At 33.9% G+C, this 72089-nt stretch overlaps 1 protein-coding gene and 1 non-coding gene across 3 annotated transcripts; one reads left to right on the top strand and one right to left on the bottom strand.

Annotated features, from left to right (window-relative positions):
• Nucleotides 1-17183: 17183 nt before the first annotated feature.
• On the bottom strand, nucleotides 17184-17290 carry LOC113754674. Its single transcript, XR_003465351.1, has one exon. It is a non-coding gene; the product is annotated as a small nucleolar RNA R71 (small nucleolar RNA).
• Nucleotides 17291-33649: 16359 nt separating this feature from the next.
• LOC113753149 (ENHANCER OF AG-4 protein 2-like) lies at nucleotides 33650-59515 on the top strand. 2 transcript variants are annotated; one of them, XR_003464980.1, is made up of 16 exons: nucleotides 33650-34068; nucleotides 35073-35149; nucleotides 37408-39285; nucleotides 39375-39888; nucleotides 42442-42550; nucleotides 42846-42958; nucleotides 43056-43243; nucleotides 44437-45145; nucleotides 45257-45815; nucleotides 47091-47186; nucleotides 47290-47382; nucleotides 48617-48796; nucleotides 55559-56877; nucleotides 58157-58252; nucleotides 58355-58411; nucleotides 59289-59515. XR_003464980.1 is itself a non-coding variant. In XM_027297248.1 (12 exons), the coding sequence occupies exons 1-11, from the start codon at nucleotides 33922-33924 to the stop codon at nucleotides 47355-47357; spliced, it is 4458 nt and encodes a 1485-aa protein (XP_027153049.1). In that variant the 5' UTR covers nucleotides 33650-33921; the 3' UTR covers nucleotides 47358-47382; nucleotides 48617-48879. The 2 variants fall into 2 exon arrangements, 1 of the variants encoding a protein (XP_027153049.1); XM_027297248.1 differs by lacking the exons at nucleotides 55559-56877; nucleotides 58157-58252; nucleotides 58355-58411; nucleotides 59289-59515 and having other exon boundaries at nucleotides 48617-48879.
• The last annotated feature ends 12574 nt before the right edge of the window (nucleotides 59516-72089 follow it).

The raw sequence follows: 72089 nt of genomic DNA on the forward strand, positions 1-72089 counted from the left end.
CCGTTAATTGAATGGGTGAAGTGACCGGGTCGAAGTTCAACCAGTCGGACCGGTTCAACCCAGTTCAATAATTATATATATATATATATGGACACACACACACCCCTATGCACAGGTTAAGATATTCCATAAATATCATATGATAAAAAGTTACATATTTCCAAACACACAAATTTTTAGAACTATAAATTTAACCAAATAAATTTATCTCAATTATACCTATCATTAAAAAAATCTTAGACCCTATACAAACCACCACCATATTTTGAAATTAAATAAAAGTCATTGAAACTTTTGAAACTAAATAAAATCCAATAGAACTATAGATGCTAAAATCACAACTAACATAAGAGCAATATTATCCAAGTTACATGTCCAATAGTCTAAATATTAGAACTAACAAAGAACAATATAAAAACTCTTATAAGTCTAGAAAACAGTCAAAAAATCCAAGCAAGTCTAATTTATGAGGCTCTTATCATCCTTTTCATCATTCTTGGACAACATAGTTTTTTAAGAAAAAAAAGCCATCTTGACAAGTCTTCATCATCATCCAAGAGCATAATATGAACTACTGACAAAAGTACAAAGTTCATATTAGTTCATCACACCAATTAGTCCAAATCTTAAAAATAGAAAAAAAAATAAAAGAACACAAATAATTTCCATACAAATTACCATTTGAATCTTTAATGCCAATCATCATCTTCATCATCATTAAAAAGTTTCTACGCTGAAATGCTTCTAAATCAACATCTTTCCCTTCATCTTCATTATCTAAAAAAATCAACAGTTGGATAGAAGTTATTGCTCAAATTAACATATTCCATTCAACTATTGTTCAGACATTACAGAAAAAAGTTAGTGCGAGCTTGCTTGCCGACTGGTAGTTTTGTTATCAACGACTACTATTACTACAAAATTTTCATCGCAAAATTCTGCATTAATTCGTTAGTCTAAAACACCCAATTCTTTTAACTTGTTACTCTAGCTTGTGGAACGAGAAAATTCAGGGGGCCTCGTCAATAAAGTGGGGCAATTGGATGACACAATTATTCCTATGTAAAACCTCTTAACTATTTTTAGTCCAAACTGAGAGTTCCAACCACTGGTTTTGGATCTTTATGCATCGTGACCATAATTGGGATGGACATTAATTACCCAAGGAGGAAACAGGGAAGTACTAAATGGTCCTCCCCCAAAAGGGACGAATGCATAAGAAGATAGACATTAAAGTAATGTTGTTCAATCAATCTATCTCCCTACCTGATAGAGCCATAATTCATTAATTACCGGACAATTGCACTGCCCAACTCATAGAGCCAACCTGAATGCCATTAACTACTATGACCATGGGCTCTAGGGAACTAATTAGAATCTAATTAACAGCAAGGTCAAACAACTGCATGCTATATAATCATATCATTACAACATTTAACAAAACGTGTCCCTCTCAAGCAATTCATCAAACAATTGGCGAGCCAACTTGAGACACCTACATTTCTCTAAATAAATACATTGCTTCTGGCCAGAGACCCAACAAAGACATCATCAATTGTTGAACTTGCACAAGAAATAGAGTAAAAATTGGATTTTTTTTTTCTTTGAAGTTTGTATAACAACAGTGGACATATTTTAAAATCAACTCAAAATATTTAATTCAACCCATAATTTTAAGTTAAATAGGAAAAATACAGACCATAAAAAGCATATACACATCAAGTAACCAACCAAGAGCAAAAAAAAAAAGGAAGAAAAGGTAAAACTAACCTGGTAAATTGGTAATAGCTTGAAATTTTAGAGCCTAGCTAAGCCGTGTGTTTCAACTTTTGCAAGAACAACTAGTGCTTCAACGTTTGAAATGAAAACAAAGAAAATTGGAGATTGAAGAAGAGAATTGAAGTCGGGACTTTTGTCTTGATAGTTGATTCTTGAGAAGGAAACCAGAGAGAGGCTGCGATAGTATTTGGAGAGAAAAGCGAATGCAAAGTTAGTCTTAGTTTAGGGTTAGAGACTTTGAGTCGTTAGTAATTGTTGACCGAAATAAGGAATCAAATGTTTTAAAAATAAAAAACCGTGGTTCACAGTTTTATACGGTTTGAACGGTTTTTTTCCGGTTTTGACCGGTTCTTGTGTCAGGTCAATCTAATCTATGAACCGGACAGGAGCTATGGCCGGTTTGTGGTTCAACCGATTGAACCGGCCAATCCGGTTTGATTTTTAAAACATTGGTTTTGACCCACCATCACATTTGAATAGACGTATTACTTTTTGATAGGGCGATTAGATGGGATCACATCTCTTAAGATAATTTACGCGCTATCTTTCCTTCTAATGATAGCATTTTTCCCCTCCAACCATGAATGCGTGACATAACCTTACCAATCAAACCCTTAAATAGTACCTTCATCTTCCTACCTATAAACAAATGGCATTTGAATCATATAATTTCATAGAATCTAATGAACTTATAACTAGTTACATAACCACATTTAGAGCCACAACAAGCATTCTCAATCCACACATTGGACATTCCAAGGCCAATTGAAATGTAATCGTCATTTCCATCAGTTAAAAGTTATATTTGACCATCACAAATTACTAATATTTTGAATCACTTTACCAAATTATTACTCCATCCATCCCATTTGTATTAAATGAAATATTTACACTAATTACAAATTAAGTACCTTTCCATGTGAAAGTCTTGTTATGCAACCTACACCACCTATAAAATATCTGCAAAGAGGATCTGCTTTGTTTAGAGACATTGCACGTTTGTTTGTTCTCTTGGTGAAAAGGAATTTTAAATTGAGAATGTGCCATGTGTCTTCCTAGTAATGTTGATGATGTAGTAGCAATGGCTAAGAAGTATGCAATTGAATCCTTTAATGCAATGTTTTGTGATATTCTAGACTGTAATACTGTATTTGGGAGAGAAGTGGTTATTTTCAATTACATATTAAAGATATCTTTGAAATTTCAATATACAATCGAAAAATACATTAGGGAATCTAATAGTATGAACAAGCCAAAAATAGTGATAAAAATGTTGTTAAGATCTTTTGGTTTGTGATTCAACAAATTTGGTTGGTAATGCAATAGTTTGTAAGATATTGTACTCATTTTAATTCTCATATTTACGATCAAAAAGTCCTTTCAAAGGAAAAATGGACACCTCTTTTTTTTGGTTAATTATTTGATTTGGAAAGTAAAAGTGGGCCAAAATACAAAGTTGGTGAACTTAGGTAAATAGATTTTGAGTAAATTTTATATACAATGATAGTGTATATCACGGTTAGATGCATGACACATAAGCAAAATTTGGAATTTGAATTTAAATTTAGATGAGTTGTCATGCATTCAAGGGTGATAGTGTATACACTATCAGTGTATAAAAGATTAATTTATAGATTTTTATGTGAATAGTTTCAATATATAAATATAAGCTGCGAATATTTGTTGTCTTTTTCATCAGATGTCAAGCTACACAGCCACTAGCTATTCAATTGAAATTTCAAAATTTGGAAAGTTGGTACTTGATACTTCATATGTATTTTACTTGACTCTTGCAAGTTAACTCAAATCTATTACCAGATAATGTGAGGATATTTTTACCATTTTCAAATTCTAAAACTAACTAAATAAATCCCTATGAGGGTCATGACCTATATATATGTAACCAACAAGTAACCAAGCATGATGCTAGTTTTGGTACATGAACTGTAGGTAAAATTAGTCTAATAGATAAATGTGACACATAAAATTTGAATAAATCTTGTACAGACTGATTATATATATATTATCACAATTGGATGTATATCTCATATACAATATTTGAATTACAAATTTAAATTTATTTTAGCGTATTTGAGTTGATTATCCTTTCTATATGCTTACATTCTGATTAATGAAAATAGTAACTTCGCTAAGAATAAAAAACGTGACTTAAAATCAATATCTTCCCTTGCTTCAATATCCTTTGGATGAAAGCATCCTTTCATTAGTTGTCTACAATCCCTCGAGTCGTCCAAGTTGGACTCATTACTAGATAGGAAGTAGTGTTTTATAGAGTAGGTAAGTCCTCCCATAAGAATTTACTTTGGGATGCGGTCATCTTCAAAGCTGTATTCAAGAGAAGTATGGTGAAAAAATTTTAAAGGAAATGAATTATTTATATTAGACTATAGTCAAATAGAGCCTACAAGAAACAATTGACTTCCTAAAAAGAGAGAACATCACTAAAGGCTTTGTTTGTTTGAACAGAAAGTCCTTTAAATTTAATTTATCTCATAAATTATAAGTTAGAGTTACTTTTCATTGAAGTTCTTAACTGAATTGCTTTTAATCTTGAATAAACAACTCTTAATATTTGGATCTTTTAGGTTCTTAGCTACATTGGTGATAAGTAAAAATTTGAATTCTTAATAATAAGAAATAGATAAATTAAACTTAAATAATTTGTCAATGAATTTAACTTAATCTTACTCATATTGATATAGATCAAAATTGACAACTATCAATGTATCATAACTACCCAAGCAATGAAAAAGTAAAGTAGGTGACTTCATCTTTAAAATTTTGATCTTTCTTCATATTGAATGGGGGACTAAGTCTTGGATAATAATTTCTAGTGCTTACTATTTGCCAATCTTTTTTATTATTTTTAAAAGGTCTTCTTCTTCTTATTTTATTTATTTGATTGTTATCTTCTTCTTTAAATTGCTCTTCTATAGGTAAAATTATTTCTTCATCATTTTCCGAGTAGCTTGATTCTTCTGATGATATTTCTTCGTTTATTATATTATCTAATGTATTTATTCTAGGAGTTTGAGTCTGAGCTTCTGTTGTTAGACTTTGCAATGTTTAGAAATTCTATTTAATATATTATCTGTATTATTTATTCTTTGAGTATTAACACTTTGAATTAATTCTTGCTCTCTATCTCTTGTTAAACTTCTAGGTTGAAAATGTGGTGCTGAAACATCATTAGGAAATTTTGTAACTGATTTTTGAATACTGTCTATTTTAGTACTTATTACTTCTATATGTTGTGATATAGTATAAAGAATTTGATTTGTGTAATTATTTTGCTGATATAATTTTTTAATATCATCTAGATTCACATTATTGCTAGTACTACTTACTTCTGCTTCTCGTCCTTTTTTGAAAGGGGATGCAATAACTTCTCCTTGTCCTAAATTAATTTTTACTTCTTGTAATGGAGGATGAATTGAGGTTACTACTTGATCGTCTTTTAATTTTCATTTTTTATATAAACTAGTTTGAACATTTATCTGTGGTGTATTATATATATCAATTATTCCTATTTTTGAAATATAGAATGATAACCAAGTAAAGAAGGGAAAATCAAATTTTTTATTTTCTAATTCTTTTTTCCATTCTAATATTAAATTTTCTTTACACTCTGGCGATAATTGAAAAAATCAAATTCTTTTTTCTGTATTTTCTTCATCATCAAAATCTTCTTGTAAATATTTATGATTTATTTTATATTCTTTACTTATTACATTTATTTCACCTCGCATTTGAGAATGTGTTGGGGAATATTTTGATTTATTTTGATTGATTACTTCTGGAACAGGAGTTTTAAATTTAAATGTTGAGGAACTTTCTGGAATAAAAGCTGTATCAATTGATTCATAACTAGATCTTCTAGCCGGAATCCATGAATGACTTGAAGTTGAAGATCTTTCTCTAAATGAAGAAAATCTTAACAAAACTTTTCCACCAGGTTCTTCTATAATATCTTCTACATTTGTTTGTTCTATGTTTCTTGGTGCTTGTGGATTTTGAATTATAAATTCATTAGGTATACTAATTTCGTTCCATTTTAATCTTTTGGGAGTATAAGTAGTAGGTCTATCTGCATCAACTTGTAATAATGTTGTTTCATCTTTTAAAGTTGGAGTCATGATAAATTTTGGATTTAATTGAGAAGACAATGGTCTATAATACATTCTATAGATTATAGCAAAATTCTTAGTATGTTTTTCAAATTCATCACCTTGTAAATGAATATCTAATATGACTGAATTCAGAACATGTGGATCTGTTAAGTCTACTGAAAAATTTGGAGCACAGTTAAAGTAAATTGGTCCATTACATACATTTGTTTGAATCATAGATAAAAGAGAGGTTTTATATCTTTTGAGTCTCGTATCTCTTAAAGCTAGATATATAGGAGCATCTACTCATAGATGGAATAAAGGTTTTACTGCAACTTAAAATATATCTCCTATATCTGCATAATTTATAATTTCAAAGAACCAGAACCTTCTGAATACGCTCCAGTGCACCCCCAGTTGCGAAAGTCTCCTGTCCAGTGTCATCAACTGTGACGGCTAACAGCTTGTCTAAAGTTACACCAGCTGCAAAAGGATGGCCAGGATTGCTGCAAAAGGAAATCAGTAAGGTCCCATGAAGCTGATGATTGAAATAAGGATTGAAGAGTGCTCATCTCTCAGTGTCCTCATATCTGATGTGAATGTTTGAAACAGAAAGCTTCAGATTCCCAATTACCATGTTTATCAAAGACTCCAACCAAGACTTGTTCTTTCAAACAATCAAGAGAAATGCAGTCAAGACAGGTCCAGACAAAAACAACAAAGCAAGGAAGATATATTTTAGATACAAAAATAACTCCAACACGATCAGATTCACATTTTAACCATTTATTATTAACAATCATAAACATGGGATTTTAAGGAGAGTTGAAGTGCTATGAACAGATTATGGCTCTGATGCTATTCACCTCACCAATCTCCTCAATCTGGAGGATCTACAGATCACAATTCAGAAGAGGTCGTCAACCTTGTGTTGACTGTAGGAGATTTGGGCAATCATCATTTGCATCTGAAACATTCTTTTAACAGGAAGAGGATTGAAGTGAGGTGTTTTATGTAGCATCCTACATAAAGCACCATAAAGCCCCGAGGTGTATCAACAATAAAAAGTAGTGTAAGCTTCTCCGCATACCCCTTGCATGCAGTTTCTGTCAACAATAAAGGACAGATTATAATTGACAACCAATCAAGTTTCCAAGAAGAGCAAGTCAAGTCAGATTTTAATTAAGCTCTAATATGCCGAAACCCGTGATGGTATAATTAACATAGAGGATGATTTTTTGCATTTGTAATTTAATCATTGCCACCAATGATTGAACCAAACTGGGAATTCTCTGCAACAACTTTCTTTGAATGTAAAAAACCATGAATGATTGAATGGTCTATACAAAAAAGCACGATACCATGCCATTTTGTAATCTTGATAAGTAAATCCATCTGGAATGAATCTGACTGAGAAGGATTTCTTTGAATAAAGAGAAGTCCATTCATTGGGAGAACAAACTTTCTTTATAATGCATTTTGAATGACTAACAATTTCGGGGTTCTTTTGATCAGGAATGGGAAAAATTTCCACAGATTGAGTATCTGTAAGGATCAATTCATAATAATCCATATTTTTAGACGGATCATCTGGTTGCCAGAAACATTTTGAAGGAAAGATTCTTTGAGTAAAGGAATTGAGAGTGTTATAAAGAGGAACTTCTTGGAATCTAGTCAAAGTAATATGTTGAGTGAATGGTTTAGTAAAATATGAATTTTCTTTGGGTTTTTCTGAAGTTCTTGGAATCTGTTGAATGGGTCTTAGTTGAGAAGAAGTTGGGGTACGAGCAGCTTGACTATAAGTCAATGCTGGAAAATCTTGCAATAATTGGAATCTATTTTGAGTTACAGGAGTAAGACTCATCTCATAGTCTTGAGGAGTCTTAGGTCTTCCTGCTTTTGAATCCATGATCCTGCAAAATTCAAAGTCAAGAAATAATTTTGTTGAGTTTCTCTTGAAGCTGTTTAATTTGTTGGTCATAATATTGAATCTCTTCTTGAGTATGACCGGCTTTTTTGAGGACATCTTTAAAAATAATATTGGAATCAATTTGTCTTTTGAGAAGAAAGGCTTTTTCTTTTGGAGTCTGAACAGACCAAAAACTTGGTCGAATATAAACTGGGGAATGATTTTGAATTTGATGATGAGGAATAGGTTGAATTTGTCCTTGTGAATTTTTAATATAGTAAGTATGATATCTATGGGAAATGTTTTTATCTTTTCTCTGAAGAATAGGATCATCCCTTTCTTTTCTCAGCCTGCGAATATATTCTTTGTGGGTTTCACGTTCCATTTCCCTGTAAAAATTCTCTAGTCAAGAAGTCAGGGAGAGAATTATTTTCTCCTTTAATAAATTCTATTTCGAAATCAAATACAGATAAAATTGCTTGCCATCTAGCAAATATTTGTTTTGAAACAATATTTTGAACATCTTTTTGTAAAACTTCTTTTGCTGATTTACAATCTATTCTAAGTAAAAATTTTTTATTATATAAATCATCTTGAAATTTTGATATACATAGTACTATAGATAAAATTTCCTTTTTGATAGTAGAATAATTCTTTTGTGGACCGGACCAAGTTCCTGAATGGAATCTAACTAATTCTTCTTTTAGATCATCTATTTTTTGTTTTAGAATTCCTCCATATCCTAATTCTGATGCATCTGTTTCGATTATCATAAAAGCTTTAGGATGAGGAAGACATAAACATGGTAATGATTCAATTTTTTCTTTAAGATATTTAATTTTTTGAGTATGTTCTTCGGTCCATGGTTTAGGATTTTTCTTTAGTCTATCAAACAATATAGCACATTCTTGTCTTGATTTAGGAAAGAAATCTGCAATGTAATTTAAACATCCTAAAAATCTTTGTAATTGACCTTCACGGGGAATATTTTTTGCATAGATTTTTTATGACTATCTCAAATTTAATTCCATGGAACAAAAGAAATTCCCTCATGTCCTACTAAAAATGGATATATTTGTATTAAGAATGGTGTTCCTAAAATTATATCATTACTTATATTTTTTACAATTAGAAAGTTATGTCGAATACAATAATTATCATTACATATTGACCCTTTTGTGAATTTATATTTTACTTGTAAATTTTCTCTATTTGCTGCCATTAATGTTTCTTTTGTTCTTTCACAATATTTAGTAGGGATTATTCCTTCTTTTATACAGCTTGAATCTGCTCCACTATCTAATAAAGTTACATATGTTTCTTTAAAATCTTCTACTGTTATGGTAACTAAAGCATACCACTTTTGAAATGTTATTTTTTCTATTGTATTTAAATATTGTTTTTCATCTAATGGTTTTTCTGAAATAATTATTTCTTCCGTGGTTAGAGGTTTTGAAGTAGAAGGTTGATTTTCTATTAATGTCATTTTAGCTTCTATTTCTAAGTCTTTAGTTTTTAATTCTATAATTTCTTTTTGTAATTGTTTTACTTGAATTTTTAAATTATTAATTTCTGTTTGAAGATCTTTAGTAGTTTCTTTTTTCATATTATTTATGTTAGGGTATTTATCTAATAGTTTTGAAATACTAAATGGTTCAATTATTTTTGGCATTTTTTCTTCTTGTATAATTAAACTTTTTAATCTTTCTAAATATTCTTTTTTAGCTAAAGGATCTTCAATTTTTTCTATCATATCTAATAAAAATTCTTTATCTTCCTTTTTTGTTATTACATTTATGTATTTTGAATTATTTGAGCAGTTACAATCTTCTTCACTTTCTGAAGTACTTATGTCATTATAATAATCATCTTCTGAACTTTGTTCCTTTTCATTTATTAATAAATTAATATTAGAATGGAAAAAAGAATTAGAAAATAGAAAATTTGATTTTCCCTTCTTTACTTGGTTATCATTCTATATTTCAAAAATAGGAATAATTGATATATATAATACACCACAGATAAATGTTCAAACTAGTTTATATAAAAAATGGAAATTAAAAGACGATCAAGTAGTAACCTCAATTCATTCTCCATTACAAGAAGTAAAAATTAATTTAGGACAAGGAGAAGTTATTGCATCCCCTTTCAAAAAAGAACGAGAAGCAGAAGCAAGTAGTACTAGCAATAATGTGAATCTAGATGATATTAAAAAATTATATCAGTAAAATAATTACACAAATCAAATTCTTCATACTATATCACAACATATAGAAGTAATAAGTACTAAAATAGACAGTATTCAGAAACCAGTTACAAAATTTCCTAATGATGTTTCAGCACCACATTTTCAACCTAGAAGCTTAACAAGAAATAGAGAGCAAGAATTAATTCAAAGTGTTAATACTCAAAGAATAAATAATACAGATAATATATTAAATAGAATATCTCAAACATTGCAAAGTCTAACAATAGAAGCTCAGACTCAAACTCCTAGAATAAATACATTAGATAATATAATAAACGAAGAAATATCATCAGAAGAATCAAGCTACTCGGAAAATGATGAAGAAATAATTTTATCTATAGAAGAGCAATTTAAAGAAGAAGATAACAATCAAATAAATAAAATAAGAAGAAGAAGACCTTTTAAAAATAATAAAAAAGATTGGCAAATAGTAAGCACTAGAAATTATTATCCAAGACCTAGTCCCCCAGATATTCAATATGAAGAAAGATCAAAATTTCATACCACAAAATATGATGGAGATTCAATTTATGAATGGAATATAGATGGAAGAGCAGAATATGAAGTATTAAACACTTTACAAGAAATGGGAATGGCTAGACTAGCTTATAAGTTAAAAAATATTCAAGAAAGAAATATTACAACATTACTAGTATCAGGATTTACCGGACAATTAAAAAATTGGTGGGATAATGCCTTAACACTTCAAGATAAATTATCAATATTAGATCATACAATAGAAATAGAAGATGATCAAGGTAATATTCAAGTACAATCAGATGCAGCAGAATTTTTAATTGTTACTATAGTAATGTATTTTGTAGGAAATCCAAAAGAGGAGTTAAATGAAAATAAAACATTTTTAACAAATTTAAGATGTCCAACTTTGTCAGATTTTAGATGGTATAAAGATATGTTTTTAACAAATGTATTAAGAAGACCAGATTGTAATGCTTCATTTTGGAAAGAAAGATTTATTACAGGATTACCAAGTTTATTTTCACAAAGAATAATGGACACTTTACAAAAAGAAATGGGAACAGATGTTATTTCATTCGAAAATATTACTTTTGGACAATTATTTGCTTTTGTTAAAAAAGAAGGTTTAATATTATGTTCAGAATTAAAATTTCAAATTAAGTACGGTTCCAAAACAAAAGAAGTAGGATCATTTTGTGAAGCATTTGGTATCAAAAGAATTAAATCACCTTCAGCATACAAAAAGAAAAGTAAAAAAGATATAAAATATAAAAGACAAAGAAATTCTAACAAAGATGAAAAATATGATAAAAAGTAAAGTAAAAAATTTTTTAAAAAGAAAATTGTTTGTTATAAATGTGGGAAAGTAGGACATAAAGCAAATAAATGTAAACTTAAAGAAAAAATTAATGAAATCTGTGCAGAAGAAGAAGAAATAAAAAATAAATTATTAAATTTATTAATAAATGAAAAGGAACAAAGTTCAGAAGATGATTATTATAATGACATAAGTACTTCAGAAAGTGAAGAAGATTGTAACTGCTCAAATAATTCAAAATACATAAATGTAATAACAAAAAAGGAAGATAAAGAATTTTTATTAGATATGATAGAAAAAATTGAAGATCCTTTAGCTAAAAAAGAATATTTAGAAAGATTAAAAAGTTTAATTATACAAGAAGAAAAAATGCCAAAAATAATTGAACCATTTAGTATTTCAAAACTATTAGATAAATACCCTAACATAAATAATATGAAAAAAGAAACTACTAAAGATCTTCAAACAGAAATTAATAATTTAAAAATTCAAGTAAAACAATTACAAAAATAAATTATAGAATTAAAAACTAAAGACTTAGAAATAGAAGCTAAAATGACATTAATAGAAAATCAACCTTCTACTTCAAAACCTCTAACCACGGAAGAAATAATTATTTCAGAAAAACCATTAGATGAAAAACAATATTTAAATACAATAGAAAAAATAACATTTCAAAAGTGGTATGCTTTAGTTACCATAACAGTAGAAGATTTTAAAGAAACATATGTAACTTTATTAGATAGTGGAGCAGATTCAAGCTGTATAAAAGAAGGAATAATCCCTACTAAATATTGTGAAAGAACAAAAGAAACATTAATGGCAACAAATAGAGAAAATTTACAAGTAAAATATAAATTCACAAAAGGGTCAATATGTAATGATAATTATTGTATTCGACATAACTTTCTAATTGTAAAAAATATAAGTAATGATACAATTTTAGGAACACCATTCTTAATACAAATATATTCATTTTTAGTAGGACATGAGGGAATTTCTTTTGTTCCATGGAATTAAATTTGAGATAGTCATAAAAAATCTATGCAAAAAATATTCCCCGTGAAGGTCAATTACAAAGATTTTTAGGATGTTTAAATTACATTGCAAATTTCTTTCCTAAATCAAGACAAGAATGTGCTATATTGTTTGATAGACTAAAGAAAAATCCTAAACCATGGACCGAAGAACATACTCAAAAAATTAAATATCTTAAAGAAAAAATTGAATCATTACCATGTTTATGTCTTCCTCATCCTAAAGCTTTTATGATAATCGAAACAGATGCATCAGAATTAGGATATGGAGGAATTCTAAAACAAAAAATAGATGATCTAAAAGAAGAATTAGTTAGATTCCATTCAGGAACTTGGTCCGGTCCACAAAAGAATTATTCTACTATCAAAAAGGAAATTTTATCTATAGTACTATGTATATCAAAATTTCAAGATGATTTATATAATAAAAAATTTTTACTTAGAATAGATTGTAAATCAGCAAAAGAAGTTTTACAAAAAGATGTTCAAAATATTGTTTCAAAACAAATATTTGCTAGATGGCAAGCAATTTTATCTGTATTTGATTTCGAAATAGAATTTATTAAAGGAGAAAATAATTCTCTCCCTGACTTCTTGACTAGAGAATTTTTACAGGGAAATGGAACGTGAAACCCACAAAGAATATATTCGCAGGCTGAGAAAAGAAAGGGATGATCCTATTCTTCAGAGAAAAGATAAAAACATTTCCCATAGATATCATACTTACTATATTAAAAATTCACAAGGACAAATTCAACCTATTCCTCATCATCAAATTCAAAATCATTCCCCAGTTTATATTCGACCAAGTTTTTGGTCTGTTCAGACTCCAAAAGAAAAAGCCTTTCTTCTCAAAAGACAAATTGATTCCAATATTATTTTTAAAGATGTCCTCAAAAAAGCCGGTCATCCTCAAGAAGAGATTCAATATTATGACCAACAAATTAAACAGCTTCGAGAGAAACTCAACAAAATTATTTCTTGACTTTGAATTTTGCAGGATCATGGATTCAAAAGCAGGAAGACCTAAGACTCCTCAAGACTATGAGATGAGTCTTACTCCTGTAACTCAAAATAGATTCCAATTATTGCAAGATTTTCCAGCATTGACTTATAGTCAAGCTGCTCGTACCCCAACTTCTTCTCAAATAAGACCCATTCAACAGATTCCAAGAACCTCAGAAAAACCCAAAGAAAATTCATATTTTACTAAACCATTCACTCAACATATTACTTTGACTAGATTCCAAGAAGTTCCTCTTTATAACACTCTCAATTCCTTTACTCAAAGAATCTTTCCTTCAAAATGTTTCTGGCAACCAGATGATCCGTCTAAAAATCTGGATTATTATGAATTGATCCTTACAGATACTCAATCTGTGGAAATTTTCCCCATTCCTGATCAAAAGAACCCCGAAATTGTTAGTCATTCAAAATGCATTATAAAGAAAGTTTGTTCTCCCAATGAATGGACTTCTCTTTATTCAAAGAAATCCTTCTCAGTCAGATTCATTCCAGATGGATTTACTTATCAAGATTACAAAATGGCATGGTATCGTGCTTTTTTGTATAGACCATTCAACCATTCATGATGTTTTACATTCAAAGAAAGTTGTTGCAGAGAATTCCCAATTTGGTTCAATCATTGGTGGCAATGGTTTGGTCCTCAAAAGGATATTCTACCTCCAAATGTACTCATGGGATTTCAAACATACCTCAAAAAAGCAAGGGGGGAAGAGTATACAAGACCAATATTATTCCATATGGAATTCAAAGCACCATGGATTTTTTGCTGGAGTTTCAAAATTCATCAAGAACTTGAAAAACCACTTCCAATGTCACTAGTTCGAGAATTCAAGATCAAATGGTGGATAGGATTCAATCAAGAATTCTGTGACCAGAGAAATGTTTTAAGATTCTTGGAAACAGGAGAGAAGCTCAAATGGATAAATCCAAATAAGCAAAATACCAAAGGAGTTAATATTCCAACAACCCCACAAAAGAAAGAAAAAGAAAGCTGCTCAACAACGGAAACAGTTGCAAATGATTTCCTGATGAAAAAGATGATGCAAAATCCAGAAATGCTCAAAGAATATCTGAATTATTTGCAAAATCAAGACAAAAAGGAAGAAGACAAAAAAGATGAGTCAGCCGGATCATCATCAGAATCCACTTTTGATCCTTTTGGTGGTCCATGTGCTCAAGACCCGACAGACTTTTGATAAAGTTGTCGGCCAATCTTAAAGATGCCGATTTCAAGATAAGATAAGAATCTCAAAAGGACCAATTACAAGAAGATAAGGTGTCGGCAAGAAAAGCAAATGACATTCAAATGAAAGTGTCGGCATGAAAATGCAAATGAAATTCAAAGAAAGAAGCCTCTATAAATAGGATTCAATATCAAAAGAAAGGGCATCGAGTCTTTTAGCAATTCTAAGAATTTCTCTCTGTAAACCTTCCTCTTCTAGTATCCCAAAATATTTCAAGAATTATAGTAATTCATAATTATTAAATATATATTATATAATTATGCATTTAATTATATGTTTGAGCTGAGCCTAATTTAAACCCAAAGGTTATATAAAAGTGTGATCCGAGTATGAACCCTCTGATCTAGAACCGAACTAAAAAATTCGAAAGCTTCAAAAATCTGTATAGTTTGTGAGTCAAGTTTGGGCTTATCAAAACCCAAGTTAAAGAGTCCAATTGACAATTCTAGCCAAAATAGTGGGTATAATTTTAATCTACCTTTATTTTGGATACGAACATTAAAACTTTAATCATGTCTAACATCCCCATTGTTTGGACCCTCTGATTGCATTGCACGTTTTGATCCAATTGTGTTATAAATGAATCGATATAAATTCTAGCTAGTTTATATGTGTTAATTGTCAATGAATTGGGACATTTGAGCTATAATTTGAATGGAAGCTGCCTAACTTGAGTGTTTGTTGGTTTTTGTAATAAAATTACATGATCGACTAAGAAACGAATTGAAAACAAGAAGAATTTCATCATTGTCAGACAATGACTGAGCCGGACTTTAGGCCGAAAATGTGCTGAAGTTGCTCACTATTTTGCATCAATCAATAATAGGCGCCAGACAATGGGCCAGGTATTGGTAGAATTCTACTCAGACTCGACTTTTGGCAACTTTTCAAGAACAAATCCTGTCATACTTGGGCTACAAGTTTAGAGAGCTATAAATAAAGGTTATCTAGGCCATTTTTAAGGTTAGACAGTACTACGTTAGCATTGGTTCATTTTTATAACTTATTCTTGAGAGATCGAAATCAACAGACGTGTAAACAAGAATCAAGGAACAATCAACATGAAGGCTAGGGCATCAAAGATTCAAAAGTTTTTCTTACTCCATTCTCCAATAGTGTATTTGTTGCTTGAATTTTTGGATTTATCAATGGCTTTATCTGTCAATGTTGAACTAAATTATTTCTATGGTTAATGTTTTGTGAAGGAGTTTTGATTATTCATCCTAGTTAAATTCTTGACTTTTGCCTTGATTTATCTATCTTGTTTTAATTACATGTTCATGTTTGACCACCATGGACACACTCCTAGGGTTCATATTGAACTGAGAAGAAATATACAACCAGGTACTAGGTAGATAAACATACTTAAGTTAAACACGAGAATAGTTTAAGGATTTATATGACATAATCAAATTATCTAAGATCTTAAAGGATTCAATTAAATGTATATGATTTCGAGAAAGGTGTAAGATTTAATTGGGCATAATTTAGATGTCTCGAAAGATAATCTAAAGTAAATATTCTTGGCATGTTAAGAAAATAACTGGATAGTTAATTCAAAACTCCAGATCAAAACTTGAAACCCTATCTTTCGCCAATTATTTTCTTAACTTTGTTTTATTTGACTTGACTAGTTATTTTATTTTTTAGTTAGATATTACAAACTTTTTGAATTTGAATTTTGTTCCTTTCTATAATAACTAAAGTGAGAAAATTAATTTGTATCTTAGGGTTCAATCCCTAAAATACTCAAGGTGATTACTATTACAATCGATTCTATGCACTTGCAAAAAATACCAATCAAGTTTTTGGCGCCATTACCAAGGATGATGCTTAATTTTTCTACTTTAGTTATTTTATTATTTTATTTTCAATTCTTCACTTTTACTTTTAATTTTTCTTGCTTAGGTACATAGTTTATGACTTAATCTGAAAATGGTGAATTACAATTTGATTCTGAAATTGAGAAAATTGCAAGGGAGTTGAAAAAGCAAGCACAATTATGTAAGCAAGCTTTGCAACAATCCTCACTTGGTATTGACATTGCTATAGAGTTAACAGGATTGGGTAGTTCAGGCCAAAAAAAGTTGACATTAAATGGTCCAAATAATAATGCCAATAACAATAATCAGAATCCTCCACCGGCTTTGCCTACTGCATTTTGTCTGAGGGACATTCCATATTCCGTAATTACAATTTCTCCCCATTGTATCTGACTAACTGATGGGATCAGAAATTATGAGCTAAAAACTATTCATTTCAATATGCTGCCTACATTCGAAGGCTTGGCTAGTGAAGATCCGCTTTTCTTGATCCTGGAATTCTATTCAATATTCTGGACATTTCCTTTGTATGGCATTTTAGAGCATGATCTACGCATGATGTGCTTCCCATATTGTCTCAAAAATCGTGTGAAATCACGGCTGCTTAATCTACCAAAGGGGTCTTTGAGGATATGGAAAGATGTTTATAACATCTTTATGACCAAATAATACTCACCTCAAAAGACCATCAACATAAAGAATAAGATTTACACATTTTCTCAAAAGGAAGGAGAACCTATTCATGAGACATAGGAGCATCTCAAGTTGTTACTTGCCAAATGCCCTCACCATCAGTACTCTCTAGCATTGTAAGTGCAGTTCTTCTATGATGGGTTGACTTTGATAATCCAAAATATGATAGATATTGCAGTTGGACAGTAAACTAGGGACAAGAATTCGAAGGACTTGATAGGTCTTTATGAGTTACTATCTTGTAGCTCCTAACAAAAGCCAATCCAGCGCAAAGAGAATAGGTGTTTACGAAGTGAAGGTTGCTAAGTTAAGTTGTTAGGTGTAGCTACATTCTAAATAGGGAAACACAATCTTAGGAACCATATTCTTATTGTCATATGTATGGACATGCTGCTACTAACTACTACAATAGAGAGCCCCCTGCTATGATAGAAGATGTAATTTTTGTTGGAGCATATGGTGGGCAGAATTTGCAACCAAGGAATAATCCTATCTCTAACATGTATAATGAAGGGTTGAGGAATCACTCTAATATTTCTTAAACAAATCAAGGAGTTAGTCTTTCGGGACCACTTGGGTTCCAAAATTCAAAGTTGAACTCCCAATATCGTTCCCTAATAAGTGTGTATTTTATGTGTTTTTAATGTGCGTTATTATTTAGTTTAGGTGTATTTTAATTATTGTTATAGCTAATTAACTAAGTTTCTAGTGAAGTTATGCATTTTATGGTTTAAGTGTCAAAAATTGTATTTCTATGGATTTTAATAGTGAAAACTTCACGCTTTTTTAGGTTTAATGATTCCATCATCAAATAGAGTGAGTTGAGAAGATAACTGAATGATTGTTGATGATTTGAAATGTGACGCCCCCACCTCTCCCTAGGGGGAGCCTTAGGGTATCAGCGGGGCGCCCGCCCAACTCTCGTCAGGACTCACACACTCATTCTAACTTAATAGAGATCCACAAATCAACCATAGATTTAGGGTTAAAGAAATATTTTGAATATACAAGGCATATTCTTCAAAAGCTACCATTTACAATTACAATCCAAAAACCCAAGTATGAAAAAGTTTATACTTCAAATGTCTCAATATCATACAAAAGGTTTACTAGTTTCAACCAAAAATCGCTAGTCTAGAGTTCCCAACTTCCATTTCCAAAACCTGTTAAGGAATAACAACTTAGGGTGAGCTAATGCTCAGTGAGGCCAAAAAAATCAAACAAGCAGCATGAACTAAATCAAATAGCACACTTAAAAGCAACTTAACAGCAATTTCATATAAGCGAGCAAGTAGGAAGTAAAACACAAGTAGAAAGGATACATGAGCTCTCAGGAATTATTCCCACTTCTCGGTTGGTTCAAGCCATCATTGGTTGACCCTCCGTCAACTTAAGTAGCAACATGTCCGTAGAGCTCCACGTACTTCCTCCATCCACCATATCATCCTCTCGGATCCGAAACCAAACAAGCACGAGGTGACAATACTATTTGAGTATGACAAGCAAGATCTCAAAAGATCAAACTATATAATTTTTCATGGTTCACCAAGCTTCTTGACCAAGCCTTTGCCGACTCGAGCTACGAGGTTAGCCAATGGGTTGGGGCGTCCCCACAAGTATAATTGGTCGATGAGACAACGCTCCAATCGATTTAGAATCGATCATAGCACTGAGTCAGGATGAGAGGCACCTCCCACCTGGATAGGGTATGGTACATGCTGCTGCTCAGTGCTCACGAGTTAAAAGCATGTTCGAGTACAAGTGCAAGTCACACAAATTCATATAACAAGTAGCAACTATTCAAGAGGAAGAGAACGAGGTCGATAAAGTACACCCTCGCCTTAGCAAGTTCACAAATCACAAGAATCATATAGCACTCGTACAAATAAGCAAAGAGAGAAATGACTAAAATGTAAAAGGGACCTAAACCAAATTTTATAGTGGTTCAACTTCTTCCTTGAAGTTTACCTCCACTTCTAAACTTCTTTATGTTTGAATTTTTCTCTACTAAATATCTCTTAAAAATTTAGTGTGACAATAGCTAATTGTACAAGAGGGGCTCACCTTTGCTCACACCAAGTACACTCTAGTTGAGCCAATGGTTTCACAACTCTCACAAGTTAAACTCATCTTGATACAAAATAATTTTTCACTCTCTTTGAAAAACATGATTTCTTTTAATCTCACATATATCACAAATGAGATTATTTCTAATACAAATCTCTCTAAATTGTTTGCAATAAATGTAGTTATTCATTAAGTTCAACTTTCAACCCCTTTATATAGATGAGTCTCAAAATAAGTACATAATACTTCCTAATGGTCTTGTGTTAAATGCAGAAAAAAACTAACCGTTGACCATTTGGTAGCCATAAACTAGAGAGGTAGTCGAACATGTCATCTTTGTACTTAAACTTTTTAAATGACTGATATGTAGGCAAGTGTTCAAGACCGTGGCTGAAAATTAAAAAAGTGCTTGTGCCTTTTGAGTGTTTCGGATAGCTGATCTTGAAGTAGGTGGCTGAAAGACCAGCCAAGAAAATTTAGAAACTTTTAGCTTGAAATATCACTATCTTTCCCATAGTTGAATTTGAGAGCGGTGGCCAAATGCATGGCCAAAGAACTTCTGTCTTGTGAGCATTATCTTTTGGATTGTCGATACTGAAAAAGCTATCCAAACAAATAAACGAAATACTTTTGGGGGTCAACAGGTTTTCTTGGGCAGTTGATAGAGGTGATTTTTGTTTATTATTTCAACTTTCACAATAACTTCTCGTCAACCTGATGCAAATAACACTATGACTTTTGCAAGAATAACAATAAAATCAATCCAAATGGCTTATACGACTTGCATGACACTTGACTAACATTAATACATGATGGTTTGTCATTATCAAAACTAAGGAATAAAAAAGAGTAGGTATACAAAGAGATTTTATATTTCCTTCTCAAGGAAGAAATATAATATGTGCTAGTCTATTGTATTAACAATGTTTCATCTTATTAGGATTATTACTAAAAAAATTTTGAATAAATTTTAGTCAAATGAATATATATATACACATATATGAGAAAAATGTGTGTATACACACACACACTTGTATGTGGTTTGATTTTCATACAAGATTTTGTATTTTAAGACATCAATGACATCTTTATATGTGTAGCTTCTTCCATATAGTTTGATAGTTATAACATGTTTGCATAATGTACATTACGGTGTAATCAAGGAAGAAATGCAAGAGAAGAAACAGAAGGATGAATGAGACGAAAGTGCAATATGGTACTACTATTTTGCATATTTTTATGAAAATTAAGTTGTTACTTTTCTTTTACAAAGAAAGAGAACTCAAGAAATGTACGAGGGATGTCGTTATAACTAAGAGAGAATAGTGCATGAGATATCTAGATTAGAGGAGAAGGGTATAGGTGTCACACCCCAACTCCACCTCCTCTTAAGGCTTCATTGGCGGTAGACTGCCTAACTTACATTAGGACTCACTCAATCACAAACTTAAAGATTAGCAATACATTTCATTTATTACAAACGTATTTTTACAATTCATAATTTATGTCTTGAAAGCATTATATAATAGGTCAAATTAAGTTATATTCAAATTCACTAGATTTTGTATATTTTCAATATGCACAAGTACCATTGCTTTGCTGAGACAATCTCTTCTTGATGTCTACCTTGAATACTTCGATCTTGGAAAATGTTTGATATTTTGGTATGATCTTGACAGTGCAGTAAGGTCCGTTTGTGCAAGTGCGGTTAACTTTTTGAGAATATATATTCAAGCTTAAAGAAAACACATAAAACATATAAATCACAATAAAATGGAAGGACACTTCACTGATGTTGGTGACGATGTGGTTCCACCTTGTGTCCCTATCACGAGTTTAGCCTCCTATTTTAACAATCACTTACGTCAATTCTGGAAATGCCTTTCACTTTTGACACAATAAATGGACAATCTCCTATCCAAGTAGCAAATTGCAGATCAATGTGTAAAATGAAATTCAACATAGTCCTTACTTGTTCGGTGAATCAAGACACACTACTAGTATAACACTAATACTAGTGCGATAAAGTATACAACTAGTATGGCCAAGTACAAGCATTCACGATACAATTCTTTGCTAAAATAAATCATAAACACTTTCCGATGCAATAAAGTACACAACCGACAAATGGTTCATTGTGCTTGTGAACCAATATAGTCAATCACTTTCGGTGCAATCACATCCAGGTTCACAAAGACAATAGCACATATGCAATATAGAAATGTGCAAAATATGTTCACCTTAAATAAGAATTTATCATTTAACGAGACAAAAGCATGCATCATAATAGTTTTTAAACACTTGAGAGTAGCAATCATTAATTTCACTTTGTCTGATTTTAGTATGAGACTAACATAACCACTGCTACGAATACAAATCTGTAACTATATGTTTAATAACTATATGAATGCATTATTATCATTACTTGAATGCAGTGGATACTTGTTTGAATTATCTTATCCTAGATTAGCTTGTTAATGTCTCAACACCATCCCATTGTCATTCATCTTTTTTTTATACTTTCTTGCTTCCCTTTTTCATGCTCTCGCCCACTCGCCTCATATTTTATTATAAATTTATATAGGTGGTTCTTTGGTTTTAATGTTACAAATGAGGGGAAGGTGCTCCACTTATGAGGTTACTTGAAGGAGATTAGTCAACACTAGACTGACATGAAAGTGACACGTGTCATGCACGGTGATATGTGTCTTGACTAGGGACACGTGTCATGATGGCTATACAAGTGTCAGGCATAGGACACTTGTCATGGACACGTGTTTATAGATAAGAGAGGTCGCACAGCTTTTAATAATTAGGAGTTTGTCCTTCAGGTTTAAACCAATAGCATTCAAACTACAAGAAGTTTAGGTTTTTAGCATTTAGGATTTATTTTTGCATAATATCATTTACGTAAATGGAAGTAAATGTACATGTCCATTTACTTAAAATGTTAGACGTCAATGAGGAAATATCCCCTCTCCCTATTTTGGATTGAATATAAATAGTTTCAAAATCAAATTTCTCATGGATAAAAAGTCAACTTTTGACAGAAAGAATAAATTTTGAGTTTGTAGCTCAAGATTTAATCTTTAGAGGTCTAGTTAGTAGGGTCCGGTGATTGTAAAAATTGTAGAAAAATAAGTCTTAACCTAATTTAATTATGAGGAATAATTACCTGCATTTTCTATTCCTATTTTCTTAATATTTTAAATATTCATTCTTTGACGTACTTAGTCTCTGCAAACTGGTCAATCTTGATTACACTTACTATTAATATATAATTTTTTCTATTAGATTTACTTTTCAGATAATTATAATTTGCTAAATAATATATTTAAGAGTTTCAAATATCACGAACCCTTTTGGGTGGTATATTTGGTGTTACAATCTTCCCTTCTTAAAAGAATTTCATTTGCGAAATTCATTCTTGCATACAGTTATAAAAATTTCTTTTATTTGCTCCAGTATCTCTAATGATTTTTTGCAAGTAGGAGTTAACTTTTTGTCTTAACTATTTTTACATAATTGCTTTTCTTGGTCACACCATAGGTGATTCCATCCTTTCTATTTGCTTTTAGCAATTGCTATTCTACTTGATGAGTTATTACATTCTCAATCACATCTAAATTTATTTTGAGTTGTGACCATTATTTGATTTATGACTTTCATATTCCTAATGATATCTTTATTTGAGAAATGGTATTTGGTTTATGGATTTTTCTTTTGTCCATCTTTTTTGAGTGTATGGGAGATCCCATATTCTTTCATATAATGCTTAATAAGGAGCTGTTACAATAGCACAACAATAATTATTGTAATAGTGGAATTCTTTTAGGGGAAATACACGTTCTAACTTCTCATCATATTCTCAAAATATATCTTCTTATATCGTGCTAGTCTACTTTGATTGTCCATTAGTTTTGAGTGATATTTGGTTGTAAATTTCACCCTTATAGTTAAATTAGCATGGAACTATTCCCATAGTAGTGAGGTGAACCTATGGTCTCAATAGCAGACAATGTTGATATACAACATGTAATTTTAATTATTTATATACACAAAATGTATCTAGTTTTTTTCTACTAAACAAGTTATATTCATTGGTAAAAATGAAAAAAAAAATTTATCAACAACTAAATAATGTCAACTTACGTTCCTTGGGAGTTTACTAGCACATCTTTAGTCATATTATCCATTTTCATTATGGAAAATGATAAACAAGGTGGTTTTTGATGTTCTAATTTCACCTTTTTGGCAAGTCAAGCAACAAATATATTATGTAATAACTTTTAATGTATTATACTACCAACAAGATCTTTTAAATTCTTGTACACCTTGATCCATCCTGGAGGTGTTGTCCATCTTGAGTAATGCGCACCTTGTTCCACTTTGAATGTACTTTTCATTTTAAATAATTTGCCTCTTTCAAAATTTTCCTTTTAGAGCAATCATTACTTAGTAGATGTGTTCTATTCTAGCATTCAACACTGAATCTCTAATTACTTGGGAACCTGATAACTTGCCCCTTCTTACTTTTTTCTTTAGATATTTTAGTTTGGATCTTATTCTTGACAATCCATGATCTTGAATATGGTCCAAATTTGCTAGTTACTCCTATTGGCACACTTAATTCCTTTGAAATCTTATTGATTTTCAATTATTTTCTTATTTGAATAGTTTATATTTTGGATCTTTATGCATCGTGACCATAATTGGGATGGACATTAATTATCCAAGGAGGAAACAGGGAAGTACCAAATGGTCCTCCCCCAAAAGGGATGAATGCATAAGAAGATAGACATTAAAGTAATGTTGTTCGATCAATCTATCTCCCTACCTGATAGAGCCATAATTAATTAATTACCGGACAATTGCACTGCCCAACTCATAGAGCCAACCTGAATGCCATTAACTACTATGACCATGGGCTCTAATCTAATTAACAGCAAGGTCAAACAACTGCATGCTATATAATCATATTATTACAACATTTAACAAAACGTGTCCTTCTCAAGCAATTCATCAAACAACTGGCGAGCGAACTTGAGACACCTACATTTCTCTAAATAAATGCATTGCTTCTGGCCAGAGACCCAACAAAGACATCATCAATTGTTGAACTTGCACAAGAAATAGAGTAAAAATTTAATTTTTTTCTTTGAAGTTTGTATAACAACAGTGGACATATTTTAAAATCAACTCAAAATATTTAATTCAACCCATAATTTTAAGTTAAATAGGAAAAATACAGACCATAAAAAGCATATACACATCAAGTAACCAACGAAGAGCAAAAACTAAAAAAAAGGAAGAACAGGTAAAACTAACCTGGTAAATTGGTAATAGTTTGAAATTTTAGAGCCTAGCTAAGTCGTGCGTTTCAACTTTTGCAAGAACAAGTAGTGCTTCAACGTTTGAAATGAAAACAATAAAAATTGGAGATTGAAGAAGAGAATTGAAGTTGGAACTTTTGTCTTGATAGTTGATTCTTGAGAAGGAAACCAGAGAGAGGCTGCGATAGTATTTGGAGAGAAAAGCGAATGCAAAGTTAGTCTTAGTTTAGGGTTAGAGACTTTGAGTCGTTAGTAATTGTTGACCGAAATAAGGAACCAAATGTTTTAAAAATAAAAAATCGTGGTTCACAGTTTTATACGGTTTGAACGGTTTTTTTCCGGTTTTGACCGGTTCTTGTGTCAGGTCAAACTAATCTATGAACCGGACAGGAGCTTTGACCGGTTTGTCATTCAACCGATTGAACCGGCCAGTCCGGTCTGATTTTTAAAACATTGGTTTTGACCCACCATCACACTTGAATAGACGTATTACTTTTTGATAGAGCGATTAGATGGGATCACATCTCCTAAGATAATTTACGCGTTATCTTTCCTTCTAATGATAACATTTTTCCCCCCCAACCATGAATGCGTGACATAACCTTACCAATCAAACCCTTAAATAATACATTCATCTTCCTACCTATAAACAAATGGCATTTGAATCATATAATTTCATAGAATCTAATGAACTTATACCTAGTTACATAACCACATTTAGAGCCACAACAAGTAGAAGGAGATGTGGTGAATCATCTATAACCACTTGGACTGAGCTCAAACGCCCCATGAAGAAGCGATTTGTACCAAGTCACTACTATAGAGACTTGCACCAAAAGTTTCAAATCTTATCACAAGACAATCGCTCAGTTGAAGACTACTACAAAGACATGGAAATCTCTATGCTCAGAGCTAAGATTCGAGAGGATAGGGAAGCTACAATGGACCACTTTCTCAATGGTTTGGGGCCGGAAATTACTAACCAAGTTGAATTGCAATATTATGTTGAGTTGGAAGACATGGTGGAGAAAGCAATTAAGATTGAGCGAAGGCTCAAGAGGAGGGGTACAACCAGAAATTACACCTCCAATTTCACTCCAAATCAACGAAATTTTCAGCTAAGAAGGGAAGATAAGATCGCGAGCTCCACGGCCAATTCGAAGCCAAAACAAGAAGTTTCCTCAACCTCTCGGCCAAGTGCTCCTAAGACCGAATCTAGGGGAGATTCGAAATCAGCAATGGAAGTTTCAAAAGCTAGAAATCGTGACACTAAGTGTTGGCGGGGTCAAAGAGTTGGACACATTGCAAATCAATGTCCAAATCAAAGAGCTATGCTCATATTGCCAAATGGAGAAATCATCACTGACGATGAGAAAGAAGAGTACAATGACATGCCTCCATTGGTTGGGGAAGATAATGAGATTGAGGAGATGCCAACCAGTGATAAAGTTGGTTTAGTAGCAAGGCGAGCACTACCTACTCAAACTATTAAAGATGAATTTCAATGTGACAACATCTTTTACTCAAGGTGCCATGTGAACAACAAAATTTGCAGCTTGGTGATTGATCCAAGGAGCTGCATTAATGTTGCTAGTGCAGTAGTGGTAGAGAGACTAAATTTACTAACTAGTGAGTACCCTCGACCCTACAAGTTTCAATGATTGAATAACAGCAGTGAGGTACGTGTTCATAAGCAAGTTTTAGTTACTTTTCGCATTGATCGATATGAGGATGATGTTATGTGTGATGTGGTACCAATACAAGCTGCACATATTATTTTGGGTCGTCCTTAACAATTTCATAGAAGAGTCACTTTTGATGGATTTTTAAATAAATACTCTTTCTTACATAGTGGTAAACAGATCACACTTGCACTTCTTACACCTCAACAAGTGCATGAAGATCAAGTTAGCTTACAAAAAAAGTATGGCATGTATGCTACTAATAAAAGGAAAAACTCAAAAGGGAAAGATGGGGTAGTGGCCGACACTAACCCAAGGAAAAATAAGGACACTAGCTCATCCATTGAATTAAAGAAAGAAAGGAAAACCAGCATGCTTGTTAGGGTTAAAGGTGTGAGACAAGCTTTACATTCTAACTAGATTTTGCTTATCTTAATTTGTAAAGAAGTTTTACTCACTAATGAACTTGATGTTTCTTTGCCTAGAGTTGTCACTAACCTTTTGCAGGAGTATCAAAATGTGTTTTGTGAAGATATACCTAATGGTTTGCCACCTTTAATGGGAATTGAACATTAAATTGATTTCATTCCTGGAGTTTCATTGCCAAATAAGGCGCTATATAGGATTAGCGCTGAGAAAATCAAGGAGCAACAAAGGCAAATAGAGTAGCTACTTGGCAAAGGATGAATTCGTGAGAGTCTAAGTTCTTGTGTAGTATCTGTCCTACTAGTGCCTAAGAAAGATGGAGGGTGGAGGATGTGCACTGATTGTAGAGCAATTAACGCCATAAAGGTAAAGTTCACCATCCCATACCTCGATTAGATGACATGCTTGATGAATTAGATGGTGCTATCATTTTCACTAAGATTGATTTGAAAAGTGGTTACCACCAAATTCGCATGAAAGAAGGGGATGACTGGAAAACTATTTTTAAAACCATACATGGACTGTATGAGTCATTGGTCATGCCTTTTGGCTTAACTAATGCACCTAATATTTTTATGAGGCTAATGAACTATGTTTTGCATCCCTTCGTTGGTAAATTTGTAGTGGTTTACTTTGATGATATCTTAATTTATATCAAGAGTTTAAATGAACATGTGATACACTTGGAATCTGTTTTGGATGTATTTTGAAAGGAAAGACTCTACGCCAATCTTAAGAAGTGCACTTTCTGTACTAATCTCTAGACTATATTGTGAGTGAACAGGATATACAAGTTGATCAAGTAAAAGTGAAGGGTAAAAGTGAATGGCTAATACCTACTAATGTAAGCGAGGTAAGAAATTTTCATGGTTTGACAAGTTTCTACCATGTTTCGTCAAGGATTTTAGCACAATTGTTGCACCACTTACATAAATAGTCAAGAAAAATGTGTCATTTCATTGGGGAGATGAACAAGTTAAGTCTTTCCAATTATTTAAACACAAGCTCACACATGCATCTGTTCTAAGTTTACCTAACTTTGATAAAGTTTTTGAAGTTGAGTGTGATGCTTTTGGTATAGGCATTGGGGCTGTTCTACTCGAAGAAGGTTATCCAGTTACTTATTTTAATGAAAAGTTAAACGGAGGTTCATTGAACTACTCAATCTATAACAAAGAGTTGATGGCTTTAGTTTGAACTCTCCAAACATGGCAATACTACCTTCGGCCTCGAGAGTTCATTTTGCATACTGATCATGAGTCGCTTAAATACATCAAATCCCAAACTAAGTTGAGCAAGCGACATGCGAGGTGGATAACCTTCATTGATAGCTTTACATTCGTGATCAAGTACAAAGCAGGTAAGATTAATGTAGTAACTGATGCTTTTTCTAGAAGATACACACTTATCACTACAGTAGATGCTAAGTTATTAGACTTTGAATTCATTAAGAATCTTTATGCAACTGACACAGATTTTGGTGAGATTTTCACTTCTTTGCCACGACACACTCATGTGTATTATTTCATATCACAGGAGTTCTTGTATTACAAAGATAAGCTGTGTATTCTGACGAAATCAATGCGTACATTATTTGTCCGTAAGGCACATGAAGGAGGACTTATGAGTCATTTTTGTATTGTTAAGACATTATCAGTTCTCCAAGAGCATTTCTTTTGGTCACAAATGAAAAGGGATGTAGAATGACATATAAGAAGTTGCGTCACTTGTCATCATGCAAAATTCAAGGTAAACCCTTATGGTCTTTACACTACCGTACCTATTCCACATGAACGTTGGGATGACTTATCTATGAATTTTATGCTTGATTTGCTTAGGACTAAAAAGGGTCATGACTCAATTTATGTTGTAGTTGACCATTTTTCTAAGATAGCACATTTTATCTCTTGTCACAAAACTGATGATGCTAAGCATATAGCTGATTTATTCTTTAGAGAAATAATTCGCTTGCATGGAATGTCCCGCACTATTGTGTCGATAGGAATGTTAAGTTCCTTAACTACTTTTGAAAAACTTTGTGGTGTAAACTAGGTATCAAATTGCTATTTCTACTTCTAGTCACCCACAAACTGATGGTCAAACCGAAATAGTTAATCAAACCTTGTCTACTTTGTTTTGAGCAATCATTAAAAAGAACATTAAAACTTGGGAAGATTGCTTGCCACATGTTGAGTTTGCCTACAACCACACTATGCACACTACTACATAATATTCACCTTTTGAAATTGTTTATGATTTTAACCCTCTTACACCATTGAATTTATCTCCTTTACCTGTTCATGAGAAAATTAATCTACATTGATACACATCATAGTCCTTTTAAGATATCGTACACTATGGAATCTACCATTTTCTTTGGGTACTATAAGATTAGAACAATCTTTATGCGCCTTTAGGATTTGAAGATACTTTTCCCATAATTCTTATTCTATTCAAATTTGATACTTTTCTCTATCAACTTATCTAAGTCCCAACCAATATTGAGAATATCGTGTACAAATCTTATATTATATGCAATTAGTCCTAGAATTAGTGAAACTTAGTCACAGTGGTAAGCCTTTTTTTAATGATGAAATAGTATATATCTTAAAAGGATCAATAATAATTTCATTACTGGATACTACATGTCCAAAGAAACTTAGTCAACTTAGCGTCCAACTTGCCTTTTTCGCAAACTTTTCAAAGACTTTATGTAATTGTTCCTTATGATCCTTTTATTTATCTTGAGTACACTAAGATATCATGACAAATTGGTCCACATACTTGGTAGGTATAATATGTATTAGGTCATAATTATTATGATGCATTAGTTCAAATGACAAGAAACTCATAATGGTTATAACAAGTGCTAAAAAACCTTCATCTTAAATCCAACTTAGAGAATACCTTTAAATCTTGTAGCTGAGCAACTCACCTATTGATAGAAGATGGTGCTTATTTCTTATAGTTACAATCATGGGCATTTATCTTATTTTTTAACAAATAATACAACAATTTCCTATGGTACACACTTAGTTTGGATAAATCATTATTCTATCATCATGCCTCAAGTTCTTCCAATTTGACTTGTGTCATCCTATGGGGCACCCTTGTGATTGGTTTACTTCCATGTACCTCCTTAATAACAAACTTCATTCCATCTTTAGAGACGAGTTTAGTTCTTGAAGAACTACATATAAATAATCTCTTTCCACTGAACCCATACTTTTTATTTTCTTGTTTGCTTTATTTGAAAGGTAAAATGAGTACCAAAGGTAATGTTTCTCAATAAACTTTGTGACTCTTATCCAAATAGTATCATATTAAGAGAGAATTTTATAAAAACAATTTTAGGTTGTCCAAGTGCACAAAACTTTACTAGTATTACATATAGTCTTATGGTTTTTCTAATTACCTATCTCAAATCAAAACTTATGTGGCAATAATTAAAGGAATGGAACCATGATCTTAAGTACTTTAGTTATTCATTGGAAAATAAAGAGTCTACCACTAATAAATTTAGTAGAAGTTTCTAGTCTCCTTCTATGGGAAGAATCTCAAGCTTGAATCCTAAACTTACTATTAGAGCTATTTCCTTTTTCCTAGACAAAATTGTCAGATGATTGCTATATTCATATGCTAGATGTTAACAATCCTACTAATGTAGGCTTTCTGTATATCAATAAAAATTTATCTAATATGCCTTTGTACCGTGTACTATTTATTTTACAATAGTTAGCCATAATATATTTGCATAGGAAAATCCATTTTGTTTATTTATTTATTCCATAAGCTATGATTTTGATTAGTAATTTACAACCTACATTCAAGACCAAGAACTTAATTTAGTGAAGTACAGAATTTGCAGCAAGTAAAGTCTTACATCTAATACATATATGTACTACATATTACGCACTTTATTTTTACAATGGATTAAATAACTTGTAGATGTATAGAGCATCAAATTTGTAGCAAAATGCTTTCAATCCCATAGTACTCAAAGTTGCTTTTCTTAAGTTTTTTAGACATATCTTATTAATTAGAGTATTTGTTTGATTAGTAATTATTATCAAAGGTACAACTTAATTTTCAGTGTCAAAATCTTTTACGATCATGATCAGGAGTTAAACTTATTATTAATTAGGTTACCAAAATACAATATTTAATACTATATAATTATCTCCTCACATGGATGTTTTACCTCTTGGTATGAGCTAATAAATATCCATAAAAGATTCTTTTCTTTAAAATGCAATCCAAAAACATGAGGTAAAGTTAATCTATAATTTGTATCGGTTGCTTCTGAATGTAAATTGCTCCAACCTCAAGTACAAGTTAGATCACAAGTCTAAACTCCTAAAAGGACTTTGCACAAATCCTAGCATAGGATGGCTTAATGCTTTGATAACACTTCTATCATACCTCAACTCCATCGCCTTAAGACTTTATTATTAGTGAAGTCCCTAACTCACGTCAGGACTCATTCAGTGCCTAATTTAAAGATCAACAATAGATTTTGTTTACTGCAGAGACATTTTTACAATTCATCATTGTGCAGTGGAAATTAAGTTCTACTCAAATTCACTAGATTTTGTACATCTTTAATACGCATAAGTACCATTAAACAGATAAATCACAACATAATGGAAGGATATGGTACTGATTGTCAGTGACGATCTGGTTCCACCTTATACCACCATCATGCGTTCAGCCTTTTTCTTCAACAATCATTTAGGTCAATTCCAAAACTGCTTTTCACTCTTGGCCCAATAAATGGACAATCTCCTGCCCAAGTCGTGGGTTGTGGACCAATGTGTGAAATGATGTTCAACATAACCCTTTGCTTGCTCGATGGATTAAGGCACATTATTGACATAACACTAGCACTAATGCGATAAAGTACACAACTGGTATGATCAAGTACAAGTAATCACGATACAATTCTTTGGCAAAACAATTTGTGAACATTTTCTGGTGCGATAAAGTACACAACCAGCAAAAGGTTTATTGTACTTGCGAGCCAATGCAATCAATCACTTTTCGGTGTGATAGAGTATACATCCGGATTCATAAGGACAATAGTGCATATGCAAATAGCAATGTGGAAAGTTTGTTCACCTTAAATAAGAATTTATCATTTAAACAAGATAAATGCATACATCATAATAGTTTTTAAACACTCGAGACTAGCAATCATTAATTTCAATTTATCTTCTTTTAGCATTAGGCTAACACAACTATTGCTATGGATGCACATCAGTAACTATATGTTTAATATGTAATAAGAAAGCTATTAGATAATAACTATATGAATGCAATATTATCACTACTGAATGCAATGGACACTTACATGGATTTTCTTATCTAAGGTTGACTTGTCAATGTCTCAATACCATCCTGCTGTCATTCTTTTTTTTTTTATACTCTCTTCCTTCCCTTTTTCACACCGTCGTCCACTCGCCTTACATTCAACTACAAATTTATGTTAGTGGTTCTTTGCCTTTGGTGTTACAAATGGAAGAAAAAAGTCTTTATTTATAGGATTACTTGAAGGAAATTAGTCAGCATTAGAAGAATATGGAGTGACACGTGTCATGCCCGTTGCATACGTGCACCAAACACGTCAAGCATAGGACACTTGTCATGGACACGTGTTTATGGAAAAGAATGATAGCACAACTTTTGGTAATTGTAAGTTGTTCCTTCAGGTTTAATCTAACTGCATTCAAGCCATAAGAAAATTAAGTTATTAGCATGTAGGACTTATTTTTTTTGTAATATTTTAAGTAAATGGATGTGCATACTATTTACTTAAAATATTACATGTAAATAAGGAAGTTCTCCCATCATGGATTCATTAAAAATAGTTTCAAGGCCAGATTTCTCATGGATTAAAAGTCAATTTTTCACACGAAAAACAAATTTCAAGTTTGCAACTCAAGATTTAACATTGAGAGGTCTAGTCAATAGGGTTCAGTGATTGGAAAAATTACAGAAAAATAGGTTTCAACCTGATTTTCATTCCTATTTCTTATTAGTTTGAATACTCATTTTTTGATGTACTTAGTTTTTGTAGGCTGATCAAAACTTGATAAGTCGTACTGTTAATTCATAGTTTTCTCTACTAGAATCACTTTTTGGATAATTATAATGTGCTAATAATATATTTAAGAGTTTCGGGTATCACGAGCCCTTCTTGAGTGATAAAAGTAGGGGGTCTAAATGTGGGATCTTACAAAAGGTGAGGTAGATTAAGGAGAAGGAAAAATACAAAACATGATAGGGTATAATAGTCTTTTAATTGTTTTTCCTTTTTCTTTTTTTTTTTAAAATTTTTTTTAAATAACTAACAGTTGCATGAGATGGAGGATTGAGAAATTTAATGCTTGAACTAACTCGTTTGTGATAATTTCACTCATCAAGAAAGTTCGAGTAGAGAACCAATATCATAACTTGATCAAGGAAGCAAGAATCATAATTAGCATGAACTAGACTTGTCATTTGGTATAGTTTCAACAAAAAGCTAGTATCATAACTTGATCCAGAAAATAAGAAGTATAATTCGCAAGATCTAGACTCACCTGTTGGTATAGACATGGAGAGAAGCTAACATATCAAAATTGTGCAGTACACCACCTTATCAACTTAAGAGACTTTTGAATCAAGATAGGGCTAGCATTTTGATCCTATCGATATGTCCTACATAATAGGCCTTTGGCCTCCACAGTTTAAAAATAGTTTGGGGTTAAGTTGAAAATCTGCTAAACCTTAGGGCGTTTCTATAATTAACCTAAAGAAAAAATTGAGAAACTCACTATCGGTCGATCAGCATCCTCTACCACTCCGCTATTGACGAAATTACAATTACACCCTTCTCGCCTCCCTTCACTATTACACCCTTTCTTCCACCTCTCGCCAACCACCGCCTCAGCAATCCTTCTTTCCCTACGCGCACAACACACACTGATAAACCGCAAAAAAACCAAAAACAGAAGAGAACATAAAATATATGATGAATTATGAACAATCTTTTCTTCCCATTTTGCCCTCCCATCGCCGCCGGCAATTCCTTAGCCATTTTTAGGGTTTTATTAGGGAAACTCTAAGAGAGAAGGTATAGTCGTGGAGAGGTCTCCGACGAAATAAACAAAAGTAAAAACGACGTTGTGGGGGTAGTGAACTAGGGCTTTAAAGACAGAGAAGTTTCAAAGATTGAAACCGGTGTACATGGCTCCAGGGCGGAAGCGAGCAAAAGGCGGTGGCTCTGCAGGAGGAGAAGGCGGAGGAGGAGGGGGACCTAAGTCGAAAGCTCAATTGAATATAGGCGATCTTGTCCTCGCCAAAGTCAAGGGCTTTCCTGCTTGGCCCGCCAAGGTAATGTAAAGGTTTTGATGTTTCTTTTTTGTTTTTTGAAATATTCTTTTGGTTTTGTTTGGAAGATATGGAAATCAATTTGGACTGTTATTATGACTTTTGGTGTTGTCAATTAGAGAGAATTGGGGCTGAGGTTTGCTTGTTTGCTGTGGGGTGCTTTGGTATTTACAATTGGGATATTGATCTAGGGTTAACTGGTTTTCACCTGGTGTACTTGAAATTTGTTCGGTTTAGTGGATGCATCTGAGCTAAGATTTGATTTATATGGTGGCTGCATGCAAGAAGGATATGGATTTTTTTTTTGGCTGCAAGTAGTCAAGTAGGAATTGATTTATTGATATACTTGTATGACGATTTCTATGGCAGTTACTCGTGATTTAATGCGACTTTCTATAAGACTGTAGTTCTTGAGTGACTTGGATTGATATAATAGGTTGTCGAGACTCATGCAAGAGACGTGTAGAATGTAAAGTGTTGCTGAGTAATTTTTGAAGTCAGTGTGAGGTTAGCCACAATTGTCATTTTGGATAAGTAATTTATGGTATTGGGTGGAGGTTTTGTTCTTGATTATGGAGTGAATGATCAGATGAGTTCAATGTAGTGTTAATGCTTGTTTGGAACTTTTATTGCTGCTCTGGGCAATAATTTTAAAGTAGTAACTGAATTGGTGCTTGAATTAGTGCGGCGCTGATCATTTTCGTTTCCTTTTAAAGGTTTTGATATGACTTCTTCAAACATTTCTTGTATCAACCGATGCATTTGCGTGTCAAATCCAGTTATATCAGTTTACTATGGTGGGCAAAGAGGATTGGCTATTTTTTTTACCACTGTTCTCATTATCATTGAGATTTAAGTTTTACAGGTGTGTTTGTCCTGGTGTTATGGATTTAGACAGAGCATTTGGTTGATGGTCTATTTTTTCCTTGTAGCTTAGTTGCTTTATAATTTTGGTATTGTTTTGGTATTTGCTAAAAGCCTTAGTATTGGGCTCTAAAATTTTCCAGATAAGCAGACCTGAAGACTGGGATCGAGCTCCTGATCCAAAAAAATATTTTGTTCAATTCTATGGTACAGAAGAAATGTAAGTGCCTTTTCATGTTATATCCTTTCATATTATTCATGTGTTACTAAAGGATTTGACTGGTTGCTTGTATCTGAAATTATGTGGTTTAGAGGCAAATGACATTTTGCTTGGAGAGATTTTGCATGTTTTTTTATCAGTTTCTCACTGTACAGGCTGAGAAAAGAGATCTTACTAGGAGGTCCCAGGAATATAAGGAACACCTAAGAATAGCAATTGATGGAGAACAGTTTATTATTGTCTGACTCTGAGCAGTGGTTACAAACAGTAAAAAATTGAGGAACTACTTAGTCATGTCTAGTTAGAATAGAGTAAACAAGTATTTGTCTAGTCAGCTATTTGTAATTGAGGGCATTTTCCATTCATGTTACTCTCTGTCCATGCCTAAGTAAACTCCTGAGTAAGTGTTGTTGGGTGTGGTGCTATCAACTTTGGTTTGTTTCATTTCTCTTTATACAGGTTTAGGCTTGTCCATAAAAGCTAAATCTTGTATAAAGTTGCTTAAATTTACCATGCATAATCTGATTGGGGTTCTTGGAAGACAGAATAGCTGAATTGTCTCTAGAAAAATAGTTATGCATGATCAAGAACATTTATGATAGTCTTCTACTTCACGGGATGCTGAATGAGAAAAATGTCTCTTTCATGCCTGACAGAACCCACCCTAACCACCCTCCAGAGGAAGTTTCGTAGGGTGAGGTGTTATGAGTTGTGACATCCAGATCCATTTCTGTTTACACGGTCTGAGCTTGTTCGCAGAAGCCAAATTTTGTATTAAGTTGCTTCAGTTTACCATACAAATTTTTATTGTGGTTCTTGGAAGACAGAATAATTGAATATTGTCTCCAGAAAAATAGTTCAGCTGCTGGTAAAAGTTGGAGACGTAATATAAGAGGTATTCCTAGTGATTCTTGGATAAATACTTTTCTGGCGTTTATCTTGAAGCCTTTTAGGAGAAAGGCATGGCTGTGGTTCTCGAGGTGAAGGGAATTTGAATTGAAAGGGAAATGAGAAAAGGAGGAATGCTATTTACCTCTTGCTGGTTTGGTGCTGGAGATTGAGATTAATGTAGTAAGATATGCTAGTGACTGGAGATGCATCTTGGTCGCACTGGTTGACAGTCATGAGGGATTAAAATTTAGACTACAGCAATGAAGTTGCAACTTTTTCACATCATCATTGCTGCTTTGTAGTTAATATTCCTTGTTGGGGCCAAGTTTTGGGCATATGAACAATCTGTGACGAGCCTTTTTAAAGAAGAAGAAGACACAGGTTCTTGATACACCTGTTGTGTGTAGTGGGACTTGGAACAGAAGAATGTATTTGGATTAATTGTTCAAGTTTGAGTTTCTGCACGCTGTTTAGTATATTGGTTTTTGGCTCTCTGATGTGTTCTGTTGTGGTTGACAAATTGAGAACATGCAAAATCAATGTATGTGTTGGTTTTGTGGGGAGGATAGGAGATGCAAATTTAACCTTTTGGCTTATCTAATAGATTAAATTGAATAGCTCAAATGCTCTGGTTTCTTTACATCTTGGATCCCCCTGCTTCCCCCTTCCTGGCTTCCCCCTTCCCGGGGAACTGGGTTGCTGTTTTATGTACAGTTCAGTGAAGATTATGTGTTACAGACAAGGAATTGAATGTCTGATTGTGGGCTCAAGGCAAAAAATTTTGTTTGGAAATTACTGGTATTTTGTGGGAATTTGGCTCTCTTATGCAGTAATGATGGTGTTTTTTTTTAAGCCAAAGAAATTTCCAACATGATTTTTGTTTTTTTTTTTTCATCCTTAACAAGAACCTCTATTGAACTTGCAATCTATCCTAAATTTTAATTAGTTTTGTTGGTGAGAAGATTTCTTTAATATGGTTTATTGTGGATCAAATTATCTGTCAATCTGCCTTGTCTTAGAAATGGTAGTATTTGATGTGTTTTGTGACGCTGAATTTGTGCTTGATGATAAATTTCCTTGGATTTTCTAGGATTTCTATTCCTATCTAACAAGGCTTCCTAGTTTGCCTTGTACAAATCACTGATCTGAACAGATCATTATCGGTGGAATTTGTTTTTGTGACAATTTTCTGCATTTAGGACATTATGACATGATCCATTTTTATCTTCACTGCTATCTTTGTATTTTTTACTTTTGGTGGTTGAGAGCATTCTTTCTGTATTTGCAATCATTACATGTTCTGTGCATAGCTTCTGTTGATTGGGATCAGGACAATTTATTTAGTTAACCTTTTTGGCTTTCAACAGAGCTTTTGTTGCTCCTGCGGATATTCAGGCATTTACAAGTGATTCCAAGAATAAATTGTCAGCTCGTTGCCGAGGGAAGACAGTTAAATACTTTGCACAAGCTGTGAGGGAAATTTCTGAAGAATTTGAACGGTTGCAACATCAAAGTCCAAGTGGCCTCAGAGATGATAAAAGTCCATTGGCATTTGTAACTGATGTGCATTCTGCCGATGGGGAAATAGGTGATGCTATAGAGGCTGATCTAAAGGAAGTGAGTGGGAATAAGGGAATTAATCAGCCAACAGAGGTCAGAGGCTTGGGTGACCATGGCACTGGCTCTCAGAGACAAGAGGAGATAGACCATAGGGACATAAAGTCCACCTTTGATGATGGAAATGGGGGTTTGTCTAAGAGGAGCAAGTTTTGTGATGGTCGCGCTGATTTAGTGAAAAAGGAGGTGATGTCAACATCTATTTCAAGCCGTCGTTCGCTTCATAAGGAAACTTCTTGTGAAAGGAGAGTTGAAGAGTCTTCTTCAAGGCAAATGAGTCATGGAGGGGGCTCAAAGGTTAGTGAAAACTATTCTCCTGATGCGGCAGAAGAAGGTTTGTCAGCTTCATTGTCCTCAGAGCATGAGAACTATCCTGATGTTGCAGATGATTTTAGAAATGGACGCAAACCAAGGGTAGCTTCTGGAGATGAGGCTGACAAAAGAATTGGATTTGGTGGCAAGCAGTCATCTCAGAATTTGGTGAAAAGTGATGGTGGGAAAAAAGTGAAAAAATTGTTGAAAGATAATAAGAATTTTGATCTGAAGGATAAGCCTCAGATAGATGTTGAAGAAAGTTCTGTTGATGAGGTTAAGTTTTCCAGCAAGAAACAAGGGCAAGGAAAACAAATTTCAAAAAGTAATGAAGTCTTAGATCCTGCCAGAAGGTCAAAATGTGATGATGTGACTGATGATTCCAAGGTGTCACTGCAAAGCAGAAAGGTTGAGGCCCAAATGAAGAATAAAAAAATGGTAGAAGTAGAGGGTAAAAGGTCTGTAGTGCTGGGGAAAGGAGAAAGTCAACTGGACATGAGAACTCTATCGAGCACTACTGATTCCAATCTTTCTGGTGATGAAGATGTTCTCCCTCCACCAAAGCGCCGTCGTCGTGCCATGGAGGCTATGTCCACCGCCTCTGCTTTGAATTTTGAAACTAGAATTGGAAGAAGTTCTGCTGTACTGAAGAATGACATGTCAAGGCGGAGAGCTGTTCGCCTATGCGATGACGACGAAGAAGAAGAGCCCAAAACTCCTGTTCATGAAGGGTCTACAAAGAAAGTCTTGGCTACTGTGCATGGACCGGTTTCTACAAAGAGAGGCGACGTACATACTTCTTTTTCTGATCAATTTAGCAAAAGAGGTTCTGGTCCACCTGAGGGTCAATCTTCTAAGAAATTGGTAGTATCTGGTGATCAATTGGTTGAGCACTTGTCTCCTAATTCTCAGCAAACTGAGGAGAAGAAGCAAGGGAAAGCAACGGCTTTCCACATTTCTAATAGTCCTGGAAAACTAGAGTCTGAGAAAGTATCTCTCAAGGAAAGTAAACAGGTTTCTGTTTCCCCTAGAAGTTCCCCTCTCTCTTTTTCTGCTGTTAAATCAGTGACAGACCTTCAAAAGTCCTACAAGCTCTCGGGTAAGGTTCCTAGCAACATGCATCAGAGAAAGGCTACGGCATCTGACCCTGGTGTGACTTCTGAGTGCTTGAACTCAACAGCTAATCAGCAAAATGAAAGATGCACGCCAGAAATTTCCGCAGACAGAAACAAAGCTACTCCAAAATCACATCCTAAGACCAATGATGTTCCTCTTCCATTAGGAATGACGGAAAATCGTTTCTTACAGGGGGAAAGGTACTGTTGTGTTTAGGCTTTTTGAGTCCTCTATTTGAAATTTCTTGTATTCTGATCTCATTTTCATTCATTGTTCTGCCAACAAACAGATCTGAAGATGGTAAAGATGACAAACTAAGTTCGTCAATTGATCAAAGATCTTCGGATTCTGTTTTGTCTATGAAACATCTTATTGCAGCTGCTCAGGCCAAAAAGAAACAAGCTCATTTGCAGAACTTCAGTGACAACCCTAATTTTCTTCTGGCACTAAACACTGATGAACCGGTGAGGACCCCTAGCCCTGCTCCTGTTGCTCAGCCTATGGGGTCCAGCAGCATGGCACCTTCAGATGTACAGGGATTTCTTCCTAAATCATCGATGATTTCTCCTCCATCTGATGTATATCATGCTTCGTCAACTAATCAACATGACACTGAAGAATTTGTAGAGGGGATTAGTTCTGGGCATCGGACTGCTGGGGGTTCGCTTAGTGGTGGTACTGAGGCTGCTGTTTCTCGTGATGCCTTTGAAGGAATGATAGAGACATTGTCAAGGACAAAAGACAGTATTGGACGTGCTACACGTCTTGCTATTGATTGTGCAAAGTATGGCCTTGCCAATGAGGTAGGTGTAACTTATGATTTGAACTGTTTATCATGGGGATTCTTGTGGCATCTTTACTTGTTCCCTGAGGATAGGCAAAACTACAATTTCCACTTCAGATTTTGGTATTCATAGGAAGTAGTTAAATATATTCTGAAAAAAAGCATAGTAGCTATGTGTGAGAAGTAAAGAAAACAAAATGTTGGACCCTGTGTGTTCCTGGAAATGTTACCAAATATTTGAATTATAGATCCAAGTTTTGGAGACATACTGCTGACTTCCTCTTTGATGCTTTGTTTAGACAGGAATTTGACAATATAATTTCTAGAATTTTTATTAGTGAATGTGTTTTTGTTTTTATTTTTGGTACCTAAAATTGTAAAATCTCCAGATTTTTCACAGGATCTCAAGAAATATCTTCAGAAAATGTTGGTCTTTGAAATTTTTGCTTGTGTTGGTTTTCTAATTTGTTCTATTTAAGATTTTAATGTTGTGTTGAAATTCTTAAACTGAAAAGAACAACATATACTTAAATCCTTTAAGGAGAAGAACACCTGCTTTGGAACTTGTATCTTCTTTGAGGACTTTGTTTGCAGTAAGATGCCTGGTGTTTTGTAGGAGTCTGACTCCCTTTTCAAGCCTAACTTGTGTCTTCTCTCTTTTATGGTATACAACCAACTGGTGGTTATTGAATACTTGAGAAAATAGAAATCATAATCAAGAGCAATAGATGACATTGCATTACCTTATGGTAAAACTTTGGACATGATATGATTGGAGAGGCAATGTGGGAATTTATGTTAGTATATTATGAAACCAAAAGGAAGATATTAAGATGTTTTATAATGTTTACTGGTTTAGGAAGGGTAAAGGTTTATTCTAGTAGTACTCTTTTCGTAGGGCTTTTGAATTACCTACCATCTGGTCACTGTTTGTTTGGTCAAGCCTAGCAAAAATCAATCGGCCTTTGGTGGTAATGGCTGATTGGACGTTGGCCATTGTGCAAAGCAGAATTTTCACTGGTAGATCATTGAAAAATTTGTCAAAGGTTGGGCAATTTATCAGCGATTATGTGGGATATAGGTTGAATGGGGCACTGTGGTGCTTGTCTGGCTGTGACTGGTGTTCTGTTCCTTTGGCTGTCAGATTTTGGTTAGAGAATGCATTGGAGCCATGGCTATTTGAATGCTGCCTGGTGAGGCTGTCTCTCATTTTTGTGGGTTTAACAGCTGTGAGCAGCTGCCAGATACTTCTTTGGGTGGTTGTGTTCCAATTAAGCATCTGCTTAAATACACTTAAGCACAAAAAATTGGTCTTTTCTAGTTTATCAATACAGAGCCCTAAGTACCATCAACTGCTGCAATGAAGCTGTGGAGTTTTGAACATGAAGCTTGTGGAAGAAACTAAATGCACTCATAGAGATCAAAGAAGGCTTTAGTGATATTTCACTGATCTACCTTTTCTTTTATCTTTCTAGCTAGATTAGACTTTGATTTCATGGACTGAGTTACCCTGTTAAAAAAGAGTGGTGGGATGGTAGCTACCAAATCCCTGTTGAGGTGCTTGTGGAGACTTGTGGTTGATATTGAGATTGGATGTGTAATATACGTGAAAACTGGTGTCAAGGGGTGATTTGTTTGTAAAAGGGATTTCGATGTCACTGTCAATATGGAATATAGGAGATTAGTTTTAGTGTTCAGTTCAAGAACAATGAAGAAGAAGAATATGAAGGAGGTCAAAAAGATAAGGGGAAGAGGATAAAGGGAAAAAGCATGGATATTGTTGTTTGGGTTAAATTTGGTTCATGGTGTCAATCCAACCCGATACCATTTGGGGTATCGGGTTGGATGCCTCCATGTGAATGGTGCTGGCATTATACGCACTTTGCAGTCATCTTTGGGTAACTTTCACTGTAGAGCTTTTAATGTCAAAAGAATTTTAGCACAAGCTGGAAATTGGTGCTTTTGATATAGCTCTCCAATTTGAGAAGAATTAATAGCCAAGTTTTATTAATTATCCTAGCAGTCTCTATGTAAAACAATGATAAAAGTATTTCTTGAAAATTACATCGAAATTTTAATGCCCACCAAAAGCATTTCCATAGGAATACTGCTGAATAACATAATTAATTACTTTTGAATGAACTGGTGATAAAAGTACTTTTCACTAAGCCATTGCAATCCCAAATGGGGCCTAACTAGTTGGTGCATCCTGTCATGCAACTTTCTGCTTACAAGTACTTTCAATTAAATAGTTTCTACTTTTTTAGGGTAAATAGTTTCAATTAAATAGTTTCAACTGTCTGCTTACAACTGTCTGTTCATGGACCATGATTTTCTGATCCTCTTCTTCCCATTCGGGTATCCTGAAATTTAAATGTCTCAGAGGCTGACCAATTGTAAAATGATTCACAGAAAAATGTGGATGGTTCATGAACTGGCAATATGAGTCCCTTATCAGTGTTGTTAGATGCTAAAAGATTGAATTCTAACAATTGAATCTCGCATTGTGGTTGAGTTCTGTAATTGCAGGTGCTTAGATTGATTGTTAATGTTTACTTCCCGTGTCATACAGGTGGTTGAACTTCTCATTCGGAAATTGGAGAGCGAGTCAAGTTTTCATCGGAAAGTGGACCTGTTTTTCCTTGTGGATTCAATAACTCAATGCTCTCATAGTCATAAAGGTAGGAATGTGTGGAAAATACATTAAAATCTATCTGTCTTGCCCTTGTGGGGCATCATTTGAGATTGCTTCTTTCTCTTTGGAATCTTGTTTTCCACTGCTATTTCAGCTCTACTTTGTATTATTCTTGTATTTATATTTATCTATAGTTTCTAGTTGGCTCTGGTTTTTTCTGATATTTATATTCTTGTGTGAGGATCCAATGGTCATGCTAATGTTTTCTTCATCCTGTCTCATGTATTCTGCACTGATTGTATTGGATGACCATTTTGGTCTTCCTTGCTATATTTCCACAGGCATTGCAGGAGCTTCTTACATACCTGCTGTTCAAGCAGCACTGCCTCGTCTCTTAGTTGCTGCTGCACCACCTGGACCCGGTGCTCGTGAAAATCGTCGTCAGTGTCTAAAGGTAATTACATTTAGGTCTTCATGTAATTGTACATATCTGCAAGAGAGCCTTCCAAGCTTGCAGAATGTTTGAGTTAACCTCAATAAATCTCTTGTAGGTTCTGCGGTTGTGGCTTGAGAGGAAAATTTTGCCTGATTCTCTTCTGCGACGTTATATGGAAGATATTGGAGTAGTAAGCGATGATACATCTTCTGGGCTGTCCCTTAGACGTCCATCCCGAGCTGAGCGGGCTATAGATGATCCTATTAGGGAAATGGAAGGCATGCTGGTTGATGAGTATGGGAGGTCTGGTTCATGCTCAGCATTTCTTTTTGACTGAATTTCTCCATCAATTTACTGTCCCCTATCAACTTGCATTTGCTATTTAATTCACGTGGTTGAGCTATATGAGCTGCCTTGGTTTCACAAAATTTTGTCTATATCCTTTAAAGAGCGACTTACTGGGAGGATATGGTTGCTGCCAGAAATTGGTTGTTTTAACAGTCATCATGTTATATCATAGTATTTTCATGTTGTCAGATAATTTTTGTGGTGCTCATTGTTCAAAATAGGGAAATGTGATGTTAGTGTCCAGGTCTTAACTAATTCCTTGTTTCATTTCTGTTTCCTTATTTCTCAAAATCAACATGTCTTGACAATCTTTATTTGTTTGGACAAACCAGATAGAGCTTTTCCTGAAGGGGGCTAGTTGGGCTAGATTTAGAGTTGCTAATGAAAGCTTGTTATTTGCGTGTTGAGGGTGGTTGTAATACATGATTGCTTGGTTGTTAAAGTTATCTAGGTTTATACTGGGTATAGATCTTGTGGCAGGAAACCTTTAGATTCTTTTGTGTGTCGTTTCCATAGTTTGTCTAACCTGTTTGTGTTGCTTTTTTAAATCAAAGAGTGAAAACTAAACTCATCTTCCACAAATTATATGTGCAAGTTTGTATTGTGCACTGCTGCATTATAGTCTTAGTGAATTGTTCCCTCGAACAAGGGAGAAAATGGGATATGGAGGTGTTATTATGATGTAACAGCCACCAAGTAGAGCTTCGCCAGTAGGGTTTGGTTGTTGTATCCCCGTATTTTGATGTTTTTTCAGTTCCTCGTTGTTCTGTGATTTTTAATGTTCTGTCCTTTCTTGGATATCTAAACTGAAATCTCTCTATTCCCAGTACCAGTGGTATCCCATGGGATGTCCTTTATGTAATATTGATCATTAATATTGGCAGGAGTATACATGCTCTGTTGATAAACTCAATTTCCAACTTTTGTATTGGGATTATCCAATCACCTTTTTCACAGTTTTTGAAGAATATGTTGAATGTTGCTTGGATACAGATGTATGTGTTGCTTGCATTCTGCTTGGTCTCTTCTTTTGGCTATGAATTGAAAGTTGAATATGATTCTTTCTTTTGATAGATCCTAAGTTTTTAATTGTATTTTCTGTTCTGATATCTGTCTAACCTTTTTTTTTTTTGGTTTTTCCTCCCTAGCAATGCTACATATCAGTTGTCTGGATTTTTCTCATCTCATGTCTTCGAAGAAGAAGAGGAAGAGGAGGAAACTCACCATACTGCGGTCCAGGAAGCTGCAGATTTATCACCTCCGCAACGTACCCCTGCCGCAGGAGATTTTGACAATTATAATTTCACTCCAAATGAGAAACGTCACCACATCTTAGAGGATGTCGATGGTGAACTTGAAATGGAAGATGTTTCTGGACACCAGAAGGATGAAAGATCACCAATGACTGGTGATACCTTGGGGACTGATCCAAGTAATGTAACTTCCGTCAAGATTGGCGAATCAACTCTAAGCATACCTTTTGAATTGCCTCCTCTTCCTGAGGGTTCTCCACCTCTGCCTCTAGATTCTCCTCCAGCAACCCCACCTTTGCCATCTTCACTGCCTCCGTCACCTCTGCAGCCTCCAATGCCACCTGCAATGCCCTTGTCTCCGGCTCCGGCTCCGGCTCCGGCTCCAGCTCCAGCTCCAGCTCCTCCACCACCGCCCCTCTTGCAGCCACATGCAATTCTGCCGTCTATTGGTCTTCCTCCCCCAGTATTGCCTCAACCATCTTTACCACCTCAGCCTTCAATGGCCTCTCAACATGTAAACCTGCTTCCATCTTCAAATTTAGCCTCATCGGTGGCAGCATATCAAAATGGTCCTGTGCTACCGGAAATTGGTGGAAACCCTGGTGTAAGACTTCCAGCTTTCCTTTTCTTCATATTCTCACTGCTACTCGTCTACCAGGATTATGTGATAATGTGGTTTGTAAATTTTTACTATTGTTATTTTTGTATCTAACAGGTGAACCCTCTTACAAAAGTGGCTGGAAATGCTTCTCACGGACCTCCTGTTGATGCATCTGTGAGAAATGAAATGTTTGCTCAACAGGGACCTAGCTTTGTGCCAATTGGTGTAGGAACCACACAAGAACCCTCTCGATATAGTTCAACTAGGTCTTTGGAATATGGGCATAGTAACATGTATGCAAATTCACTAGCTTCTCAACCCAATATGCAATTCCAGCCTGGAAATGTGCCTTTCACTCAAAGGCCTTTGCCTCCAAACCCCCCACCTCAAGGTACACCAAGTCATTTCTCATATCCAGTGCCCACAATCCGGCATCATTCTCCCGCTGTTCAGCATCATCCTCCTCCGATTCAGAATCCCTTGCCTCCTGTGCAGCATCCTCCACCTCACTCCTATACTCTGCAATATTCTGTGCCTAATTTTGCTGATGGATCAAGGCATTTTTCTGTTGATGAACAATGGAGGATGAGACCTAGTGACTTGAACTCTGATCAGCGTGGTGTGTGGATGCATGGAGTGAGATCATGTTCGGGTCCAGCTTATACCCAGGATGGTGCGTATGCTTCATTTATAATATAACATTTCAAAGTCAAAAGCTTACAACTTTATTTGTCGTATAATAATATTAAATTGGCAACGTAACATATTTTTGACGTTGGAGTGTTAATGCATAAAGCTTTGCCTAGATTGGCCTGGTTATTTAGTTGCTCTAAAGAGTGGTGTCTACCTCAAACTGTTGTTTATATATTCATTCTGCTGCTTTGATGTATCACAGAACTTATATATTCATTTAGCTCATATGTTGCATTTAACGATATTGGTGGTGGAGGAAAGTAGAGATGGTCCAAGTTGCTGTTTCAATGTCATCGATGATGAGGCAAATATTACTTGGTTTTGGTGTTTCACACTTTTAATCTGTGGACTATTGTATTCCTGCTGTACTCTAGCAAATGTTTTGATAATCTGTTTTTGGAAACCCTAGTGCGAAAAGATAACGGCCTTTATTGTGTTAGTTTGGATTGATTGGAAAGAGGTGAGTGTTTATGGCTTCAGGTCCAAGACCATTGCATTTTTTCAGGTTTTGTTGTACTATTTTCTGTCTTTCTTTATTGAAGGTATGTTTGATTCATATTAGGAATCCTCAGTGAACTGGTTTTGGACATTTGGTTCCCTGATTGCCCTTGCTATATAGACAATTGTTGCTTGTGAAGTTGAAAGGTTTCTTGAAATGTAAGAATCTTGATATATTGGTTCTCTTGAAATCTGATCAGAAGGCAATATCCGTACTTTCTGGAGCTGCGTTTTTGGCTAAAAGTTTGGTTCAAGGCTCCATTTATAACTAAGACTTGCGATGACGAAGAGGGATATTTTGAGGCTGAATGATTTAGGATATCAGTTTTGCTTTATGTTTGTTCTCATTGGAGCTTGTTCAATCAAGTTTGCGAATTCTATTTCTTGTAATGCAACATTAAATCCAAAATGTTTTTTCACTGAAAAAGATGAAACCCCAAAACAAAGTGATTATTGAAGCCAAAAGGGTCTCTGAGATGGTTTAAAGCATCTAAAATTGTAGTGGTTAATCTTCACCAGAAAATTGATGCGTATAAAATTTGGCACCATCTTTTGTGAATTTAACAAGTTTTGGAATGTAAAAATTTGTTCGAATGTTGGAAGGTGACAGTTTAACTGTATGCAATGGTTTTTAGAAACAACAATGTGGACTCCTCCACATTGGTGTCATATTTGAACTCTTTTTGGCAGAGTAGATCAGGTTCTTGTCTTGTACTTTGCAATGGCAGGATAATTCTGATAATCTTCCATGTGACAGGTTATCCTATGCCACCTCCAGAGAAGCCCTCTGTTGGTGCTGCTAGTTTTCAACCACCAGTCCTGAACACATATCCAAGTGGTACTTCAGTCCCAGGTGATTTTTTATGTGATAAGCATTTGTACCAACCAAGGGTTTAAACGAGTCCCTGGAATCTTCTGTTCCCAGAGGTTTGAGTTTGTCGTATGTATTTTTGCAGGTCATGGTGTAAATAACATAATTCCTGGCAGACCAGATATGTCTGCGTTCAGTTGGAGGCCTGCTTAAAAGTGGAGAGTCCTTTAGAGCCGTGGTTTGTTTTGCTCTTTCATGTTTTACAGAATTTAGTAGAATTGCAGCTGCTTCGCCTCTCTAGACTCCTCAATATTTACGGATTTCTGTTTTCATTTTAAGGATATTCTAGGTTCTCTTTCATCCAAGGTGATATCTCTGCACGTCCATTGTCATTGGAGTAAGCAGTAATAGTAGTTAAAAGCAAGAGAACAAGTCACTTAAGGGAGAGGCGCAGTGATGCACTAATCTTGCACTTATTTTAATCTAATCGAAGTGAGTGCGATATATTACATGCAGCCAAAGGACAAAAAGCAGTGCTTTTGAATTGTTTTGGTTTCTAGGATTGTCTATTTTCTGCTTTGACAATTGGATCTCTGTTTACTGTCCATTTGGACCACTAGATGAATATAATTCAGTTGAGTGGGAGATTCTACTTGTCAAAAACATGAATAAAAAAATAATTGAATGAAAATATGGGGAGGTGCGCAAGATGGTACGATCTCTAACTTAATCCTGTATGTCATCTTAAACAACAACTCAAACACAAATAAATTGATCAATATGTGACCAAGACCAGATCCCTCTCTCTCGCGTCCCTTCATAGCTGTGCCCTGTGTTCTGTTCTTCTTTCCTTCTCCTTTGGACTCTTGCCTTTCTTCCATTCACATTTTCTCTGGAAACTTGGCTTGAAGTACTTCTGGCATACTCCTTTTCTCCTCCTCTTTTTCCTCATTGTCTCCAACCTAAACTGTTTTGCTGTTTCTCAGTTTTTGTTCATTGCTTCATTTCCATTCACCCAAAAAAAAAGAAAGAAAGAAAGCATTTGTTGAGTGTGATATTCAATGTGCTGGATTTAGCAGAGAGTCATTGAGATTTAACTAGCTATGTTTAGCTGCAGGTTTGAAACTAATTTTCAGCCAAGTGGTCGATGTTAAGAAACTGAAGATGAAGATTGAAATTTTACCTAACAACGCTGTGTGTTGAAGCTGAATTCTGTCAAATTTTTTGTTCTTTGTACAATAAGGATGAAAGGCGATCTACATAAAGCATGCACTTTTGCTTAGAAAATCATGCATTTTACTCTTAAGCCTGGGAAGTCCCTTGTGCTTAGTGCAATTGTGCCTTAAACTACTCTTGCCCGGTCCATCTTGTATGTTAGCCCCACCTACTTCTCATTTGCAACATTTTTAATGTTTGAGCTCATGGTCCCTCATCCTTTGGTTTCTAAAGTTAGATTTTGTCATCTTTTTCAGGCTGTGGGAGATCATTGATACTGGATTTTTCGGGGAAACTCACCACCCAATGCTTATCTGTAACTTGCGAATTGGATCACAGCAAAATGAATGTGTTCAGAAGTTTTGATGACCCTTAACAGGATTGTGTATATTGTAATTTTCCTGACAAAAGCATCCTGCAAACATATGCTTCGAATTGTAAGCCATTTTACTCTGTAGACTAAGTCTTGTAATTATTCCAAATTCATATAGGAATGAACTTAGACACTGACTTTTAACCATTTCTGGTATTTTTTACTCAAGACTCTTCTTCCCATCCCCATTTCATTCTATCTTCGTACTTCATGTCCTTTCTGATTGCTTGCCTGTTATTGATGCCAAATTATGAATAAAAAATGTATGAATCGTAAGTGGTCTGTGTAAGCACATGCTTTCAGTTGAATAGTTAGTTTTTTGTTTGTTTAATTTTACTTTTTCCTTCAGTTAGATCTGGAAATTGTGCTTCTACTATCTCCATGTCCTGCGCCCCAGATTTTCTAATAACCGATCTTTCCCTACTCAACTAGTCTTCTTGATCTTATCTGGTATTATTCTGTGTATAAAGCCTTTGCATGGGAACCCTGAGGTCCAAGGCCCATGCAAGACTAGTAGTAGACAAAATTAGTTATATCCATCTTGTTGACAAATTCATCTTTGAAGCAATATATGTTTCCTTATTACCATTCACTTTGATCCTGAGAAAGGAAGGAAGGGGGGGGGGGTAGTTGACATAGATGCAGGTTTCTACATGTTCATTGAATTGTTGCTTTTTATAGCTCAAGGTATGTATGGTTTTTATGCTTATTGGAGGCTATACACCAGTGAAAAACTGAGACAAAAGTTAGCTACACTGTCCTTTTCTGTCTCGCTTGAACATACTTTTATTCATTGTTTTGGAATGGTTCGATTTGTTATTCACATTTTTGCCTTGGTAAGACTGAGGAGAAAAATGGAGTCTTCAAGTTGTTTAGTTTGATTCTGGAATGCAAGTGTATCCACACTTTGTTCTGATTTTAATGTCCTTGGATGCTTGTTATTGCGGATAAACTTTCGTGAAATTTATATATACTTAGAAAGCAGAAAGTCAATCAAATTCTGATCTTAGCTAGTGGTGATCAGGGTTCTTGTCTTCACTTACACCCTCGGCTTAATTGGATGAAGTTCATTCTTCTTGTGGAATAAAGTGAAAAAAGTCATGCTGCTAGACATACTGAATTTGCTCAAGGTTTTTCTCTTCGCTGGAAATTTCAAATTTTTTTATATAATTGGTTCTTGGCTTCCCAATTTACAATTGTTTTGAAATTCTTAACTGTTTTTCTATTGATATAGCTGATTCCTTCTTTTTTCTTCCCCATAATTTTTAAAAGTTATTTTGAAAGCGAAATAAAATTTTCACTAATTGTTTCTTCGATGAGAAAAATGGGAGGAAGATCGGTGATGATGTAACTAATGCTAGAATACGTGAACTAAATGCTGGTACCCTAGTTGTTTTTTAAAAGAAGTGCATCTTCTTTTAGGAGCATATAAATCTTCTATTGATCTAGATTGGCATGCTTCTAATTTGAGCCCCAATTGACTGTATATGTGCATCTTCACAGCATGGCTTACATGCATGATGATAATAGAACAAATCTTTGTCTACTCATGGGAGTATGGCCTTTGAGTAGTCTTTTGGTTTTGGATGCATCATGTGTTTGAGAGAGACAGTATGGGAAACCGAAAGTGGAACTGGTGTATCTGCTAGATTTTTTTTTTTTTTTTTTTAATAATTTCATTTCGTTTCAAAGTCCAGTCAGAATCTCCCTTCTATCCTTCAATAAAAATTATAGTTACTGTAAAATGAGTTTCTTCATTACAGTGCTGAGATATTGAGAGTTTTATGGTATTTGGTAGTTCAAGTTAGTTGCTCGATTATTGGGCATGATTATAACCTTAGATTTTATGCATTCGGTTTCTTCCTTTTTTCCCCTTTCTGGGTATAAGATCATCCTTTCAGGAGTTGAATAGAGTTATGTAAAATCCCAATTCTTTGCAGTAGGATACAAGAGTGACCTGAGGCTGTTGTTCCTGCTGGTGGTACGAGTGTTTGAGGTATTGAGATGGAGTAACTCCATATTTGGTGATGCGTCAAGTGGTGGGAGAATGTGGATGGAGATAAAAAAAAACTTTGGGAACCATATGTGTCCATGTGTGTCAGATAAGAGAGTTTATGTGTTTCTTTGTGTGGAAGCAATTAAGTACTAGGCCCTTCTCATGAAGGGCATGTTGTGATGGTTGTGGTGACCATATAATCATATGATAGTTGTAGAAGTTCATATATATCATGCTGGATTAATCTCTTCCTACATTTAGGCTTGCTTTGAGGTAACAATCGAGTTAACTCTTTTTCCAATTTTCATGCTTGTGGTATAGAATCTCATTTGGTTTTGCGGTACATTGACTTAAATTATGAGTACCTGTCAGATTACATGAAACAGAGGAACAATGTCATTTTTCCAACCATGGATCAAATGGGTGTAACCTCATGTTATACTGAAATTAGAAAAGAAAACCTGAAGAAATAGGGGGTGGTGATGCGTACAATTTGAATATTTGATGTTCTATTGTAGTTATGAAAGAGCTATAAAGAAGTTGAGGCAAGAGGGAGAAGCCTAATAGCTGGTGCTATTAGAGATAGTTAAATTCTGTGGCCTACATCAATAAATGCCAACAATTTAAAATATATGCATAAATGCAATTGAAAACTTTCCAGAATTGCTGTATGTACATCTATGATTCCAATTAAAGTATACTTACATTAAAAAGAAATGTAAAATATGTAATATGCTAATACTCTTTTTATCCTAATATGGTAGTACATATGCTATAACATTTTTTGCATGGTGGTCCCTTGTGCTCCTCAATTTTGAGCTGTAACCTTTGCTTTTTGATACAAGGTGTTGTCTGGTAAGGTAGGACACTAATTTGGGGTAAAAAGTTTCAGTAATAATCTTTGACATTGACACGTGTATACAAAAGACATGCCTATAATGTAGAAACAGAATGTAGCCAATTTATGAGGAGATGGGAGATTTGTTGGCATATGAATTAGTACAGCTACCACATTGTGGTACAACCACACCGTTCTAGCAAAATAGTCAACGTGTCTGGTTTTTATAGAACATCTGCATCCATTTGTGTGCATCAAGAGTTGGAACACGTTATATGTACCTTTACACCTCATCTAACAGGTGCATATCGTGCTTCACTACAAAATTTACCAATTGAACTCTTGCAGGTAGTTTAAATAGTTAGTACCAGCTGTAAAATAATTTGGATATTGTGTTCACACTCAGACTGCTCAATGCACCTGACTTTTACCTTGAAGATAGCAAGATTAGTCTTTCTGCTCGTATCATGTAGGACATAGCAAGTACCTGCGGCTTGTGGATATTGATTTTCCGTGTGCATCTGTAAGCAACATGATTAGATTGCTAAACCATAATATTTAGAGAGAGAGAGAGAGAGTTACAGTATGTTGTGGTAGATTTGATGTAAAGCAGGCGGCTAAAGTTGGAAACAAATTGATTGTTTATGATTGTTGGGTAAAGGCAGGAAGAGGGTGTAACTATATTTGAATTGATTGTGATTATCAGGGAAAGGAAGAAAGGGTGTTAACTATATTTGGCTGGATGCTTGTAATCTAAGAGAATGCCTGAAATTTGAGATTTCGGCCATCATTGAGAGAGTAATTTTGGAGCAACCTATACATGCCTTGTGAGGTTACAAGAAATTTGATAATCAAAGAAAGGAATCCACATAAGGACAATGACAGGTAGTTATTTGCATAGGATCAAAACTGTGTGACGTTATAGTTATCTATATTACTGTACATATATAACCATGTACATTTGTTCATTTGTTTGACTGAATTTTGTATTGACTTTTCTGCTCTTCAGGTGACCAGTTTGGTATCCTGGACCATGAGTATTCTTGTTTTTGGTTTGTCTAATCCTGCACCACATATGAAACTGCTACATTTTTCTTCTAACATTAAATAACATGCAGTATTTTGGAGTTTGGAGGAACCATACTACATGACACTGGACATGTTGTGTCAGTTGTTTTTCCCTTTATTTACCTCCAAGTGTTTGATGCAAGGGTCGAGGTACTTTTCTTGAGAAGGATTTACTCCTGATTTCTTATTTGCTAGAACATACATGATAACTTTGATCCCATATATTGTTTTATGTATGAAGCAGGGGCGGATTTACACTGGGGGCACTGGCCCCCGCTGCCCCCCTTAAATTTCTATAATACATATAAAAATTTGATATAATTTCGAGTGTGCCCCGTAGTTTTGTGTATTTATTGATTTATATGCTCCTAAAGTTGTCTTTAATTTTACCTGTTGCTACAGCTACCGTAGAAAAGGCTTTTTCAGTTATAAATATAGTGAAAAATTGGTTACGAAATAGAATAGAAGACACTTGGATGAATGATTGTTTAATTACTTTTATTGAGAAAAATATATTTCGTGAAATTCAAAATGAAAAGGTTGTAAACCATTATCAAAATATGAAACCTCATCATGAGCAATTGTAAATGGTTTAGTTTGTTTTTTGAAATAAAATTATTATTACATTAATAATTTTGAGTTTGTCTTTTTATGTTTTTCATGGAATATATGCATTATTTGTACTTGGTGGTGAATATTTTTTTCTTAAAAAACTAGAAAGAGAGTAGTAAAAAATTTTAGAGTTATTTTTGCCCCCACTGAAAATTTTTTTTGGCTCTGCCACTGGTATGAAGAGAGGGACATAGTGCTAATGACAACAGCCTTTGGGACCTTTCAACATAATGACTCAGTGTTTATTAACCGGAGTTTCAAGTTTAAGCTATACTGAGAACAGTGAATGCATGTTACATTTTATGGATGTACCTGAGCTTTATACGCCATCTATAGCGTGCTATGTTCTTTTAATTAGAAAATCTCTCTCCTTAGGTAACTATGCTACATATACGTTGTTTGTCATGTTTTTAACTGGCTTAGGTGTCATTTTGACTGGAGTTCATGGCTAAATTATCTTGTATCCGCTTCTACTCATCTCAGAGGCTTTGAAAATCCTTAGGCTGTTGGACAGTAATTGTTCACTCTATGCTGGTAATCTGCATCAGATTTGCTTTTATTGTGCAATTGCTTTTTCCCCAGAGCAAGTTAAAGATGGTGATCAGCACGAGCGTGATTGTCAAGTTAAAGGTAATGATTTGCTTTTATTCTGCAAGTTGAAAGGTAGTGACCAGCATGAGTGTGCATTTAGGATGGTACTGGTACTCCTGCAAATAAACGGATTTTTGGATAGTTGCCATGTAAGATTGCCAGAATATATGGATTGTTGAGATACCATTCGAAAACCTGGAGATATATATGGAATGGTAAATGATAAAAGCTTCTTAAGGAGTTATAGGAAAGCAGAAAATAAATAGTTTTTTTGGTTTAATTAAATAATTAAAAATAATATAAAAATATAAAAAATAAAAATATATAAAAAATAAATATTTCTTGAAAAGAGTTTTTGTGTCAAGGGAACTAATCAGCCAACAGAGTTCAGAAGCTTTGAATGTCCATGCTTCTGGGGGTGGCTGTCAGAGACAAGGGGAGACATAATATAAGGACTAAAGCCTTAGATGATGGAGTTCCAGTTTGTCTAAGAGGAATAAGTTTTCTGATGATCATGCTAATTTAGTAAAGGAGGCAATATGAGCATCTAGTTCAAGCAGTTGTTCCTTCTATGTGGAAGGTTCATGTGAAAGGATAGTTGAAGAGTGTTCTTCAAGGCAAATAAGTTGTGGATGGGGTTCAAAGACTGGTAAAAATATCGTCCTCATTCTGCAGAAGATCTCACAAATGGAGATGCAGACCGATGGTAGCTGCTGGATCCAAGAGCAAACATGAGAACTTGTATTAGGTTCATAATAGTAGTGGCTGAGCTCCAATGTCCTCGCCATGTCATGACTCTCGGGCAATGTTGATCTTTCTGTGTCAAACTCAGCAATCTCGAGATGATGCTGAGAAAAGAATTGCTTATGGTAGTAACCATTCATCCCAAAATGTTGATTTTTTTTTAATCTATTTCTCAAAATCAACATGTCATTGTCAATCGGTATAATATTTGGACAAAGCAGATGTGGCTTTTCCTGAAGGGGCTAGATATAGAGTTGCATGATTGCGTGGTGGTCAAGATCTTCTCAGTTTGCTCTAGGTATAGATCTTGTAGCTGGAAACCTTTAGATTTTAGCTTGTCCTTTCCATAGTTTGTCTAATCTGTCTGTCTTAGCATAGTTAATAAAGCGAAAACCAAACTTTTCTTCAACAAATTTATGTGTGCAAGTTAGGATTGTGCACTGCCGTGGAAGTCTTAGTGAATTGTTTCCTTGGAAAAGGTAGAAAATGGGAGATGGACATGCTATTATGTTGTAACAGCCACCCAGTAGAGCTTTGCCAATGGGATTTGGTCGCTGTGTCTCTGTATTTTATTATGTACTTGATTCTTCATTGTTCCATGATTCGTATAATCAGCCGTTTCTTTGATATCCAAACTGCAATCTTTTTATCTCCTTTGCAATGCTATTGACATTTTCTGGGATGTCCTTTTGGTAATATTGAGCATTAATGTTTGCACAGTATACATATTCTGTATATAAACTCACTTTCCTACTCGTGTATCTGGATTAGTCTGATCAACTTTTTCACAGTTCCTGAAGAAAATGTTTTTGTTATTGCTTAGATACAGGTAGATATGTCTTGCTTGCTTTCTGCTTGTCTCTTATCTTTGTCATAAACTCAAAATTAAATATGATTCTTTTCCTTGTTAGATCATTAAATTTTATATGTATTTTGTTGTTCTAATAACTCTTGAACATTTTTTCTTTTCCCCCCAGCAATGCTACATTTCTGTTGCCTTGCTTTTTCCCAACTCGTGTCTTTCAAGAAGAAGAGGAATAGGAAATCAATCGTCCTGCATTCAAGGAAGCTGCTGATTTATCATATCCACAGCATACCCCTGGTGCAGGAGATTTTGACAATTTCTATTCCCTCCAAATGAGAAATGCCACATCTTAGAGGATGTAGATGGTCAGCTTGAAATGGGATGTGTCTGAACACCAAAAGGATCAAAGATCATCAATGACTGGTGATGCCTCGGGGACTGATCCTAGTAATGCAAGTTTGGTCAAGATAGTCAAATCAACTCTAAGCATCCCTTTTGAATTGCCTACTGTTCCTGGGGCATTTCCTCCACAGCCTGTAGATTCTCCTGCAACCCCACCTTTGACATCCTTACTGCCTCTTGTCATCACTGCAGCCTCCACTCTCCCATTGTCTCGAGCTCCACATCCTCCGTCGCCAGCCCTATTGGAGCCACGTGCAATTCTGTCCTCCTTAAGTTTTGCCTCAACCATATCTACCATCGCTGCCGTCAATGGCGTCTCAACATTTAACCTGCATCCGTGTTCAATTTTAGCCTTATCGGTGGTGGCATATCAAAATGGTCCTGTGTTAACTGAAATTGGTGGAAACCCAAGTATAAGGGTTGAGACTTTCCTTCCCTTCATACTCTAATTGCTGCTCATCCACCAGGGTTATGGGACAGCATGGATGTAAATTTTTTTTTTTTATTTATTTATTAACAGGGAAACCCTCTTACAGAATTGGTTGGAAATGCTTTTCATGGATCTCTTATTGACGAAATGTTTGCTCAGCAGGCACCTTTTGTGCCAATTGGTGTAGAAAGCTCACAAGAATGCTTTTGATATTATTGAACAAGGTCTTTGGAATATGCAATTCCAACAAGGTCTCTGGAATATGCTCTTGATATTATTGAACAAGGTCTTTGGATATGATAAGGTGTGCAAATTTACTAGCTGCTGAACCCAATATGCAATTCCAGTCTGGAAATCTGCCTTTCGCTCAAAGGCCTTTGCCACCATGCCTCCAACCTCAATGTACACCAATTCATTTATCCTGTCCACAGTCCATAATCCAGCGACTTTCTCCTGCAGCTCAGTTTCATCATCTTCCAGTTCAGAATCCTCTGCCTGTTATGCAGCAACCTCCACCTCCTAATTTTGCTGGTGGACCAAGGCAATTTTCTGTTGATGAACAATGGAGGAGGATGAGCTTATTGACTTTAATTCTGATCATCGTGGTGTGTGGATGCATGGAGTGAGATTGTGTTCAGGTCCAGCTTATGCCCAGGATGGTGTGTATATATCATTTGTCATATAACATTTCAATGTGGAAAGTTTACAAGTTAATTTATCTTGTATTATTTTATATTAGCAAGCTAATATGTTATGTTGTTGGAGTAATTTTGATGCATAATGCTTACCTAGCTTTGGCTGGCTATATGATTGTTCTAAAGACCCATATCTACTAAGTAGACGTGGTCTGAGTTTCTGTTTCAGCATCAATAGACAGAGATAATGAGCCAAAAATTACTTGGGTTTGCATTTCGCAGCTTTAATGTCAGACTATTATTTATCTGCAGTACTAGCAAATGTTTTGGTTCTGTGTTTGGAAATGATAGGATAACCCTAATGTGAAAAGATAACAGCCTTTATTGTGTTATTTTGCATGGATGTTAAAAAGGTGACTCTTGTTTGGCTTTCGGTCAAGACTATTACATGTTTTTCAGGTTTTGTTGAACTGTTTTCTGTGATTCTTTTCTTTTCTTTTTTTTTTTAATCAAAGTTATATTTCAATTGGTATTAGGAATCCTCATTGAACTGATTTCAGGACATTTGTTCCCTCGATTCTTCAGCCCTAGTTGTATGAAGTTATAAACAATCGTTGCTTACCATGAAGTTGATTTATTGGTTTTCTTGAAGTATGATTAGAAAGCAATATATGTCCTTTTTGGAGCAGCATTTTAGGCTAAAATTTGTATTTGAAGACAACCATTTATAACTAAGATTTGCAATGACAAAGAAGGATATTTTGAGGATGAATGATTAGTATCATTTAGGGAAACTATCAATTTTGCTCTATGTTTCTTCATTGCAGTTCGTTTGATCAACTTTTTCAATTCTATATCCTGTAAATGCAACAGAACATTAAAAAATGAAAAAATAAAAAACCAAAAAGAGAAAAATAAAAAACAGGTCATTTGTGTTGGGTGTTGTCTTGTCACTGAAAATTTTGGAAGTCCAAAACAGAGTGATAATTGAACCCAAAAGAGTCACTGGAGATGGTTTAAAGCATCTATAATTCTGGTGGTTGATCTTCAGTAGAAACTTGGTATGTGTAAAGTTTGGGAGTTTGAACTTGATCTTTTAGGAATTCAACAAGTATTTGTAAGCTGAAAAATTACTCAATGTTGGAAGGTGACAGTTCAACTATGTACAGTGGTCTATAGAAATAACAATGTGGACTCTTTCACATTGGTGTCAGAATAAAACCCTTTTTCAGCAGAGTAGATGACGTTCTTGTGTCTTACTCTGTATTGATGTGGATAAGTCTGATAGCCTTTCATGTGGCAGTTTATCCTACACCACCTCCTGAGAAGCCCTGTATTGGTACTGCTAATTTTCAACCATTGCTCCTGAGCAGGTATCCAGGCGGTACTTCAGGACCAGGTGATTTTTGAGGTTTGATAAGGATTTTCTGACCAAGGGTATACATGAGTCCCTAAATCTTGCATTCTCAGTGGTTTGATTTTGTATTATGTATTTTTGCAGGTTGTGCTAATGACTTGATTCCTGCTGGCCATTTTTGTCCGCATTCAAAGTCCTTTGGTGAGTTTTGCTCTTTCATGTTTTGCAGAATCTTGTGGACTTGCAGCCGCTTCACCTTTCTAGATTTCTCAATATTTGAGGGATTTTTATGTTCATTTTTAAGGATAGTAAGCGAAATGGTATTGATAGTGGTTAAAAGTGAGAGAAGGGGTCACATATGCAAGAGATGCAGTGATGTGCAGACCTTACACATCTTTTTCTAATCGAAGTGAATGCAAAATATCAACCACAGTCAAAGCACGAAAATCTGTGCCTTTAAATTATGTTGGTTTTCATTGTTGTCTATTCTCTGTTTTGATCATTGGATCTCATTTTACTTTCCATTTTGACCACTGGATAAATATACTTCTTTGAGATGCTAGATGTCAAAAACATGACAAAAAAAAAAAAATCTATTCGGTGAAAATATGTTGATCTCCTTTACTTTCCATGTCAGTGCACTGATTTTCGCAAAAAATTCATTATTTTTTAAGTAACTGTGAGATTTAACTAGCTGTAACTATCTGCAAGGATGAAGTTAATATGTAACGAACGATTGACACTAAGAAAACTGAAGCTGAAAATTGATATTTTACCTCATCAGGCTGTGTGCTGAAGCTGAATTCTCTCTAATATCCTTTTCTTTTTGTCAATAAAGAATGAACTGTGATTTACATCAAGATATGCTTTGTTTGAAAAATCATGCAATTTATTCTTAAGCCGAGGAGGTCCCTTGCATATAGTGCACTTTCTGCCTTGAACTACTTTCGCGGATACTTGCCTGGTCCTATCTTGTACGTTTGCCTGAGCTACTTTTGACTCTACAACATTTGTAATGTCTGAGCTCATGCTCCCACATCCTTTGATTTTTAAGGTTGAATTTTGTCATCTTTCTCAGGCTGTGGGATATCATTGAAGCTGGATTTTTCCCGGATATTCACCACCCAATGCTTATCCAACATGCCAATTGGTTGTTGACAAAATGAATGTTTTAATGATCCTCAACGGGATTCTGTATAATAATTTTTCTGACAAAAGCAAAATATATGCTTTGAAATGTTAGCAATTTTGATCAAGTCTTGTAATTATTCGAAATTCATTAAACATTGCTGGCACTTTTCACAATTCTTCTCCACTTTGTCATTTCACTCTATCTTCGTACTTGGTTTCCGTTTCGATTGCTTGCCAGGTATTGATGCCAAATTATGAATAAGAAAAATATGGATTGTAAGTAATATGCGTATCCACATGTTTTCAGTAAGATGGATAGATAGTATTTTGTTTGTCTAATTTCTTACTCCCTTTAGTTATATCTAAAAATACACAATTTCTATTGATCTCCATACCCTCTGCCCCACTGTTTCTAATGACTGATCTTTTTACTACCCCACTAATCTTGATCTTCGTTTGATCAAGAAACTATACAAAGGCTTGCATGGTACCCCTGAGGTCTCATCTTTTACTTGCAAAAGCTCAGATGTTAGCTACTATGTTTCTTTTTGCCGGTATGCTCACTTGAGGTAACAGTTTAGGAAATGTTTTTGCACATTTATGCTTGTGGTGCAGAGTCCGATTGCTTTAACGATGCATTTACTTGCGATACAAAGCCTGGCAGATTACACGAAACAGAGGAACAATGTCAAATGTCATTGTTCAACCCATGGATCAAATTGATGATGACGTTCTTATATATTGAAATAAGAAAATAGTAGTATTAGATGTTGTTCTATTACAGTTATAGTGACATTGTTTGGGGCAAAAAGAAAAGCAGTGGGCGCAGAGAGGAAGAATCTAATAGCTGGTGCAGTGCGCTGTAGTTGAATTCAACGGTCTACATCAAAAAATTGCAAGAATATAAAATTCCTGTATAGATGGGATTTGAAAACTCTCCAAAATTACTAGATGGGCGTCTGTTATGCATTAATTGACCAGTAATTGACTTTCTTTTCTTGGATTTTTTCATAAGATATATCCTAATATATTCAACTTAAAAAGGACTCAAATTAATGTTGATCAATAGATGAGGGGTCCATAAGCGTACTATGAAGGGTGATGATATTGTTAAAGTCGAAATTTTCCTATCAGAGTAATTTTTTTTGGTAAAATATTTATCTTATACTCTAATAATCAACAATCAATATTACTATTGACTATTATTATGTGTCTAAGAATCTCCTCTTTTTATGATGAATGATAATTCACGATCAGAGTTTTTCCTTTAAGTCTTATTAGTCATGCACACGCAAACGTACACACACACATTCTAGTTGTCTAACATTTAATCTATACAATTAAATAAAATCCTTTTTTGTACTTTAGGATGCAGGAAGAAATCCGAGTTTTGAATTGGTGGCTTTAGTATAAATTTGTGAAATATTTGTTGTTGCAAGGTCTTGTAAACTCGATAGATCACAAGAAACGATTTTGATTTTGGATAGTGAACCTAGGCCAATCTTGGCTTCAATCCTGACCTGCTCATTCGAATCCGTTATGAATCTTTCAGAGTTGGTCAATGTTGATTGAATTTATTGTACCATCAAAGTGAAGTTTGGTCTGTTTCAATCTCTGCATCCTTCAGCCCTTTCTTCTGCAAGTTTATTGTTGGGATCGTGATCCAAGCAAAAGAGGGAATTAAACGGAAGTATGGTTTTGTCAAAGTTCTACTAGTTAAGGATTTTAAACTATCGCCAAATAGACAATTCAACACTTGCGACGGTGAGAGGAGAGAAAGGGGAGAGCTAGAAAAGGAGTTTTTTAGTGGGCTCCATAAAGTTTAACCAGATTATAGACATTTGACTGCCGAAGGGAAATTTTCCCTTTAAATCAAAATTGCTTTGAGGAAAAAAAAAATTCTTTCTCGAAGTTTTATTCATTTTCGAGTTTAGCACTAAACTGACCAGTTCACGGTTGAACTGGCTGGCTAGTTTGATCCAATTCTGAAAACACTAAAATTAAGAAGAGTTTCGATGTCCTGAATGTAATCTTCTTAACCAATTTTTAGTCGTTTGGAAACTAATTAAATTAAATCTACTTAAAGGTTTTACACAAGCCTATTTAATTCCTTAGGAGGCATTCATACATGTACAAAAATGGACATCACTAAGCCACAGCATTAGCAAATAAAACTGCTTGTCCGTCTTCAATGTCGCCTTTAGAACTGTCAATCGTGATACATATTTGCAATTGCATTGACCATGAAATGTGACAATTGAACCATGGTTTCAGTGACTTTGTTTTTGGTTAAGCAAATCTTCAAACCATCTACAGCCCCAAATGATGCATGTGTAAAGGTGGAAACTGAATATTGTATATCTATGACAATCTTTTTGAGCTAGGAGAATATTTGTTCGTCTCTATAGACCTGCCATATTACTCAAAATCAGATGAGTTAGGAGAATAGTTATCTGTTTTCCTTCAGTAAAAATATGGTTACATGACGGATTGAGGATGAATAGGACACTAAACTTACTCGAATGGTTCAATCATTAAACAAATATCAGTCAATCAAAGGTATTGTTGTAGAAGAAAACTAATTAAACAATCTCATGTTCAATCATCAGTTTAACTTGAATGGTTGCTGCCATCCAGTTTACTTGTAGCCATGGTTCAAAGTTGCAGCCACAGTCACGATCGCAGTCGTCACCATTCCACATCGGTTTTGGTGGAGCAACTATGGTCTCGATAAGACGCATATTAATCATACAAAATTTCAAAAAAAAAAAACATACAATGCATCTTAAAATAATTCTTTAATATATTTGTAAAAATATAAATCTAACTCACTTTATAGCACATTTGTATTCAATAATTAAATATTTTTGTCAACCTGACAACAATCAGCAAATAGAGATTACTTGTTAGTAAGATTTTAGATTGATATTTTGGCAACCATAATGTATTTGAAACTACAATAATTATCAAGTAACTTTATTTTTATGTGCACATATGCTCAAAATCAGTACCTCATAGATAACTTATAACATTTAAAGATTTCAAACACAATACTTAAAAAGTTTTGGTCTTCAAAACATTTATCATTCAAAATGCAATATTATGTTTGTCTCTCTTATAGATTTAAGAAAGCTATCTCTAATTTTATCCCTTAAAAGATAGGATAACGTTTTGAGTAAATCTTATATACACTAACATTGTATACACTATCACCATTTAATTCGTAATATGTGTACAAAAGTTGAATGTTAAATTCAAATTTTGCATAGTTATCATTTCTCCAACATCTATATCTATATGTATTGCAGAAGGGGTTTTTAGCAGAGATCCTCTCAATGGCTTCCAAACTTCTCATTCTTTTTTCTAGATTTTTGTATTTATTTTAATACATAAAAAGTAGTGGGTTATAACCAACCCTATCACTAATCAAATTTAAAATTTAAAACATTTTCACTATCTATTTCATAAACCGTTTATAGTTTGTTATTTATACTTTAAATCCTTTTTACTCCTTAATTAAAGACAAATGCTCATTCGTATGCTATTTTAATACAATGTTATATTTTTATAATTAAGAAATATTTATCACCAAACTAACCCTATAACCACCCCTACAAATGAGCTTCGCAAATTACAATCACGTTTCAAAAAAATCACAAATGTGCAACTAAATGTAAAGTTGGGGGGGTAAAGTTCAGCTAAATGTAAAGTTAATGGGCTTACTATATTTAACCCTAAAAAAAATCCCAAGAACGGAACAAGTAGTGGGTTATAGATTTTTGTATTTATTTTAAGAATTAAAAGTAAGGGGTTTTTAGCAGAGACTCTCTCAATGGCTTCCAAACTTCTTATTCTTTTTTCTAGATTTTTTTTATTTATTTTAATACATAAAAAATAATGGGTTATAACCAACCCTATCACTAATCAAATTTAAAATTTAAAACATTCCCACTATCTACTTCATAAACCGTTTATAGTTTATTATTTATACTTTAAATCCTTTTTACTCCTTAATTAAAAACAAATGCTCATTCACATGCTATTTTAATACAATTTTAATTCGGAAGCATACAACATTATCAAAAAACAGCAGAACCAATTAGGACTAGATTTTGACTCCAAAAAAAATTAGGCCTAGATGCCACTGGCACATTGCCATAACTTGGGATGCCAATTAGGACTATTTAGCACTTTTTTTTTTTTTGCAAGGAATTAGGGCACTATAAAGCTTATTTAAGCAAACATTACCTCATCGGTGATTTGAGAATCAAGTTATTGAATATATTACAAATCCTATAATCATGCTCACATTTTCCTCACATTTCCCCCACGTTTCTTGATCATCTAATAAGGAAACTATAAAAACTAACGAGAGAGTAAGAAAAACATTAAAAAAGGAAAATGTATGGTTGACGCAATAGACAGCTTTTATAACTTAAAATGGTTGACGCATGGTTGCAAACACAATGATTGGAAATATTAGCATCTTAAAATGCATATGAAGAAAAGAAAAAGAATATGTAACAAATTTAGCAATTTTTTAAGTGCATTTTCATCCAAATTTAATTATGTTATTCATAGTTATAGTTCAACTTTACGAGGAGTATACATACATACTTCTTCCCTATTACCTATCACTTCAGGAAGCGAGAAGACGCTTCAGCTCAGATTATGAAGACACCAATCCCTCCTTTAAAACACTACAACCAAGTAAAACTTTTTCATTTTAGTTAAAGATTAAACCGTTGCCTAGTGTTTATATCTTCTGCACCCAAGTCTGCAATATTTAGTTTTCAAAACTTTCAAACGTATATTCTTATGTAACATATATTTTCAACAATAGTTAAGAATATGTCCTTGAAGTCTGAGCATAAAGATTAATAAATAGTTTCTGTCCGGATAAAAAATTAATGAAATATATTTTTACATCTATATGTATTGCACTAGAGGTAGGGAAGGGTAACATTTGATGCTTGTTGTGTTTTTAGTATTTCTCTAGATATTCTTTATTGGAGCTTTGTTCAAATTTTTTAATATATGTTAAGGGTTTAGATAAGGTACATAAATACAATATAGATTAGATACTAAAATAGTACTTTTTAAATTTTTAACCTTTTTCCATGTAACTAATATAACTAATTCATTTCCAACGCATGGAATAAAAGAAATATATTAGTTAACCTTCATAATTTATTTTTTAACCTTTCAAATTTAATTTTTTCAAAGATATATACCCCGACAATAATATACGAAAACAAACTACTAGCCACGTGCATGTTAGTGGTTTTAGCCATGTATTTCAAATTACTACATGTACCAAAATATATTTATATAGGGATTACTGTATTAACTGTGGGTGTTAACAACAATTCTATTGGTACTTAATTTTCATTTGATTAGAATACAATTGTATATCTGACCATTGATGCTATTTCTTCTTTAACTATTGTATTTCTTTGGTTAACAATTCTCATACAATGTATCACATCATTACATTTAAAACAAATACAAAAACTAGTGATTGTTAGTTTAATATATATTTTAATGCATTTCTAGATCAAAGAAATGAAAATTTTGTCTCTCCTCAAGTTCGATAGCCATCGATATCACCAGTGATCCAGCGTGATCATGGTAAATATAAAGTTTCTTATATCGTCAAACTCATCTTGCAATTACACTTTTTGCTGCATTATCTTACTAAATCAACTGTTTACATGACATAATATTAGATGGAATACATAATGACTCAGCAATTATTGAAGTTCCCCTCACACCAACGTCGCCATGTGATGGCCATAACGATGGTAAGATCTAGGTTTCTCGCTTATTTTTAACACATAATTAACCATTACCATTGCATTTTCAACTCTATTAATGTAACTTATACACCTTATTTCTATATTTAATGTTCATGATATAATTTTTATGAATTATTAAAATTATGCAGACTCATCTGAAGAATTTGTTCCTGCTACGCAAGACGTTGTGCCTATTAACATAGTTACAGCAAAACAAATTGGTACGCACGACGCTGTGCCTGCTAACATAGTTACAGCAGAACAAATTGGTAATGTTCTCATACCTTTCTCATGTAATTATATTTAATATTTTTTTAAAATATGATCTTAAGTACACAAATTAAGGGTGCTCATAGATCAAATAATCAATTCACTTCTAATTTAGCTAACCATACCCTTCCTCAATTCGAATGGTTACTTAGTGACCAGTTAATCTATAACATAGGGTCAGATTTACAAGGTAATATATCCTTCTTCCAAGAAAAAGAAAAAGAAAAAGAAAAATATTTAGATTGACAAATCCAAAAAAACAATAGTTTTAAATTGAATAATTTTATTTAATTTTACAACTCTACAAAATCATTAATACGGAATAGACTTGCAAATAAAAAATACAAAATTTATCAAATCAATAATATCATTTAATCTTAGAAATCTTAAAAATCATTAATATAAAATAGACTTGCAAAACATAAATTATTATATTTTTCAAATCAATAATATTGTTTAATTTTACAACTCTAAAATATCTTGAATACAAAATAGACTTGCAAATCGAACAATACAACATTTCCGAATCAATAATATTATTTAATCCTACAACTCTAAAAAATCACGACTACAAAAGAATAATAACACATCAAAATACCGAATATTTAAAAGATTTGTTCTTATTTTGTCCATTTGTTGCCACCTATCATTTTTTTTAATAACGATGGTAGGTTGCTCCACTAATTTTGAATTTCGCACGTACTTAATTCTCAGGACAATGGTGATAGGTTGTTCAACCAATGAATCACATTCATACAAAGATTGTGCATTTTCATTTGTAGTACGCACTCCACAAAATTCAACAGAATTAATTAAATCACCAATTTTGATTTTCGTATTAAAAGTTGATTGGTGTGAAGAGTGTTCGCACCTTCTTGCATGATTATCAAATCGAATACATAATATTGTAAGTATTTCATTTTAACAACATTTAATTACATTCATTTTTATTCATATATCATTCATTTTCTAATATAAATTTCTATTATTTTTTCAGGATCTATCTTCCGAAAAAAGGCAATTTTTGAATGATAAACACATTCCATCATATTTCAAACTATTGTTAGACAAATATTATATTTTAATTGTGTTGGTACAATTTTTTAACCTTTTTTAATTCACCCTTTTATTTTCATTTTTTCAATAATGTCAGCACCGTGCGTAGCACGGGTATTCACACTAGTTGATAATGTATACATTGTCAGTGTAGGAAAGATTAATTCTAATTTTTTTATACTTTGTTAGTGTATAATTTTTTTGACACTAATAGGTTTAGATCATAATACATAACATGAATTCAAATTTGAAATTTAAATCATGCACATGTAACATACATCAAAAAACTACTAGTATAAAAAAATCACTATACTGTCAGTGTATAAAAAGTTAATCCTAAAATAAATACACTAATTAGAATTTGAGATCTGGACGGCTATAATTCACTTTTATCTCATGATATTTTTTTTTAAAAATATCTCATCATGGCTTTATTTATATTTTGTTTTCGCATAATGTTAGTGGTTGGAGTTGTTTTTTAAAGGAAAAATTAGAAAATGGCTGGATCCTAATTTAAACATCAAAAAGGCCTCAGTTTCCTTCCATACAAGGTGTTGTTTAGTTATTTGCATTCCTTGAGAGATTCTCAACAAAGGTTGGAACTATTCTAATCTTTGTAAGTATCTTCCTATCCCTCTCAGACTCCTCTTCTCCTTCTCTATATGATTCGCTGCTCCTACGTGCTATGTTTGGAAGCTTCAATTTCCTTCCCGCCACTATTGTTAAGAAGGAAAGAGTTTGGGAGAAATACCTTTTTTATTTCACACATTTTAACCATAGATATATGACCTATTTATAGACTTACAACAAGATATGGTACAACGAATCTAAACAAATATGCAAAATGGTAACTAATTTATTCTATTCTTATCTAATCTCTAATTGATATATTGTTTAAATTTAAAGAAAAGATAATTATAACCAATTCACTATAACACTTTCTCTCAAATTGGTGCATAGATATCATACATGCCCAACCTACTAAATAAATTGTAGAAGTTCTTAATTGGCACAATTTTTGTGAGTATATCAGGGAGCTGATCTTCTAAATTCATGAATGAAAATTGAATCATCTTATCTTCAAGATTTTGTTTGATAAAAAACTGATCAATCTCTACATGTTTAGTCCGATCATGCTGAATTGGATTTTGAGAAATGTTGATAGCTATTTTGTTGTCATAAAACAAATCCATTTCAGATGTTGGAGCATGATCGATATCAATAAGCAGCTTCTTAAATCAAAGAAATTCACTCACCCCTTTGACATTCTTCTGAACTCGACTTCTGCACTAGATATAGCCATCACCTTCTGTCTCTTACTCCGTCATGTGATTAAGTTGCCATTTAAAAATATAAAATAGCCTGAAGTCGATTTTCGATCAGTAGAGTTTTTGACACCTATCGACATCAGTATTGCCTTCGATATTGAGGTGATTATTTTTGAAAAATAAAAATCCTTTTCTAGGTGCACTTTTCAAGTATCGAAGGATCCATATAACAGCTTCCATATGCTGATTACTAGGAAAATACATGAATCAGCTGACCATACTAATAGCAGTGCTATATTAGGACGAGTATGAGACAACTAAGTCAACTTATTGAGTAACCTCTGATATTTTTCTTTATCAGTCAGCATCTGATTTTGATGTTCTCTATGTCTGTGGTTCTGGATAATCGACGTGTCAATAGGTTTACAATCCAACAACCCAAATTCTCCCAAGAGGTCAAGTACATACTTCTGTTGGGATAGCAAGATGTCTAGTGTCAATTATGCTACTTCAATTTCCAAAAAGTATTTGAGATTTTCTAAGTTCTTCATCTCAAATTCTACTGCTAGCTGATCTTACAAATTAGAAATCTTCTCTTCATCATCCCCTATGGTAATCATGTCATTGACATAAATTATTAGAACCCTTACCTTTCTATGCTGACATTTTAAGAATAAGGTATCATTTGCATTACTTTGCTGATAACCATACTTCTTCATGGACAAGATAAATCAACCAAACCAAGCACGAGGTGATTGTTTTAGTCCACAAAGAGCTTTATACAAATGGCAAACAATATTTGCCTTTGAAACCGTGGAGTATCCAGGTGAAATATTCATATATACCTCTTCTTCAAGGTCATCATGTAAGAAAGTAATCTTCACATCAAAATGATGCATCTAAATTAGTTGCAAGAGATAGCAAAACCCTGACTATATCAATATTGCCATTGGTGAGAATGTCTCCTAATAATCGATACAATAAGTTTGCATATACGCCTTAGCTACCAGCCAAACTTTACATCAATTGATCGATCCATTAGCCTTGTACTTGATTGAGAAGACCCATATGCACTTTGTAGTCTTTTTTTTCCTCTAATAGTGAGATTACGGTCCATGTGTTATTTTTCTACAATGCCGACATTTCATCTTCTACAGTTTTGGTTTAGTTTGGATCCATTAAAGCAGCATGCATTCTGTTTGGAATATCAGCTGATGACACATTATGTAAAAAGACCTTTAGAAATTCAAATAACTTATGAGTTAACATATAATTGGCAATGGAATATTTTGATAGATTTACATCGGCTTCTAGAGAATACTGATTTGATGACTTGTCACAGTTAGATCTGTCAAGCAATACATAACGAGCAGTTATATCCAAATCGGTAGAGGGCAAAAGTGTAGCAAAAGAACTAATTTCAAGAATATTCTCAGGAGAAGAATGATCAGGTACTATAGAGAGAAGGATTATCTCAGCCTCATCGACTTCTATATCAGCTTCTTCAAAAGACAAATTAGCAACAACTTATTGAGAGCCATCAAGAACATCATTAGTCTTATGAGTATTTTCAGCCTCAGTCATCAATAAATTAGCTTTTTCACTATTGGTCATTGGCAAATCAGCAGTTGTCCCATTGGCATCGAAATATAAATTGGCATTAGCCTGATTAGTACTTGGCCATGATGGCCATGCCAATCTTGGCCAATTCTACATTTTCTTATTCTTCAACTCCCCTTGAAGTGAAGAATTGGTTATTGATGATAAAAAAAATGTCTTTGGCTCCAAGAAGGTAACAATCATTGTTTCATATATCTTCAAACATTCATAACACGTGTTGTTTCTAATATACGCCAATTTTTTCTGTCAAACACTCCATTCTACTATGGTGTTTGAGTACAAGATGTCTCATATATGAGTCCATTAGTATTGACAAATTTCTGAAATGGTCAATTGTCATACTCACTACCATTATCGAATCATAGAAGCTTCATTGTAGTTAAAAACTGTGTTTGAATCATTGATTATAATGATTTAAAATAAGAAGCACTTCATTCTTATATTTCAGCAAATACAACCAAATCATTATAGTGCAATCATCCACGAATGTGACAAACCAATGAATTCCAGTGGATGAAGTAATAATCGGTGAGGGTCCCTATACATGAGAATGTACCAAGGCAAATAGAACTACACTTTTATTCATACTGACTGCATAAGGAACTCTATGACTTTTGATGAGCATACATGTATCACATTTCAAATTGGTAGTATGAGCAGTTGCGAATAAATCAGAAAATAGATGCTTCATATGCCCAAATGATGGACGTCCTAACCGTTGATGCTATAACCAAAGTTTTTGTTCTTTGATGTTATTGATACTGTTCATCTAGTTTGCTCTACCATGGCTGAAATCATGTAATATAGATCCCCTCTCTTTCTACTACGACTGATTATCTCTTTAGTAGGAATATCCTGAAAAAAAAAAAAGAAAAGTTGGATACAACAGTGCTAGGCAATGGCGATCAGCTGTAATTTGACTTATAGAAAGCAATTTATTTGAGAGGGATGTAATTAATAAAGTTTTAGGTAAAGAGAGAGATGATGATAGAACAACTGTTCCGACTCCTGTAATCGAATATTTAACTCTACTAGCATTGGAAATCATTGATCTTCTTGGCTGAGTAATATAGGAGAAATCATTTGGATCAAAGTAATGTGATTGATAACTCCTCAATCAATAATCCAGTCACTATCACGTCGATTATTGCTACCATTACCTTGGTGACAACAAACTCTTGAAAATACATCAGCTATAGAAGAAATCACCTGAGCAATATATGAAGTAGTGGAAGATTTGAGTTGATATTGGTAGTCTTACTGATATTGATAGTCACCGGTATTACTTTACTAGTATCTCCATCTTTGTCAGCTATATTTGATCATCTAGCTGCTGATTTTTGTTTTACATTCCTTCCACCAACTTGGATATCTATGCAACTTGAAACTAGCATTACATGCATGTTTTTTGTTCCTATAATAGGTACACCCATCTCCTCTAAGCTACATATTTGTCTGTGATATGATAATCAATGTCTCATGAACTCCCTTAAAAGTCATAATAGCCCTAACTATAATGTTGTCTCCTGTTGTCAACATCACCGATTGCTTGGTATCCTCACACTGAACATAGGCATATGCCTGCTCTACTGTAGGCAGTAAGTTCAATCGTAGTATGTCTGCAAATCTTGTCCAATGGGTCGTCTAGTCCAAGAGAAGTGTATACTCTTTCTCTCTCTCTCTCTCTTCTTGTATGAGAGAGTTGTAGGCATGGCCATGGTTCCATTTGGAACCGGGAACCGGACCGTTTGGAACTGGAACCAAAACTGTGGAACTAGAACCGTCGTAGAACCTTGGATAAAGGTTCCAGTTCTGGTTCTCTAAAAAATAGAATCAGGACCAGAACCACTGGTTCTAGCACCGTTGAAAAATAATTAAAATTAATTAATATAAGTAGTGAGATAATTCGAAAAAAATTAGTTGTGTTTAATAGGTTTTAAGAAAGTTTAAATTTTATGGGCTTTCTTTTTTATGGGTTTTAAGAAAGTTTAAAATGTCAAATTAAAAGCTATTGGTTTGAAACTAAAAGCCTATAAAACTAAAAACCCATAAATGGTATAAAACTTGGTTGCTTGGAGTCTTGGACTGAAAGCCCACCATCATTTAATTTTTTATTTAATTGCTGACTAGCTTGACTGACTTGGACAAAAGCTCACTTATAGTCTGATAGCAAAATGCAATTCCATTTCCAAGTTCCAACGTTCCAAATTCCAATTAATAGCCGTTGGCCCCATCTGAAAATTAATAGTCGTTGGCCCTTGCTGATTACAACGTTCCAATTTCCATTTCCATTTCCAAGTTTCAACGTTCGAATTACAATGTTCCAAACTTCCAATTTCATTTTGTCCTATAAATAGGACTTGAACTTTCATTTTCCACTACACCAAAATCAATCTTCTCTCTTCCATCTCTAAACCACTCTCAATTTCTTCATCTACTCCCTAATTTTTCCACTTTTATTCTATTTTGCTCCCTTTCACTTTCTATATATTTTACTAATTACTTAATTCTTTCTATTCATCTAATATCTATCATTATAATTTGTAAGTATTAAATTATTACTTACAAATTTTTTTTGCTTATTTGCTATCGGATGGCAAGTTTTGATGGTTGTAACTCATCTTCAAAATCAAGCAAGCAAAAAAAATATTTTTTGCAATATTCCTTCAAATGAAGTCTTCAACATTGATGATTGTCCAACTCAAGGAAGTCAACACATGACAACCATCTTTGAAG

Source organism: Coffea eugenioides, chromosome 11 (assembly GCF_003713205.1).
Source record: "Coffea eugenioides isolate CCC68of chromosome 11, Ceug_1.0, whole genome shotgun sequence".
Taxonomy (NCBI): Eukaryota; Viridiplantae; Streptophyta; class Magnoliopsida; order Gentianales; family Rubiaceae; genus Coffea; species Coffea eugenioides.

Coding starts and splice junctions, on each gene's coding strand:
- LOC113753149 (XM_027297248.1), top strand. CDS start 33,922: ATGGCTCCAGGGCGGAAGCGAGCAAAAGGCGGTGGCTCTGCAGGAGGA. Junction 39,889..42,441: donor AGTATGGCCTTGCCAATGAG/GTAGGTGTAACT, acceptor CGTGTCATACAG/GTGGTTGAACTTCTCATTCG. Junction 47,187..47,289: donor AAGTGGTACTTCAGTCCCAG/GTGATTTTTTAT, acceptor GTATTTTTGCAG/GTCATGGTGTAAATAACATA.